General features: G+C 42.9%; 6 protein-coding genes across 9 annotated transcripts; 4 read left to right on the top strand and 2 right to left on the bottom strand.

The window, feature by feature from the left end:
* Positions 1 to 5237: 5237 nt before the first annotated feature.
* On the bottom strand, positions 5238 to 17167 carry wrap53 (WD repeat containing antisense to TP53). 2 transcript variants are annotated; one of them, XM_023948933.1, is made up of 11 exons: positions 16907 to 17167; positions 16362 to 16727; positions 16125 to 16281; positions 15797 to 15892; positions 15593 to 15701; positions 14717 to 14805; positions 11490 to 11713; positions 8620 to 8831; positions 7108 to 7211; positions 6267 to 6410; positions 5238 to 6113 (listed from the first exon to the last, which is right to left on the bottom strand). In XM_023948933.1, the coding sequence occupies exons 2-11, from the start codon at positions 16558 to 16560 to the stop codon at positions 5897 to 5899; spliced, it is 1551 nt and encodes a 516-aa protein (XP_023804701.1). In that variant the 5' UTR covers positions 16561 to 16727; positions 16907 to 17167; the 3' UTR covers positions 5238 to 5896. The 2 variants fall into 2 exon arrangements, with proteins under 2 accessions (XP_023804701.1, XP_023804700.1); XM_023948932.1 differs by having other exon boundaries at positions 16984 to 17167.
* Positions 17168 to 17764: 597 nt separating this feature from the next.
* gigyf1 (GRB10 interacting GYF protein 1) lies at positions 17765 to 44167 on the bottom strand. Of its 3 annotated transcripts, none has more exons than XM_023948931.1 (26): positions 43885 to 44167; positions 36439 to 37063; positions 36296 to 36359; positions 34324 to 34453; positions 33258 to 33353; positions 33012 to 33129; positions 32612 to 32720; positions 32266 to 32465; positions 31871 to 32106; positions 30864 to 30993; positions 30569 to 30787; positions 29594 to 29790; positions 29255 to 29420; positions 29010 to 29176; positions 28631 to 28734; positions 27500 to 27600; positions 27343 to 27416; positions 27078 to 27209; positions 26810 to 27001; positions 26534 to 26742; positions 26305 to 26462; positions 26056 to 26222; positions 25082 to 25126; positions 23403 to 23547; positions 20002 to 22556; positions 17765 to 18653 (listed from the first exon to the last, which is right to left on the bottom strand). In XM_023948931.1, the coding sequence occupies exons 3-25, from the start codon at positions 36328 to 36330 to the stop codon at positions 22489 to 22491; spliced, it is 3198 nt and encodes a 1065-aa protein (XP_023804699.1). In that variant the 5' UTR covers positions 36331 to 36359; positions 36439 to 37063; positions 43885 to 44167; the 3' UTR covers positions 17765 to 18653; positions 20002 to 22488. The 3 variants fall into 3 exon arrangements, with proteins under 3 accessions (XP_023804699.1, XP_023804697.1, XP_023804698.1); XM_023948929.1 differs by having other exon boundaries at positions 28953 to 29176; positions 43885 to 44165; XM_023948930.1 differs by lacking the exon at positions 43885 to 44167 and adding an exon at positions 43269 to 43860 and having other exon boundaries at positions 28953 to 29176.
* Positions 44168 to 48046: 3879 nt separating this feature from the next.
* On the top strand, positions 48047 to 50931 carry LOC101159225 (endonuclease domain-containing 1 protein-like). The gene is made up of 2 exons (XM_004079723.4): positions 48047 to 48573; positions 50211 to 50931. The coding sequence occupies exons 1-2, from the start codon at positions 48280 to 48282 to the stop codon at positions 50868 to 50870; spliced, it is 954 nt and encodes a 317-aa protein (XP_004079771.1). The 5' UTR covers positions 48047 to 48279; the 3' UTR covers positions 50871 to 50931.
* Positions 50932 to 53234: 2303 nt separating this feature from the next.
* Positions 53235 to 55742, top strand: LOC101158975 (endonuclease domain-containing 1 protein-like). The gene is made up of 2 exons (XM_004079722.4): positions 53235 to 53785; positions 55041 to 55742. The coding sequence occupies exons 1-2, from the start codon at positions 53492 to 53494 to the stop codon at positions 55623 to 55625; spliced, it is 879 nt and encodes a 292-aa protein (XP_004079770.2). The 5' UTR covers positions 53235 to 53491; the 3' UTR covers positions 55626 to 55742.
* Positions 55743 to 59370: 3628 nt separating this feature from the next.
* LOC111949308 (endonuclease domain-containing 1 protein-like) lies at positions 59371 to 59949 on the top strand. Its single transcript, XM_023966282.1, has one exon. The coding sequence runs from the start codon at positions 59603 to 59605 to the stop codon at positions 59945 to 59947; it is 345 nt and encodes a 114-aa protein (XP_023822050.1). The 5' UTR covers positions 59371 to 59602; the 3' UTR covers positions 59948 to 59949.
* Positions 59950 to 61461: 1512 nt separating this feature from the next.
* On the top strand, positions 61462 to 62435 carry LOC111949307 (endonuclease domain-containing 1 protein-like). Its single transcript, XM_023966281.1, has one exon. The coding sequence runs from the start codon at positions 61512 to 61514 to the stop codon at positions 62196 to 62198; it is 687 nt and encodes a 228-aa protein (XP_023822049.1). The 5' UTR covers positions 61462 to 61511; the 3' UTR covers positions 62199 to 62435.
* Positions 62436 to 65893: the final 3458 nt, after the last annotated feature.

The raw sequence follows: 65893 nt of genomic DNA, 5'->3' as shown, positions 1-65893 counted from the left end.
TGAATCCAGGCTCTTCTGCTCTCTAGCTTTCCCCCCAGAGTGCAATTATGCGAGCAATTATTATCCCTGGGCGTCGCACACACTCTAAACCGCCAAGATCACATCCAATCTGCCGTGGCCGGCTGGGAGACAGGATTCTTAATGCACTTCAATAGGCTCTCTCGGAGGATAACTAGCTAAGGAGATCGCCACAGGGAATGTGTAGAGCAGAGGAGATGAGAGGAGGATGAGATGAAGGCGAGGGGACGTAGAGATTGCACATGCTCAGTCGATACTCTATATGTATGAGGGCTTATTTATCCGTGAGGGAAATATCAAAGCGGAGCCGCCCGTCTCCCCTTGTCTGGAACCACAGAACAGATGATGATATGACATGTCTCCAAGCCTGTGTTAATGCTCCGAGCCGTTTCAGATAGACATCCGTGCGTGAGGCTCCACATCTGGATGGAAAAAGGGGGAGATCAGACTCCGGGGTGAAATGAAACCTCGATAGCGGTGCCATTTCCTGGTTTCTCAGACCATGTGCAGGTGCCAATTATTTTCACATCTAATGTAAACCAGAGAACAAGAAGCCGTCGATCACATCTGCTGCCTTATGGTGGGATATGGGATATCTTCACAGGAAGAAGGCTATTTCGGCGGCAAACTGGGTGGAAATGTCCCTGCAGCCAATATCACACCAGTTTACCTATGCTGAGCAGAAATTGTGGAGGTGACAAAAAATAAATGTTTTACCACAAAATGTGAGACACTAATGCATAAAAATGCAACACACTGCAAGTATCTATTAAACAACTTTTTGACTTACCTCAGAATATACCTTATTTTGGTATTTATGTAGCTATGACACTAGAGGTGAATGTCTAGACTAATAAATTATTTTTTATTACACCTGAAGGCTGCATTTTAGCTAAATTAATTGTTTCTCTTGTCTTCAAGGTCTAAAACAAAAGTGTTCATTTGATTTTATTTTTTTCATAAAATGTGTGACTTTACAAAAACACAAAGGGTCAGTCTCCTTTCAAATATTTTGTTTTTAAACGTAATTTTAAACAAAGTTAATACAAAATAACTTAAAAAGCTCGTGCTATCTAGATTAAAAGTTGTGTGCGCTAGCGAAAATTTGATAGCTAGCTTCGGCTTAAGTTTGCCACTGCTTTCAAGTAATTTTTTTGTTAATTTTAGAGCAAAATAAATATTAGAATCACTCTTATTGAAACATTTGAGGTTTTGAAACTTTACAAAATTAAAAAAACAACAATCTTAGGAATTAGACTGGTGGGAAAGAATGTTTGCTAGCATTAGCATGCTAGCGAATTAGCATTGTTACTTTTTTTCTGTCACTTCTGGCTTTACTGAAGTAATTTAAGATAAGATAAAACAAAGCAGATAATAATCATAGATAGATTAAAGTTGCTCTAATAGTATACATGTTTTTGTAGATGATCTTTTACCAATAATTTCAGCTGGAAGTTGAAAATTAACTACCTGACCTTGATAGGGTTTTTTGTTTTTCCCCTTACCTTGTTAGGTGGATCAGATTTGTCGAGCATATGATGCCATTATTAGAATTAAATGCACCTTAACATCTCCAAAAGTCGTACTTACATGTCAAATGCTTGAACCTAAAATTCACAAGAGACAATCTTGTATTAGTGTACAGGATATAACATTAATATAAATGCAGAGATGAAGCTACCTTCAAGTTGGAGGACCACGTCCAGCTCCTGAGAAAACCAACTCCTGCAGGGGCTAGCTTTGAACCACAGTAAATAAATTACAAATGATTTATAAAAAACATGAACACATAAACGCATGCCTGTTGTTATTTTTTTACATAAAAAATCTTTTGATCTTCCTGTAAGCTAATAAAGGTTAAAATTAAAGAGACCACAGCCATGTTTTAAGGGTTTATTGATAGGAAACAGAACATCTTTTCAAATGATTGGTGCCCAAAATCCCATTTGTGGTGGATTTAGCAGGGCCGTCAGAGCCGGGTCAGAGGGAGTTCTGGTGCTAAGCGCCTGAGAAACGCAGTCAAAGCCCGGCAGAGATAAAGACGCTTCCCCTCGGACAAATGCCGAGCTTGACGGCATCTAAGAGCAACAAGCCGCCTGCTTCGTGTCCTCAAAAGCACATTTTCTTTGAAAAGCTTCGTGCGAGTGACAAAGCAGAGAGCCGTCGAGGCGTTTTAGCTTCTTGGCTCCAAGCTTTGAGCGCGCCCTCTTCTTTTGCGCTAATTCAGCCGGAGGTCACGCCGCTAAGTGTTTCTGCTGAGTGCTTCACGGTGGGAACAGGAGATTCAACCGGCAGCCAGCCATTTCCATAATTGTTTTCAAATGTCTTTCTTAATATTAAGATCCCATTACTTACTATTCTGCTCGCTCCCCGATGAGGAGCGGCGGAGCTGTTGGGTTAGCGCGCGCGTCCCGGCTAATGGAAGGCACTTATGCGAGGCCATGGAGACTCTGCTCAGGATGGAAGCGCGGGGACCAAACAGAGGCGCCGAACACTTCATGCGGATTGGCTCGTTAGCTGCACGGGTGCAAACACAACAGCGCGGGCATCACGGGACGACCACGGCAGCCTTGCTGTCGAAAGGTTTGGCTCTGCGGAGACGTTGGGGCGGCATCGATGTCACGTATGTGTGTAAAACTGAATCATATGTGGGAACGGCTGGTTGAAAAACATTGATTTGGAACTTCATTACTGGGAAGTGCACGTCTTCTGCACATTCATCACAAGCAGGAGTCGGCGCCGCTGGCACCGTCTCCACAGCAACAGAATCCTTTAAGACAATAATCCACAACAGCAGGATATTAAGGAAGCTCACACATTTACAGCTGCTCATAAATATAACTACATTTCCCCAACAGCTGGGCGGCACAGACTCACACAACGGCCCATCTTCTGCTTTATTTGCTGCATTAAATTGAACAACACTGTAACTCCTTATAGGAAATGTTTCATCTAATCAGAGCACACGCAACAACGTGACCTCATCAAACGCCGACACCGTGAATCGTTTGGGGGGAACAGCTGTTTGTTTTATGAGGAATCCAGAGGGGACAGGAAAACTACAAACAGGAAATTATGAGACACGGCTCGTCTGCAGGAATAGCAACACCGACGAGTTATTCATACTTTTAAACGAAGTTTCATTAAAAAAAAATTTTTTTAAGAAAAAGTGTCTTACAAAAAAATCTGAAAGTGTTCATTCTTTCATCTTCTATTCTGTTTTGTTCCCTTTGGGGGGCGACGGTGCTGCTGGAGCCTATCCCGGCCACTTGCGGGCGAAGGCAGGGGACACCCTGGACAGGTCGCCAGTCTGTCACAGGGTCACAATCACAAACACATGGACACTCACATTCACACACCTGTAAGCATTTTGTAAAAAAGAAAAAAAAAAAAGCAAGATATGGTTTCAGCCATGATGAAACCATAAAAAACAATTCTAAAGAACAAAACAAAACTATATGATCAGAAGGAATTATTGGGATTTTTTTAATTAAAAACACTGATGGTTTTTGTTTAATAACTAACCTCTGAAGTGATTATAAGGTTGGAAAAAAGGAAGGAGCAGAGAATCATCTGCATAGAAAGAAACCTAAATAGCCTCTACTCCCTTTGTAGCATGTCAACTTGCATTATTTTGGCTTCGTTATTTATATTTAATCTTTTAAAGTACAAATTGACAAACAAATTCATTTTCTACCCTTTTATCCCTTTCGGGGTCACGGGGCTGCCAGAGCCACACCCTGGACTGTTGGTCACACTCACACCGAGGGGACAAATAAGAGTTGCTAATTAACCTATGAAGCATGTTTTTGGACAGAGGGAGGAAGCCGGAGATCCCGGATAGAACCCACGCATACACGGGTAGAACATGCAAACTCCACACAGAAAGGTCCCCCGCTGGTGTTCTGTTTCAGGTCCCCCAGCCAGGACTTAAACCAGGGGCCTGCCTTCTGTGAGGCAAGAGCGCTAACCACTGCCCCACCGTGCAGCCGACTAACAAATAGTGTCATATGTAATGGAAGATGTCCCAACTATGAACCCTGGGGTACAACTGCATGGAATCACACCTAATGCTTTCAAGAATGATTTTAAGCTTTACCCTTCCTAATGTTGGATCCGATAACTGCGAGTGGAGTGTCACACGGATGGAATCAGACTTCTGTCCTTTAAGGAAAAAGGATAACCCCCATTTTTCACACTTTTGTCATTTGCGTGTTCAAAATGTAAAAAAAACAATTAAATACTTCCAACAAATTGTTATGATATGGAAGATGCCCCAACTACGAACCCTGAGGTACACCTGAATATAATCAAACAAACAAACAAAATGCTTTCAAGATTGATTTTAAGCGTCACTTTCCTTCTGTTGGATCCGAGGTAGCTGGTATGGCAGTGTCCCGCAGATGAAATTCTGTTCAAGAAAAACGAACAAATCCCCATTTTCCCCCCCAAACAGCAGTAGTTTGGGGGACCATTAAACATCAAAGACAGTTGACTTTTAATGAGCCAAAGCTTCTGCTCTGTCTGCAAACTTTCAACTCCACTTTTAACTTTTGGGAAGCCGGAGAAACTGATTGGTGCAGTTGTCAATCTCACAGCAATTTGTACAGAATTAGCATACGGTGCTGCTACTTTATTGATTAACCCAATCACGGCTCAACGTGGGATAAGTGCGGAGCCGTTCCAATCATCAAACGATTTGGGATAAAAAAGCATTCAAACACAAATCAAACTGAAATGTCTCTGCAGTCGGCACAGATTTGGCGGGTTTTCTGGGGCTACAACAGGTCAGCTTGACACCTTTCTGTGCTGCACGCAGGGATTCAAACGTTCATCAAAGCCTCCTCAGATTCCAAATCATTATTTTGCGTGGATTCAAAGCCTCTGTTTCACCCATTTATCAACTTTGATGACGTCCTTTTGCTTTTGTTTCCTGTTGAACTGCGTGATTGGATGTAATTTCCACTTCAGAGGATGAAGGAAGGCTCGCCAAAGATCCTGCGGCGGCTGAAAAAACCTGATTTCGTTTGGTCATTAAAGCTTTTTGATGAGGGTTGTGACCTCCTTGTCTTTTTTTTTGCCTTATGGTTGAGGTTAAAGTCGAAATGTAAATTTGAGTTGACGTGGCTGCTCAACAATCGCTACTTCAAGCGCCGAAAACCCTCTTCATCCAGGAGAAACATCTGGAAAACGTGGGAGAAAATGAACGAGTCAACGAATGAGAAAGAAGATCCGACTTCAATTCCCTCCACACGCTCTGAGTGGCGGCACACGCCTGGCGGCGGCGGAGCGTAAACGTGTTTTTCATTATGCAATCGCAGTTTTTGTAAGACATGAAACTGTGGAGGGCTTGAAAGGGAGGATACAAGGCTAGCGCTGGAGCGTGACGGGTTTCTGCCAAACCGGCGGCAAACGCCCCGCCCGCCGCGTCCGACTAAAGGACTGAGAAAACACGGTAACCAAGCAACGCTGGATGCAGCCTCCCTGTTCAGAGAAAACAACACAAACCCCGAAAACATTGACTTTGCAGGTTTAAGCGAGTTTTTTTACTGTGAATACATTCAAGAATGATCACGGCTCTACGAAAATATACGTCTGTAGGCACAGGTGGGCGCTGCGCGGAGCGTCCGACACATTAAAAACTTTTCCCAAAAAGCAAAGCCTGATAACAAAAATGGCACAAAGGTTTATGTGGCAAATGCACCGTTCGGACTCCTTCCACACAATCCAACCAACAATTCATATAAACTTGATAAGAATCCGGTTGAAGACAGAGACAAAAAGGTTTGACTGTAAACTAAGGGGTTCGAACTGTAAACTTGGAGGAGAAGAGGTTCTTTTTGTGTTGTTTTTAGGAATGGAGTTGGTGAAACGTTTGTCAGTCCGTCTGCGCCGGCTCCTCCCGGCTCTCCTCAGCCGGAGCGGCGAGCGGTCCGGCCCACCACAGAGTCAGGGCGTTGTCCTGCCGCGCCTCCTGCTGGGGGGCGGCGGCTGCCGCCTCTACCTCGGTGTCCGAGGCAGAGTCGCTGTCGTCGGGCCACGGGAACTGCCGCTGGCCGCTGGACGTCACCAGGAGGGGCATGAAGGGGTGCAGGCTGCAGAAGCGGCGAGAGTGAAGAGGATCAGGAATCGGGTTTGTGTGGAAATTGATCCAATAAATAAAAAAAAAAGGCGGAGCTTAAACGCTCAAAAGCTAAAATAGGGATCGTCTAGTTTTATATAATTGTAGATAAAAAAAGAGAACATACCTGATGCCGTTGGTGCAGTCCCAGTGAGCCTGGAACCTGAGCTGAGGCTGCAGAAGTCCTTCTTCGCCATCGGGGGGCGCCGTCTGGGTGTCCCACACCGACACCCCCCCCTCCGTGTCTCCACTCAGCAGATACTTGCCCGACCTTAACCAGAGGAAAAACGCCAATGCATTTTAGAAACAGGGAGCATCAAAGGTTTGGACCCACCCCCTCTGGTCATGTGACCCTGTGTTTGAAAGAGGTGGGGGGGCATATTTAAAACAAAACATGGCTCCACTGTTGCTGTAAGTCTGTATGTAGTGGGCCCCCACTTTTCCAAAAAAAGACAGCTAAACCAGGAGAAGGTCATTTTAAAGATGACACATTGTCAATCTAAAGGCCACGCCCCCATTTTACCACCATTTTAATAACGGGATAAAAAAAGCAGACATAGTAGACCATAAATCCCACAGAGGAGTACATATATTTTTTAGATCCAACTTTAAACCCCTAAATGGACATCAAGCCCCCTAGTGGTGACACTGTGAACTGAACTGGTTCCAAGAGTGAGGAAGTGTGTAGAAGGTGAGGGCAAAAAGTGAGTGTTTTAAAAACAATCCATCAACATATTCTCACTTTTGTGACACAATCTGCAACACAAAATCTTCTAAAAGCATAAATATTCCTACAGATATTCCAAAATCTGTTAATTCAGCTGCACTTTTCTGGTGAAAATGTGCAGAAATTAACCTTTCATGGTCCAACATTTTACAGGTTTGACTGATGGCAGCTTTTATTCCAGGAACCGTTGCGCTTCTTCTTCTTCTTCAGGTCATTTTTGCAACCTGCAGGGTGAACTTACGGGTCCAGGTCAAAATAGATGCGCTGGTTTGTAGTGACGTTCCTCTTCAGAGAGAACACCACCTTCCCGGGCTCCCTCAGATCCCAGCAGAGGATCTCTGGATCCTGGTGGCACAAGGACGCAGAATCCAATCACAGCTTTAGTACGTTTGTTCTTAAGTGTTAGGGCCACACACACACAAAAAAAAGAAGCAAAATTACGAGATTTAAAGTCTTAAATTTACAGGAAAGAAAACTTGTAAAATTGAGATTTAAAGTTGTAAATTTGTAAGTAAAAAAAAAAAAATCGTAAAATTACGAGATTCAAAGACATAGATTTAAAAGAAAACACTAGTAAATTAGGAGATTTAAAGTAGTAAAATTACGAGAGAAAAAACGTGAATTTCTGAGATTTAAAGTCTTAAATTTACGGGGGGAAAAAACTCGTAAAATTATGAGATTCTAAGTCGTAAATTTGCAAATAAAATAAAAAAATCGTGAAATTACGAGATTTAAAGTCGTAGATTTAAAAGAAAACATTAACAAAATCACGAGATATAAAAGTAGTAAATTTACGAGAATTTTTTTTTTTTAGAAATTTCCGAAATTTAAGGTCTTAAATTTACGGGAAAAGAACTCATAAAATTACGAGATTCAAAGTAGTAAATTTAAGAGAAAAAACATGTTAAATTTACGAGATTCAATGTGTTAAATTTACGGAAAAAAATATATGACTTTTTTCATGTAAATTTATGAAATTAAAATTGAGCATGTTTCAATTGTATGCTCGAATTGAGCATACAGAGCAGCAGCAGAGCGGACAGACTCAACCGACACAACAGGTGAGCTGAATGTTCATTGATAACATTACAATTTTTTTTGATTTACAATTTATCAATGTTTTATTCATTGATGGGTGTCCCTGCAGGCAGATGTCCACTTCAATCCGTTCTACTTCCATAAAAACCAACACCTCTAAGTCTTTGTGACACTTCCGTCTGAGGAGGAGGAACACTTTCTGGCATTTTCAACGTTGTAATGCTAATAGAACAACACATTGGTGTTCTGATGACAGATTCATGAGGTAATGAGACAAATGCACTTCAGGGTGTGTGAATGGAAGAGAAAATAAAGTATTGGTCCTCTACACCCAAACGTGTCTCTTGAGTTCCTTATTTTACACATGAAACTCCGACACTGAACCTCGGAAAGGCGACTACACTGACAATAATCTCATTCTGAGTCGCCAAGAGGTTCAGAATATCTGTGTTTTTGAAACCTATCCAGAAATAAAACCTCACAGAACGCTCCACATATTTCATCTTCCAGCAAGGCTCCAATAAACAGGCACCTTTGAGGTTTTTTCTTGTTTAACTTTTGACTTTTTTCTTGTTAATTTACGCGTTTTAAAGTCGTAAATGTACAGCTCAGCTGAACAGGTGAGCTACAGCCAATAAGACACACACGCCTCCTCTGACTCTCCAGCTCCACAAACACCACAAAGGAAACCAGGGAGAAGCGTGAAAATGTTGACCTTGCGCCCCCCGGTGTACAGGTAGTTGCCGTCGGGGGAGAAGAGCAGGTGGGTGATGCCTCCGTGGTGCAGCGTGGGCAGCAGAGCCAGCAGGGCGCCGTCCTGACAGGAGTACAGGCCGGCGCAGCGCGAGTACGAGCCGCAGGCGTAGACCGACTGGCACGGACTGAAGGCGAAGCAGGAAATGATGCCGTTCTGGCCCCGCCTCTTCACTGCAGCGAGGACAGATCATTAAAAAATAAAATAAAACTTTTTGTCACAAATAGGCTAAAGTTATTTTTCTGCAGACGGAAAAATCTGCAGACGGACGACCAGACGTCGGCTCCGAGAAGCTTTGGTGGCCTCGTCATGAAGCTCCGGTTCCAGCAGTAGGCGCTGTTGGACGGAGAACTTTGGCTTTTCCTGCAGTTTCGCTGTTTTGATCGAATCTCTTCAATTTCTGGGTTGAAAAATGACGAACCGCCTCCTTGAATGCATTTTTTGTTCCTGCTGATTCTTCAGATCAGAGATTCTTTAAATTCAACACGTTGTGGTTTTTTTAACCACAAAAAAAAACCAGGCAGAAGCTATGGTTTCTCATGAATCTGGCATAAAACCTGCAGCAAATCCAGTTATTTCTTCAAACCTGGATCCTCTCGATTCAGCGGACGGATCTTTGCAGAATTAGCAGAATCCCGTCCAGCTTTATTTACTGTCATTAAACCTTCAGTTTCAGCCAAATTCTGCACTGAATTCTACAAAATTGTACTATTCTGCAAGTCAAATTGCTGCTCCACTTTAATGGGTTTGAATTTACCGTATCATTATTTATTTAGTTATTTTTTAATCACTTTTGTCTCAAGCCGATTTTTTCAGGGAACTTCAATGATTTTTTTTTCCTGTTCCCTACGATGAAGCGTCAGAAATCTGCACATTGGTAGAAATTTTCTGATGAAGGTCTTCATCAGGTGTTGATGGAATAAAAACAGATGTTTGCTATAAATCTCACCGCATCAAAGTCATACTTCGATCTATTGTGAAAAGGGTTCCCTGTGTTTTTTTTTTAAATTACAATTTGAACGTTTCTTGGCCTGAAACCGGCGTTGTGTTCTAGGACATAGTTTCTGCAGAGCGGCTGAAGTTCACTAGAAATTCACGCAGTCCTTATTCACGACAATTTCAATAAAGAAACGCTCAGAAATGCAGAATTTGAGCTCAGATTTCTTTACTTGAGAAAAATGCGACAAGATGGTAAAAATTAAGCCTGCACAATAAATCTAACGTTATCGCGACATCAAGATGTGCAAAACTCGGTGAAAATTGCGATAAATGCTAACCTAATGCGTTGAATGCTATAAGGTATTCAACCCCTTGTTTTCCTGTATCTCTCTCTTTATTATAGTGCCTTAACTCCTCCTCCAATGCCACAGCTGGGTCTCAAACCTGCGAGCTTCTGCACCAAAAATTCCCCATTTATTTCAATGGAGGCAGAAATCCTGGAATATCTTGAAAGGTTCAGGGATTCAGCGGTTCGCGCTCTTTCCTCACAGCAAGACACCACCCCGGTTCAAGTCCCGGCTGGGGGACCTGAACCAGAACATCAACGGGGGGCCTTTCTGTGTGGAGTTTGCATGTTCTCCCCGTGCATGGGTGGGTTTTCTCAGACATACTCGTCTACATAGGAGGCGGACATCTAACATCAAAGGGCTCCATCCGATTGGTCAAACGCATGAAGGGATTTATTTGATGCGTTAAATACTTTAAGTTGCCATGAGATTGTTTTAGCACATTTAAGGTAGCCATTTAACGCAATTTTCGCAGACTTTTGCGATGTGCGCTTCCTCCGCTGGTCGGTGAAGGCTTGGCGGCTGTTGCCATGACAACGCGTCTTCTTCTAAATGTCCGCTAACACTGACTAACTTTGCACGTGAGCACGGTACGAGCGGGATGGCGTTAGGGTCGGGCGATGTCCCCTAAATTGGCCGTTGACGATGATTGCTGTCAACCATCGGGATGGACGATGACATCGTCGGGGGGGGGGGCTGTTTTTTACATTTTTCGTTCTTGTATAACTGCTATTCGTTATTTTATTTTTTTTATTTTATTTCCCAACCAATGACTAATCTGTGATGATCCAGTTTAAACTGAAGGAAGTGACTTTAACAAAAAAAGTAACAAACAAAATAGAAAAGAAGTAGTCCGCTCCCGCACTTAACTAGTCAAGTGGACCGGCGGAGCGCGGATTTACAGCTTTGTGTTTGATGGGAAGGGAGGGGGGGGGGGTGCTCTGTTACATAGCGCTATGTGTGGGAGATTTAAGACTGCGATCCGTCCCGCAGCTCTAGGGGAACGAGCTACCGAACTCAGAACCGGGTCTAAAAGTGTGTGTCTGAGCACAGCTCGGATCGTCAGCACACACAGCGGCAGTGTGAGCTTCAAAGCAGAAATGTCGCTCAGTCCTTAGAAACCGTTCAAACAATCACGTGGATTTATGTTTCCAGTTGTGTCCCAACTAAATAAAGGCTGATGTTATTCCCACATGTTTACGTGTAGCGCCAACCAAAGCTAATGTTGTTAGCCCGTGTTAGCATACTGCTAATCCTGGCTTCTTTCCGGCTCCGTTCAGAAAAAGCATTGACCACACGGATTAAAATTCAAATGATAAGCGAACAGGTGTTTCATAATAACCATAACATTCTTAAAAGCAGGTTTAGAAGATCGTCTCGTATATTACCGAGCTGACATGTCAATGTATATAGCCGCTCAGCGCTGTTTAACATCGTTTTGTATTGAATTGTTGATGATATCGTCCATCGGCACAACCCTAGATGGCGTCTGACCGGGTGTCAAGAATGAACGTTTCGGTCCAGACGGAACCCCCCCCGACTCACCCATGGTGGGGCGCTCCTCGCAGTCTCGCCCAGGGCGTTCGGTGTGGAACACCCGCACAGTCTTCTCGAAGCCGCAGTACAGCCGCGTCCCGTCCGGACAGAAGCAGAGAGAGTGCGCCGCCGTCAGCTCGTCCAGGTGGTTGTAGGGCCGGAAAGTGGCGCGAACGTCGCCGTAGAAGGCGTCCCAGACATGGACCGGGTTGTCCCGGCTGCTGCTCGCCAGGCTGCGGGAGAGGGGGGGGGGGGGGGGGGGGGGGGGGGGAGAGAGCGGGAGGGAGGAGCTTAGACACCCGCAGACGGAAGAGGAAACAGAACAGCCGAAGATGGCGTTGGAGGCGGTTTCAGAGCGGCTGGTGTGAGCGCTCACCTGAACCCGTTTCTATGCTTCACTTTAGTGTGAAGGAATCAGAGCACCGACAGGAAGTGATGTCAGCGCTAAGCTGAATACAAAAGTAAAAGCCTATTTGACTGACACATTTCACCTCCACAAATCTCCAAACGTTTTTCCCGCCCAGCGTTCCCGTCAGGTCGTCTCGCTGGTCAATGACCATAAATGCTTCGACGCGTGTTTTTTCGCTAAGCTCACGTCGCCACCGGCAGTGAAAAGTCGACGTGGGTGCACGTTTAAAACGCCGTCAGTGTCTCTACCAGCGCGTCCACGTAGGAAACGTTTGGCCGCTGAACGTGCGTTGAAAGTTAAAGCAGGTTGACCAATCAGGGACTCGGATTTGGTGGCGATCTATAGATGGCGCCCCCTCGTAATTCAGGGAAGGGCCGACCGTTTGAAAATTCAGGAGAAATTGATAATTGCGGCTGGATTTATACGACGCCAAGTCTTTCGTATGTCAAAATAGAACGGAGAAAGAAAAAGCCTGGAGCCGGATTCACCGGCCTCTTCCAACCGTACTCTCTGCTAGCATGCGCTAGGAAAGAGCAGGAAAAGAAGAAGCCCCTCCCTGCTTGTCCAGTGTGAACCCCAACGCCATGTCAAGAATGTGCCGGTAGCCCTTTCATTGAAACGGTTTGTCCTCAACCTCCATCAATTTACACTTTCCCAGAATCCCCAACCGGCGAGCAGGAACTTATTAACCAGCTGAGGTTAACGACCAGTTATGACACGCGTCCTTGACATGTTTAGTCGTGCTGTGTTGACGAGAAAAACCGATTCAATTGAATGTAAGAAGACAATGCAAAGCTTTCTAAAAGGTCATACTTTAGCTTTTAGTGAAATGTAAACGTAATGAATCAAATGAACTAACGGCGTTAAGAAAAAATAAAAATACGTTTCTAAATGAGACGAATCGATAATCAAAAGTGGAAAATGGTATTTGCATTGAGACACAGTAGGTTTATTTTACTCTAACGTAGCGGACAAACGCATAAAAAAAAAGGATCAACCGTCGTTCCAGTCCAATGGATGGAAACACTTCAAAGTCATGTGACAAAACAGAATGTTCTATTAATGTTCCCTATGGATGTGGAAAAACCACAGTGGACTTTAGGAAACTAAAATGGGAATACATTTGATATTTATTCTTGTTTACTTGTTTGTTTGGACATATGTTTCATTTGCACTTGATTAAGTGAGGCTTAATGTCGGCCATTAACCTGTTTATACTGTGGTCACTTAGAATAGAAATAAATATTCAATCAGTTTTTAATACTTTATTCTAGGGCTGCACGATATGAGGAAAACTTGCGATATGCGATATTAGTGATCAATATTGCGATAACGATAAATTTGCGGTAAATAAACAAATAGAAAAATAAACAAAAACATCATTCCCATTTCATTGCAACAGTTTAAAAATTATACTCCAAATGACCCTCATCGACATGGGGGACAAACGTCAGGGTGGCTAACCCTGGTCCTCAAGAGCCTCAACCCTGTCTGTTTTCCAATTCTCCCTAGACTGCTCGATAATGATAACCAAAATCAGGTGTGTTCAGTCAATCAGGATGTGAAATCACTTGAGTCAGCCAATCAACAGCAAGCTGGTTAAGGAGAGCTGGAAAACAGGCAGGGTTGAGGCTCTTCAGGACCAGGGTTAACATAATAGGCCTCCATCTGATTGGTCAACAATGGGAAGGCGTCCATCTGATTGGTCAAAGCATAAAGGGATTTATTTTAAGCGTTAAATGCTTCAAGTTGCTAGAAGATTGTTTTAACACATTTTGGGTTTGCGATTTATTGCGATATTCGCCGTCTTTTGCCATATGCATATTGCAGAGCTGGATATTGCGATAACGATAAATTTGCGGTATATTGTGCAGGCCTAGTTTATTCTTACTTTTTTTCCTGTTTTGGACCGCTTTTTTCACAAAACGTGGACTATTTGTTGCGTGGCGCGTAGTCACGGCGCCATTCCGACCTCCGACCCTGACTGCAGGGGCAAAGGAAAGCGATAGATTTATGCTGATGATCACGATGTGTTAATAAATAAAGCATAGTTCAGAGGGAAAGTTCACCCGATCGCTTGTTTTGGTCCAGATAAAGTTTGCCTTGAAGAAGCCGGCGCAGTGATACAGAACATTTGAGCGGTGTGACCGGAACTTCTTTTTTAGGCGTGCGATTATCACTGTAAATGATGACTTTTTAATGCACACCCAGCAGCCAATCAGAAGAACTTGCAATATGGAATCTGGAAAACTTCCCCGGCACTGTTTAGGACCCCGGGAATTCTCTCCGAGTCTCACTGGTTGAAGATGTTCTGGATCCATTTTAGGTCAGATCCCGTCTGATTCTGTTTCCTCATACTAAATCTTTTTTTTGGAGTCGCTTATATATTTTTCCTCATTTTGGTCTCTACATTCTCCGCGTTCATATATCCAATTGTTGCTGTTTTTGTCTTGTCTTCAAACTGAAAAGGAAAAACTTCTTAGTTTTCCTGCTCACAGCTCTTTTACTGCCCCCAAGTGGACATCTCTGGGACCTGCAGGCTTTGGTTTTTATTTTTACAGCTTTTGTTTTGGGTAAAAATCAAGGAAAGATTCAATAAATAATTATTTTTTTAAGTCAGAGTGAATAAAAAAAAGTATAATTTTATACTTTCATGGTGCAATTTCCAACACAAAGAATGTCTTTGTGGGCCACGGGGGATGAATTTGAGTGACCAGATTTCAGGCGAGCCTTCACACCTGCTAGACTCGACACACTTATGGACTGTGGCGAGGGCCACAACCGAGAGGTGATCAATGCTGCCTTCAGGCTCCGGCGTGGAACTCACAAACACGTGTCCGGCTCCACAGAGTTCATGTTGGGGTACCAGCAGTAGTCGTAGACGGTGTCTCCTTCAGCCATCCTCAGCACCGGACTCTGAGCCCACAAGACAAGCAGAGATGGAGAGAAAGGTGATGACGAAGGCTCGCTCCACGTGTTCGAGGTGATTCGACGTCTCCGCCTTCTAGAGCGGAGGACAAAGAATCTAAAGCTGTTAAACGCTAATCATACAAACTGGGTTTTGACATCCTGAGATGTTGGGAAATGCCTCCAAAACAGCCAATTCCTTCTAGTCCCATCATCTCAGACTCTTTTAAAGTCCAAAACCTTTTCTCCACCTCCTCCTTCCTGTCCTTCTATCCCCTTCGGTGTTTTTTCTCCACAAATTTCTGCCTGAAAACTTGACTTCCAGAGAAACAGGTGTGAAACAAAACAAAACAACAAAAAAAAGACACAATTGCTCCCAAAAATATCAACAAAAGCCTTATTTGAGCCTCTTAACAACTGAAAAACTCTGTTTTGGCCCCATTTCCCTTCCCTATGTAAAGCACGGGGGTGGCAGAATCATGGCTGGGGGGTTTATTTTGCTTGACAGAAACAAGGGCATTTTGAGGCTAATGTGAGGTTGGACAAAGTCCACAACAGGTTCTAGATCTGTTGCCACGGTAACCAGGGTCAAGTTCTCCACGGGGATGAGTGGACAGCTGTTTGTTTTGATCTGAAAAAAATAAAGGGGTGCAAACGGGTTTCCATGACTACAGATGCGGTGAGGCTCGGTAATCCGGACGGGAAAGGCTGCACCGCCAAACTCAACGGGTGGAGGACATTTGGAGTTTAAATGCAATCCCCAACAGATTCTTTTTTTTACGGGTCCCAAACTCACCATCTCAGAGAGCGCCCCCCAGCTGTAGCTGTACACCTCTGGCGGAAGGTTGTAGAGGCGGAGCACGTTGTCGGCGCTGTTGGTCAGGACGCAGGAGCCGTCGGGGGCCCTGCAACAGGAGACGGCGTCCGTCAGCAGCCCGCTTACCGGGACTGTGGATTAGACCATTTTTTTCCAAAGAACGGGGGGGGGGGGGGGGGTTACCATTTGCACCCTTTGAGGTAATTCTCCGTGAACTTGGAGAACTCCGTCCAGGAGCCGGTCAGCATCTGGGGATCGTGGGTAAAATCCAAGCCGAGGCTGAAGGCAAAGCAGGACAGTTTTCAAACACGCCTTAAAAATAAAAAAAATAAAAAAGGAAGAAAATCCAAAACTAGAAATGAAAAATCTTCCGCGTACGACACGTCTACGAGAACTTCATCTGCCTTAACCCTTGTGCTGTCCTGTGGGGTCCAGATGACCCCACTCCCAACGGTAACGTGCCCCTGAGGCACGGGGTATTCACTCCAGTTCATGCTCCAGATCCACCTACTGTTGTTCTCCAGTGGGGCTGTCTGCAGATCTGTCACTCCTGCCCCCCTCCTCCTCCTCCTCCTCCTCTGGATCTCCATTCTGGTGACATCCCTCCCATCTCTGCTGCTCTTCCTCCTCCTCCTCCTCTCCGCCCTGCTGCGCCCCCTCTGCTCCTTCTGGCGGCAAAAGTTCATGCAGAAGAAATCTTGTTGAAGCTGAACTCGTGAAGACCTGTCAGATGGTCACGTGACTGTACCATGTTCGGACGGGGGGGGCTTTTCCTGCCCATCCTGATCCTCCTCCTCCTCGCTCCTCCGGGGCCGCTTGGGGCTTGGCGGGGCCCCCTCCTCTCCACCCGCCGCCGCCGTCGGTTGGGGCGGCTCGCCGTCCGCCTCAGAGTCCTGCCCCGCGCCCGTCACCCCCCCGCTTTCACACCCATCCCCCAAATCAGACATGGCCTCCGTTTTACCCCCCCGCCGCGCTCCAGCGTCTCGGTCGGTGTGGAGTCCGCGGGTGGAGCCGTCAGACGTGGGTGATGTAGGTACTACTGGGGTAGTGCTTCCTCCTGCAGTGGGGGTGTTTGAGTCTGCGGGGGTTCGTGGACATCACAACACCCGAACACCTGGAGGGGAAGAACCCAAACACCTGTAGCTAGTTGTGTTGTTGTGACGCGAAACACTCACCAAACGTGGATTAAGTCCGAAATTAGTGACGCACTTTCACTCAATAAGACACAAACTACCACTAAACGTGTCGAGTACTTCAGTTTATCGCTAACAGTCTGTTCTAAAGTGAACTTACCAACATACTGAACAAAACTAACACTTCAGTTAGCACCGGCTAGCTTTAGCCGACGCTAGCACTGTGAAGCTACGTACCTGCGCAGTAGTTCTCCGCGCAGTTTGGCAGAAATCCTCTCGGCGGTTTCGATGTTTCACACAGAGGCGGTGAAAACTGCAACTCTTTCGCGCGGAAACTTTCAGCTCACGCGCTCATGGTGAGAGGCAAAGACAGGTCTTCCATGTGATGTCTGTTAAATCTCGCGAGAGTTCCATCAATTTCCCAATGGCTCACGTCGTGATGTCTCGCGAGAGTTCCGTCGAGTTGTCTGAAAGTGTTGCGTTTACTGAGCGTCGAGGCCCGACAAACAAGACGTTTCCACAGCTAAATACTATTTATTTAGTATTTGTTTTGTTCTTCAAACAAACAGGAGCAGAACTATTTACAAATCTTTCAGTTGTTCTCGGAAACAATTTTAATTATTTCTTGTTTATATTAAAATACTTAAGCAGAGGAGCTGAGCTGACTGGGGCGCAGTCACTCGCTGAAGTTCGTTTAACCGAGGAGGTTGCGAACGCCACAAGCTGACTTCATCTGACTTCAAAAGTTTCCAGTACAGTAAAAGCGACGTACAGCCCAGAAAACAAACATTTTTGCCTAATCACAAATGGATTTTGAGTGGAATTTCATTATTTAAACGTTAGACCATTAGCAACTGGAAACTAAACAAAATTGAGGATTTAGAATTATTTACAGGAACATTATTTTTATTTAAAATCTGCATATTTCTTTATCAAAACTCAATTTGTTGACTAAAAACCTTACAATCAGATTCATAAGTGAGAAAGCCGGACTGGTTTCTTGTGCATAATCTTTTTCTTTTGGGGGGGGGCATGCCACCCCCGGTCAGCTCAGCTCCACACGCGACAGACGTCAGCCCTTTTTGAGCCTTCAGCGAAACCCCAACAAATTCACCCTTTAATTAAAAAAAAAAGAAAAGAAAAGCCAACCACCAGCAGAGTTTAGATCAAAAACATTTGCAGCTCTAGTCTGTACTAGTAAAGTTGATCAAATGCACATGTAGTTAGATGACAATCCTCTTTTTTTTTCTCTTTTTTTTTGTAGCTCGAGTATAGTTTCCAACTTAAACTTAGCATTGAGAGAAAACTTCAGTTAGTCATTCGGGACTCAACTATACAATTTAAGGCATGTTGAACAGAGTAATAAAACAAAAAACCCACTGAAGGAAAAAAAAAAAAAAACATCCATTATTTACAGAGCTCAGCGTTTATAGTGACGAGCGTCGCCGTCTGGGTGATTTCCCCGTTACAACCGAGCCTCCTCCCATGTGACTTCTGCTGAACGTGTGCACGTAGTGTGAACCTTTGGGTTGGTGTGTGGGTTGATGCCCCCCCCCCCCCCCCCTCTCTCTTTTTGTACAAAATCTTTCAGTTCGTCCGGCTCCACGGCTGCAGGAGTTCCTCCAGTGTCCCCCCTCCCAACGAAGACAGAACACCTTAGTAGTTCCACACTGAGGTGCATCACAATCTTCTTCTTTTTTTTTCCTCCAATGGAGGCTGGAGAGAGTTCGGCCGAATCCTGAACTCTTCCGCAGATGGAATGATAAACCTGGAGACTCCAGCGGATGGTGCCGGCGACCCGTCCAGTTACAGGTCTGGAGGTTTGAGTCCGAAAGGCCCGGTTCTCTGACCGCCGCGTGGGCCGGCTGCAATATCGATAATCCCCTACAGGGGGCAGCAAAGGCCTCCTGGAGGGAACAAAAAAAAAAAAAAGGAAGAAGTCAAGAGATAATCCAGCAGTAATGAAGCACCAAACAGTTTGCATCAAACCGTCGGCTGGACTGGACCGAGTGATGTCATCTAGAGAAAGATGGTTCACTTCCTGTTGCAGCCGAATTCAGTCGCAATTTTAATTCGTTATATAGATACCACCATGTTGGAGCGGGACATCGTCAATAAGCAGTGATTGGTCTGAGTCATCGTTCCTATGGCAACCGCTTTCGCCAGTCAGGAGTGAGCTCATTAGAAGGCCACACCCCTTCCACTTGAAAGCAAGCTACACAAAATCTATCAAACCTTTTTAATCGAGTGGCAAGTTTATAAGTTGAAAAACTTTCACTGCCAGAAAAAATAATTACAAAAAAACATAAGGTTACCAAGAACTTGGTATCATTGCAAGAATGGTTGTTCTGACCAATAGGAGGACCTGCTTATTTTCTCTATTATCTCTATATTTGGGATTTGGGCTTCTTGGAACCAGTGGTCACTTCCTGTTTGGAATGCCAGGGGGAGGGGGGGGGTGTCACTCAGTCCAGTTATCATATACAGTCAATGGGATCAATTTAAGACTTTTTCAAATGGTTTTAACCCTCAGTAGTTGGTTGCAGTCGGTTGTTTTTTTTAAACTAATTTTAATGTATTTATTGACTGTTGCAGGATGTTTTTGGCTTCTGTAGAAACTTTATGCAGTTTTTTTTATGTGATCAACTATTATTATTAGCACTTTGACACCTCGGCTGTTAAGTACTTTAAAAAGATTTATTAATTCGGGTCACTTTGACCCAGAAGACAGCTAGAAGGCTAGAAAGTCTTTTAGAGAAGAATGTTTTTCATCTTCTTGAATGTAGAATATTAGAATTTTATTTTTATAGAGGTTTTATTCTTTTTTTTTCTTTTCCCCCAAACGGGTCAACCTGACCCAGAACACAACAGGAGGGTTGAAATTTGTTTTACAGGACAATTTGTTTCTAAAAAAGATAATATTTTTTGGGACAGAATTTCTTTGGAGGCATCAACTTAAACATGAACCAAAGACTTTCAAAATGGCTTTTAATGGTAAGTAGTTGGTGGAATCTTAATTTTTTTTATTTGTTTAAATCGTATTTGTCTTATTTTATAGTCTTTAAACATTTAAAGCTTTTATAAAACTAATTTTTGCTCAATTTTACAAACATTTTCCAGTGGAAAAATCCTTATTTTCTAATATATTTTTAAATGTGAAAGCGGGTCAATTTGACCCTTAACATAACAGGGGGGATTATAAAGTATTTTTCAAAAACAATGGTGTAAAGCGTGGAACTGAGAGCAGGATCTCACCATGCGGTCGTCCTCCACTCCTCCCATCGCCCCGCCCCTCCACCGTCAATCAAAGGCTCTGCTTGGTTTGTTCCGAGAGTCCGTACCGGAGCCACGGCCCACGTGGGTTTCCCTTCCGTGCTCCATGTTTTCTTTGCTTTTTTTTTTTTTTTTTCCAAAGATTACTGGCAAACCAAAAAAAAAAAAAGGAAACTCACAGCAAGTCCCCCTAAAACTATATCAAAAAGATTGGGTTTTTTTTGGTGAGGAACATTCACCCCGTATTGTCATGAATTCTTCTTCATCCATTCCAAATGTTTTTTTTTTCCATCTTTTTCTTTTCTACTCCGAGATACAAAAATATATACAGGAGGTGGGAGAATCTCCTTTCAGTTCGGGAATATCGTAGCGATCCTCCTGTTTGCGATGTGCTCCCGTCTCCCCAAAAAACAAAAATAAAAAGGTACCTCACAGCTTGAATGAACCAAAGTGCATAGGTGAGTTGGTGAGGGCAGGTGTGAGCGTGCTCAGTCGCCGTTCTGTGCGCTCGCACGGACTGTCAAGTCCAGAGCGTTGTGACGCCTGCCGCTTGTCCGTGGATGGAAAAAAAAAAAAAAAAAACCTTAAAAAAAAAAAAACCACACCGCTCAGTGTCCGTATGGCAGAAGCGCACTTGCAAACCCCACCCGTCTTGATGTGGGAACAAAAACAACCAAAAACTGCACCGACAGCTATCCATGTGGCTTGTAAACAACCAAAGCTCCAGTATGGAATAGAAAGAGTCTTTTACTTGAAGTTCTTCATCACTACAACCAGGATTGTAGAGGCAGTGTGTTCAATAGTTTCCATTCTGAGTTTTTTTTTTTTTCTTCTTCATCTTTGAAACTTTTTGTGTATATTTCCACTTTTGAAATCTTCCGAAGGAAAAAAAAAATCAGTTATCAGCATGGATTTCTTGTCTTTTTTTTCGGGTTTTTTTTTTTTTGGAATACATTCAACATTTTAAGAAAAACGAAAACAAAACAAAAAAAAGTACACACTTCACATGGCAAAAAAAAAATTAAGAAAAAAAAAATTTAAACACACGAAAAAATAGCAGCCCCAAGTGCTCATCATCTTAGTCCAAATACTTTTAAACTTTGTATATAATGTATATATTCATATATATTTCTCATCAATTAAAAAAAAAAAAAAAGTCGTCATTATCAAATTGCAACAACGAATAAGTAACACAATATGCTTCCGTTGTGTGCATTCGCACACCAGGATGCTGTAATTTCTCTTTTTTTTTTCCCCCCGTAGTCAGAAACTTTTCATTCACAAGGAAAAATAAAGAAACCTTCAAATGGACCCCCCCCCTTTGAACTGACACACAATGTGCTGAGCACACACACAAACACACACACACTCAGAAAGAGTTAATGTCTCGATGGCCATGCACGCGATCAGAGTTCTTAGGCACAAATGTGCATTCACACCAAAACACGTCTGCTGGATGAGTACCTGGAGTCTGTTTACGAGCAGGAAGTGACCCCGCCCCCAAGCGCGGGGTAAGGGGCGGGGCCTCGTCTCACCCGTTTAAAAAAAAAAGAAACACTACGAGTGGCGGTTACGATGAGAACAAGGCTAACATTTACAAAATGCCGTCCGTCTTTTCTTTTTTTTTTTTCTTTCTTTTTTTTTTTGAAAGAAGTGGAGAGAGAGAGAGAGAGAGAAAGGATGTTTGTGCAAAAGCCCCGCCCCCCTCTCTCGTTTCAGTCAGAACCGATCCCTGTTTGGAAAGGGAAACATACAAACAAACAAAAAACAAAATGGCCTCTTATGTCTTATACATCCTCATAAGCGGAAAAAAACAAAACATGTGCAGATGTTATTTTACTCACTCATTCACAAAAATACTTCTACAGCTAACCCCTTTTTTTTAATCTTTTTGTCGTTTTTTTTTTTAGGCAAGTGCAAATCTTCAAGTTTTTTTTTTTTAGAATCCATTTTTCAATAGCTTTAGTTTTATATAAATGTAAAAAAAAAAAAAAAAAAGCTCCAAAAAAGAGAAATATCAACAGTGTTTGTCTTTCGAGAAAAGGATTTGCTCTCTGGTTTTCAAACTAAAAGGTCCCCCTGACTGTGAACAAAACAAACAAACCCCCACCGTTTTTTTGCTCTCCGCCCGTGGCCCCGCCCACCTCCACCCGACCCACGCAAAACTGTTCAAATCCCATCTCAGTAAAGTGCATTTAGTTCAGTATAAGGTGCTTAAAACGTTTTTTTTTTGAGTGCCGGAGGTATCCGCCCGTCGCCCCTCTCCCCTGCTATAGTGATCAACGGGGTGCAGCAGGGAGCCCCCTTTTCCTCCACCCGTAGGGTAGGGAGGGGCCCCCCTCCCCCCTCGTGCTCACCCCCCTCCCTCCCACCCACCCCCACCCCCAGCAGTGCACATTCGTTATCAGGTTTGTCTGATTAAAAGACAGAAAAGGCCTCAGGTAGCTATTGCTGCTGCGCTGCTTCACATCAGTAATCCTCCACCATCTCCATCTCGTTCAGGCTCAGACACTCACTCGTGTTGGGGAATGAGTACCCTGTGGAGGGGGGGGGACGAGAGGGAGGGAGGGGGGAGCAAAACGAGAGGGTGAGTGAAACAAAGAAAGATTCAGTTTGAAAGTACACACTGTGAACTTCCACCTCTTGTGTCATCTTGTGTCCAGATGACCCCACTCCCACCCCCACAAGATGACACAAGTTCTCATATTCGGTCCAACGTTTTCAGCATCTCCCTCTTAACCCGGAACCGAACCATCGACTGTACGTGAGGACTGGACCGAGCGACAAAAGGAGGACAATTCAGCTTGGCTCCCGAGTCGGTCTGAGCCAACGTTTCCATAGCAACCGTCAGGACTTAGCTTATAAGGAAGAACACGCCCCCACCACTTGAAGGTCAACTGTGTTGAAGGTTGGAGCCAGCAGGCTCCACCTACTTTTATTTTATATACTTGAACAACAGAAAAGACAACTTTTGTAACTAAAAAGGCGTCAAAAAAGGCGTCTTGTATGGAAACTGGTTTGTATGGAAACTGGTTTTCTAAATATGATTATAACGTTAGTCCAAATCCATGGTAACAGTGATCACATAATGCATTATTATTATGGTCTGCGGGAAGGCTGCTGCAATAGATCCATATGCAAAGTAAAAGACTTCTGGTTTTGTCTTTTTACTGCAGACTTATGTTGTTTGAAGTCTTCCGTTTCCTCGCTGTGTAAACAAACTTTCCGAATACGTTTGCTAGTTTTTGCTAGAACTACTGCAAGTTTTTTTCTTTTTTGGGGAGCTCAGATTTAAAACGAGTCCATTTGCCTTAACGTCCAAAAATTGAACATGAAATCCAACATTTCCCTCAGGAAAGGAGGCGTCCGGTCCGCTCACATACCTAAGATGCTGGGGTCAGAGTGCAGCATCATGGGCGGCTTCTTCTTCATCTTTCCTCCCTGGTTGTCATAGAGACCAGCCTTCCCCATGTGGTTGGCCTGGAACATGGACTGCAGGGTGCTCGGGTTCATACCTCGCATCGAGTCCTACGGGGCAGAACACGCCGTCAGGGCAAGAAACAGTCTCGACAACATTTCATGGGCCGGTCTGAACTGGATTTTCTGTTTTGTTTCTGAAAATTTAGTTTAAAAAAATAAATACATATAAATAAAACGTTTGTACCCGTTTTTGTTTTTTTGACGAGGAATTAGTGAAGGAAGATTGGTGATTTGTAGAAGTAGTTTCTAATTTGCAAATACTTCAACATTTTTTAGATTAAATTCGTTTCTCACATGGAGAACTCAACCGTCCTTCAGAGCCAAAAGATTCTTCATATTTTGTTTTTGCATTGTTCCTGATTTATTGTGTATTTGTTGTCGTCACAGGAACATTTTCTGTTTTTAGGTTTCTTAACAGCTTCCTGCCTCGTTCACCATTAATCTCCCTTCTAGGGTTGTGCCGATGGACGATGGTGATGGGTGACTGACATCCCGATGGAGAGACACCATCGTGATGCCACGCCCCCGCCACGTTGCGAGTCGACACCATAATCCGCAGTTACATGTGCAAAATATCTTGATGGGATCAATGGTCGGATTAGAATCCAAACGTGTACATGGTTCCAGAAAAATGTTTTCAGAATATAACAAATGTTCACATGGGTCACACTTTCGGTCGGAATAAATCATTCGCACATGCGCAGTAGGGTTTGAAAAACCGGAAGCGGATATAATTTCCGCCGAGCGGCTATTTTTTTTTCAAACTTTATTGAATGTAACAATTCAATACAAAACAATGTTGCCGAGCTGCTATATATATTGACATGTCAGTGGCTGCGGGACGGATCGCAGTCTTAAATCTCCCACACATAGCGCTCATGTAACAAAGCACCCCCCCATCAAACACAAAGCTGTAAGTCCGCGCTCCGCCGGTCCACTTCACTAGTGAAGTGCGGGAGCGGACCACTTCTTGTCTATTTTGTTTGTTACTTTTTTTGTTAAAGTCACTTCCCTCAGTTTATATTGGATCATCGCGGATGAGTCATTAGTTGGGGAATAAAATAAAGTAATAAAGTAAAATAACGAATAGCAATTATGACAACGACAAATTTAACACACACACCCCCCCCACGATATCATCGTCCATCCCGATGGTTGACAGCAAACATCGTCAACGGCCAATTTAGGGGACATCGCCCGACCCTACTCCCTTCCACACGTTTCCTCAGATCACAAACATCTTCAGCAGGTCGGCAACTTTTTTTGGTCGAAACACACGGATTTTGCAGCTGAGCGCCTCTTGTGACCGACTTTTAAGGTGTGACAGATAAATAAAGCAAAATAAAACCAAAAAAAGAAAAAAACTATCCAAATACATTTTGTTTGCTTCTTAGCTTTGGGGTTTTAGATTTAGCGGTCTGGGCAACAGCTTCAAGTCACGTGTCGCGTCAAAACAGATGGATCGGGTGAAGAGAATCCGGTGGTTTTTCAAAATAAAACGTTCTTCAGTTTTAAAAAAAGAAACAAATAATCAAAGTACCGGTACCGGCCCGCGGACCACTGAACGTGTGTGGGAGTTCACCTGCAGAGGGAAGTTCATGTTCAGTCCTCCCACGTCCTTCGACAACTGGAAACCAAAGAGAAGAAAAGGAGCCGTTTAACACATTTTCTACATTATTTGCACTTTATTCTCCGTTTCTGAAAAGAAAAAAAAAGAGTTAAAAACCAGAATAAAGGCATTAAACTGTGAGCAAAAAACTGAAATAGTCGAGCTTTTTGAGAGAAAAATGTATCTTTAGACATGTTTCAACACATTTGTAAATTATGGGTTGAACTTTTCTCTGAAAATGTTACGACTTTAGTCGAATAAAATTGACTTTTTCATCATTTTACCACTTTCTTATAATTTTGACTTTAGTGTAATATTTTGACCAATTTTTCATGAATTTGCTGTTTGTCTCAGAATTTTTTACTGTTAAATTTGGACTTTTTTCAGAATTTCCCAATTCTTTTCAGATTTTATGACTGTTTTAAACAAAATTTTAATTTTTGATGATAATCTTACAACTATTGTAAATCTTGACCCATTTTCACTTTTTCTTTTGAATTTACAACTTTTACATCATTTCATGGCTATTCTCGCAAAAATTTTATTTATTTATATATATATATATATATATATATATATAAATAAAATTTTTAATTTTAATTTCTCTTTAATTTTACGACATTATTCTCAGAGTTTTACAACTATTCTTGTAAACATTAGACATTTTTAGTAGAATTTTTATGACTATTTTCATAATTTTATGACTTTTCCCTCATAATTTTCTGTTATTTAATGACTCTTCTTGTTAAATTTGGACTTTTTCATAATTTTTTTTTTTTAAATTTAACGAATTTATTCTCATAAAGTTTTGATTCATAATTTTTCCTGCTTTAATTTTAAGATTTTTCTAAAATATTCATCTGTGTATTCTTCTGATCTGCTTTCAGGAGGGCCGTGGCGTGTTCTCTGGACGCCCGGTCGTGTCTTGTGGCGGCGCCGACACCGACCTGCTGCTGCTGCTGCCTCTGTTGGTTGGCTTTCTGTTTGGCACGGCGCTCCAGAAACTGTTTGGCAAACTCTTTGGCTTCCACGGTGTCCCCAAGGTAAGACCGGATGAAATCCAGCACTGCATAGGGAGACTCCACCTCTTTCAGGTACGCCACGATGGTGGCGACTGTGCAAAGACACAGCAGAGGGCTGATTAGCCATGGGAAGACGGAGGGGGGTCACTTCCGGGCGGAAGCTGAGCGGCCTACCGTCCAGGGAGCAGGAGGAGTTGTTGGCGGAGCTGTTGAGAGCGTGCAGCATCTGCTCACACCAGGTGGTGAAGCCGTCCTGAGGCTTCATGCCCTGCAGCAGCTTCAGCAGCTTCTCCTCCTCCTCCGTCCTCTTCCGGCGCATCATGTACTGCTCGCTGAAGGAGACGCCACAGGTTACAACACCAAGCGACGGGATTCGAACCCGCCATTCCGGCCCGCCACCTACTTCAGGGAGGGGCTGCTGCGGCTGTTCTTCAGGCCCAGGTTGTTGCTGTTTCCGCGCAGACTGGCCTGGTTCTTCAAGGCCTCGTCCCACAAGCCCATGCTGCTCGACGAGCCGCCGCTGCCGCTTTTGGACTCCAGCGCCCCCCACATGCCCACGCCGTCTGCCCACTGCCCCCCCATGGAGGAGCTCCCCATGGACAGGCCCGAGTGCTGCGGGCAGAAAGGGGCGTGAGCGTGCGAGCGGCCCGCGGCAGCGTTTTTTTTCTCCGAGACTCACCCGCTCTCGCTGCTGCTGAACGCGCTGCTGCTTCAGGAGCCGCTCCGCCTCCTGCTGCATCTCCAGCAGGGCCAGCGCCGACGGCTTCCCGGGCTTCGACAGGCCGGACGAGCCCCCGCTCCAGTTGGAGCTTCCCGCCCCCGTCTGCTGGGGCGCCTGCTGCAGCAGCTTCATGATCAGCTCCTGCTGCCGCTGGACAGAGGAAACGCGCGTCAAACGGACCGCCTACTGGACACACAGATCAATAAACTCCCCAGCTTCGTCTCACCTTGCGCCGGAAGAGCTCCTCTTCCTCCCTTCGTTTCTGCTCCTCCTGTTGCCTCCTTTTCTCCTCCCTTCTCTTGCGCTGCTCCTCCTCCTCACGCTTTGCCCTGAGTTCGGCGTCTCGCCTCTCCTGGAGCTTGAAAGGAGCACATCAAATCAAAATCAAACGACCAGTGGGGTGAAATGTAGGCTCCCTTTGCCCCGTCTCCTGGAGGAGCAGGGAGCTGCAGTCACTCAAAGAAAAGTTTCTGCTGTTTCAGCTAAACTACCTTCTGAAGATGTTCCAGAGTTGGACCCTGAGTTGAAGAATTCATTGTTATGTCCCAAAGACTGGCTTCACCGCCTGCAAGACCAAGATCAGGGAGAAAAAGGCTCTTTAGCTTGAATTGAACCTCTGAAGACGAAGCGACGGCAGGCAAAACCGACCTGACGGCTGTGAAGCTGAGGTATGCATGTCCCACATGGACCCTGTATCTGGCACAGACATCGACCTGTTCATCGAAGGCATCAAACCCTGCTCACTGCACCTGGACAACACAAAAAGTTAAAAAAAGTCTACTCTTAACACCAAACTAGTTTACATGTAAAAACCTCCAATTATCAGGCTTTCAACATAAAAGTCAGACTTAATCTGATGAGGTTTCAGATTAGCAGCCCCTTTTAATCCAACAATTAGCACAGGGCTGTAAACGAGTATCCGAACATTTGCAATCGGTTCCTAAATAATTAAGTGCAAATATTTGTGACCTCTGAGATCGCAGATTTGCGTTTTTTTTGGCAATTTTCATTTAAAGTTAGAACTGCAACGAGTATCCTAATAATCCAGTGTACATGATCTCTTCTGTAAAAATAGAGTATAAATATTTTTGACGTCCAAGAGCGCAGATTTACGATTTTTTTAGGCATAGTAGAGTTTTGTCAGGACAGTAACGAGTATCCTAATAATCCAGTTTACGTGATCTATTTAAAAAAAATGGAGTTTGAATATTTGTGACGTCCCTGATTGTAGATTTGCGATTTTTTTAAATATAGTAGTGTGCAGTCAAAGTGAGGACTGTAACAGGTATCCATATACTCGACAATTTGCAATCGGTTCTGGAAAAGTCGAGTACAGATATTTGCTCCATCTGAGATCGCATATTCACGATCTTTATAAATATAGTAGTGTAGTAAAAGTTAGGATTGCAACGGCTATCCTAATAATCTGATATTTGTCATCTGCCCCCACCAATAAAAGGGGGGTATTGCAAATCTATATAAATGTAGTATAGTACAAGCTAGGGCTGTAAAGAGTATCCAAGTATTCTGATATTTGCGATTTGTTCCTGAAAAATCGTGTACGAATATTTTGTTTTCATCTTTTTGCGGGGTGTTGAATGAACCGGCATGAACGCCGGAGTTAACGCAGAACAAAGCAACGCTAGAGCTCTCGTCGTGGACCAGAGCTCTTCAAAATAAAAGTTTCTGAAATCAATTCGATGGCAGACTCTACAAAGGCGCTGGTGCGGGTTTTGTGATCTGGTTTTCTGTGTAAACAGGCCGGGGTGTCCCCCCCACCTGTTAATGAGCTGGAAAAGTTGCTGCTGTTGTTGGAGCTGCTGATAAATAGCTGCTGCTGCTATCTCCTGTTGCTTCTTCAGGCGCTCCTGGTCCAGGTTGCCCTAAAATTTGGGGGACAAACATCCAAAAATTAACATTTTGTAACCAAGCATTCTGCAGAATTTGCACAAAAACCAGCATGTTTTAGCATTTTAAAAAGGCATTTATAGTTTTCTCAATAACAAATATTAGCTTTAAGACTTTTATTTTATTAAACAAACACCCCCTCCCCTCCCCCCTCCCCTCAGAAACCCTCCAGGTTGGCTGAGCTGTGACTCACAGTCCCGGCGGGCCCCCGGTTGGGCTGCGGGCGCTGCGTTGGTGGGAGCTGTCTCACCAGCAGGGGAGGCGGGGAGGGCCCGGGGGCGAAGGGCACGCGGCCCCACATCTTTATGACGTCCCCCAAAGGCTGAAAGCCCTCGTCGCAGCCCCGCTTCACCAGCAGGCTCATGGTGAAGTAGCCGGCCTGGAACCACTCGCACATCTCCACCGTGGTGAAGGGACCTGGTTTGGAGGTGGGGGCGTTAGCTGCGGCGCGGTGCAGGCGTGCGTGTGAGCATGTGTGCTAATGATTGAGCGTACCCTGGATTTCCCCCTGCGGGTCTTTGTAGAACCACTTCATGGCCGCCTCGTGACTCAGCGGAAGAGCGGCCGCCGTGTTCCTGCTCTCCTGCTGCTGCAGCGCCTGGGTGAAGCATTCCTCCTCCAAAGAGGTGTCCTGCAGCGACGCCACCATCTTCTCCGCCTCCTACGCAAACGTAGCGCACAGCAACACAATCATCGGGAAGTTTTGCTTTGAAAACAAACCACTTTCATCGCATCGGTTTCGACCAAAAAAACCCCCGAAAAAGGTCAAAATTCTGAAGCTACAGAAGCGATGAGTCAGCACAAACAGCCGTTCCGCCGACTGCCAGTGTGTACCTGCTGCAGGTGTTTCATGCCGTCATCGTCCTCAGCGTCTCCTCCTGAAGGAGGAAGGAGAGGAGCAGCAGCAGCAGAGGAGGAGGAGGAGGAGGAGGAGGGAGCTGGAGGACGCAGACCAGAGGACGACGAGGAGGAGGAGGGCGAGGAGGAGCCAGGACTCAGCTGGGGCTTGGAGATCCCAATGGGAGCCAAGTCTGAAACGCAAGCGACACAAGATGACTTCTACTGCTAACCTGATGATGTAAGTGGACATAAAACCTCTCATCATCAAGCATTCCTGAGGTCTTAATGTTAAAACAACAACGATTTGCTATTTTTCTAAACACGGTAGTTCAAAGAATGTCTTTGCTTCCCGGCTTTATCGACTCGCTTCCTCCTGTTTCAATCTGATACAACAAATTAGCTGTCGGGTTTTAAAAGGGTTAAAGAGTAAACGCTAAAGAGCGGTCGAAAAACAAAACAAACGGTTGTTTTCAGTTCCCTAAGCCGTTAACACCAGACTGCAGTGGATGCAGTTTACTTTTCACAGACAGAACGGTGTCTCTGGAATTTGTTGTTGCTTCTTCATGAAGGGCAGCAACAACACTTAACAGTAAAAATGATTTTTTGATGATGATGTCATTCTAATGGATTCTAAAGCTTAGAAAAGCACATTTGCGCTGATATGCAACACTTTAGTATAGTGACATTATTAGTCCAGTGTGCACAAACTAAACTGTTGCATATCAGCGCAAAGCTACTTTCCTCCGCTTCTGTATTTGACGGAATGGCATAAAAAGTTAAACGGAGGTTGCACAGACCCACAGAAGCATCGTAAAGATTTAAAATGTAATGCAAAACGTTTTCCGGTTTAATTTCCAAAAGCCCTGAAACATCACGACACGTCTTCGATAGCTTACATTGTTTGCCGCTTCTACCAGGCTAAATAGCTAGTTTTTCAAAACAAAGGAGCAAAGAATGCTGGGAACTTACCCTCATGAGGTGTGCTGTTGCTCTTGATAGAGTGGCTGATGCTCAGCTGAGTGTTTTCCACCACCTGAGCCACCGGCTGAGGCTCCAGAGACGGAGGAGCGCAGTGAGTCGGGAGAGAGGAAGAGGAGGAGGAGGAGGAGACGGCAACCGGCTTTGCCTTGTCGTCCACCAAGGCGGATGAGACATCTTTACTCTCCGGGAGGGAAAACTGAGGAACCGCTGTGAGAGGAACCACAGTCTGAGATCAAACGTCTGCGTTTAAACATGCTGCCAACGATCGGAGAAGAATATTTACCTTTGTCTTTCTCTCCTTCTGTGTTGTTCTTCTCTGCCTCTGGCAAAATCTCCTCCTCTTCCTCCTCCTCCTCCTCTTCGATGCCCTTAAACTCAAACTCGTCCTCCAGGATTGTCTCCTTACCGCCTTTCTGTTGAGTAAACAAATCCACACAGGTGATTCTAAACGATGCTTCGCATAAAAAAACACCGAAGACGGAAGCCTTTACGCCACTGAAGACCTTCTTTTAATCAATTTGAAGCACGTTTCCGTTCAGCCAGGATTCTTTTTGTCAAAATCAAAAAACCCTCCGCCGTTTTCTAGGACCGTTTCTGTAGAACTGCAATGAAAATTCACAGCTGTGGGCAAGGACCAAGCCCACCCTCCTTCCCCTCTTCGTTGATGAGAGCTCTCTGTTTACAAGCTCTCCCGCCGACTTACACCTCCAAACTAAGCCTGCACAGTAAGTCGCAAATTTATCGCAAAATCAGCCATCAGCAATTGCGATAAATGGTTACCTTAAATGTTGACGTTACAATCGCAAGGCGGATTTACGCCATGGCCCCGGGTGAATTCTTGATTCCGATTGGCTGCTGGGTAGAGGTAAGATCGGGCCTAAAAAATCCGGGGGGTCAGGCTTAAGATTTTACCTCTACTGCTGGGTTTGTTTTAAAAAGTCATAATCTACGCTGATGATGCACGCCTGAAGAAGAAGTTCCGGTCACACATCTTAAATGTTCTAAATCAAGGCGCTGGCTTCTTTAAAACAAACTTTATCTGGACAAAAACAAGCATAGATCATCAGCATGTACAGAATGGAGCGGCTGCCCCGCCCAGCGTAATTTCTACGTCGCAACTACGATCATTTCCAAACCTCATTTTTTCGTCTGCTCCTGGTTCACAACAATTGCAATGAATAAATACTTAGAAATGCAAATTTCAGTTCAATTTTCTTCATCCATCATCAGAAGGAAACCACAAGAACCTGTTAAAAACGACGTTTTCACCGGAGCGCGCATCGTTAATACCTTAATGGACATAAAAGCCCCCGAGGAGTCAAAGGTGCCCATCTCTCCGTCCTCCTCCGCGTCCTCCGTACACCACTCGGGCAGACCGTCCCTGTCGTCCTCGAGTCCCTCGCTGCCCGCTCGCCGGCGCCCAGCAACGTGACCGTCGGAGTCCCGGAAGTCGAAGTCGAACTTCCTCCTGCGACCTTCACCCGGGCCGCTGTGGTCCCGCCAGCCTGCTGAGCGCGGACCGCCATCTGAGGAGGACATGGAACTCCCTCAGCTCAAAGATCGTTTACCCGGACTCAAACCTTTGGTAATTTACTGAATTTCTGTGAATATTCGTGCATTTCTGATCGTGGCGGTTTTTAGTAGCACAGAAACACGCATTAATGTCAGATATGGTCTGGTCGTACCGTCCCTGCGGGGCACGCCGTGCCTCCAGTTGGTGCCCGGCTCCCCCTCTTCTTCCTCCTGTTCTTCCCGGAGGGTGCGCCAGTTATCGCTGTCGGCTCTGGTGTAGTCCTTCCTCCCCGGAGCCCCGGGACCTCCAGCTTCCTCAAAGCCGGGACGCCCCGCCTCTCGTCGCAGAGGCTTCTCAAACCGAGCGTTCCCTCTGAGGAAAGAGCGGGAGGCGGGAGGCGGACAGGAAGTTAAACGTAGAAAACAGAAACACAAAGGACGAGTTTACGGAAAGACGGACTGAACGACAAAGGAGGACTGTGAGCGGCACAAGAAAGTCTGAGGGCGCCGTCGTCTTACCGGTCGTCCCAGCTTTGACTGCGGTGAATCTCACGGACGCCGCGACTGAAGCCCACCTCCGTTTCTTCAATACTTCTTTGGTAGAATCCACCTTCTCCACGACCTCGACCTGTCCGGAAACACGGACGGGGAGCTTTTATTTTCACATTTAGAGGGTTAAGGAGGTCACTTTCCTCAATTTGAGAAACTTTGGCTGAAAAGAAAAAAATTTGGAGCACAAAATGTTGCAGAACCCTGATTTAGATGGAAAAAAAGACAGTTTTTTGAATCCCTAGACTGACTTTCAAAAGAATAAAAGCATGTTTTTGTTGTTGTTTTTTTTCTAAGAAACCCAATGACCTTTCAGATTAAAAGCCTCGGTTGTTGTATTTGATTATTTTCTGGCAGGTTTCTCTTTTACCTCGTCCGCCCCGTGTGGCCCCTCGTCCACGGGCCACTCCAGCGGGGGAGGCCCCTCCCACACCTTTTCCCATGAGCCTCAGCACCGCCACACTGTTCACAGACATGGAGAAGTTCCTCTGCACAGAGCGGAGGAAGGAATGTGAGAAATGCGAGGAAACATCCAGCGGGGCAGCTTTCTGCAGAACCGAGCGGCTGTTTACTGCAAACGAAAGGCAGTAAAAAAAAAAAAAAAAGTGATGCCAACCTGCTCTTCCTCCGTGAGAGGCACCAGTGCCAGCGGCTGCATGGGGTCATTCTGCAGAATAGCAGCAAACTCCTTATCCTGCATGTCCTCTGGGACCTGAGAAAACCAGGAGCTGCGGTTAACCTTTCAAGTTAAAAGCCTCTAAAAGAAACAACCACAAAAAAAATTTTTTTTTTAAACAGTTATCATGATCTTTGTGTTTCAGCCATACGGTTGGGCGATGCCCCTTAAGTTGGGAGTTGACGACTTTTGCAGAATTTAATTTTATTACTACTATTTTATTATATAATTATTATTCGTTATTTACTTTTATTACTCCACTTATTTTATTTCCCAAATGATGACTCATCCAGTATAAACGGCACAACCCTAGTATCCGCTAGTTCTTTTTTTTTTTCTATTGTAGAGTTATTTCCAGCGGTGTTTCACGTTATGATTATGCAGCTTTTAACTGAGTCGGTAGCTCAGTTAGAAATTTACTTTTGGGCAGAAAAAGTGTCTTAATAGTTCATCTCCATTTGCACAAACGTCAATTATTTAACTTCCGTATTGAAGCCCCTTAAAAAAAGCCAAGGGGCAGTACACCAAGCAGCCACTGGGGGCTTGTTGAAAAAAAAAAAAAAAACTAGAAATTTCATGTGATGTAATTTAATTTTATTGTTATCGGTTTTGTTTTGAAATTGCTGCCTCTTGGCCACGACTCTTACTCTGAAAGGGACCTTCCTGGTTAAATAAAGGTTGAATGAAATAAACGAAAAAAATATCTTATTTTTGACCCCCACACACCTATCTCATATACATACACATATATCACAGCTGTCCTTTCCTGCTAAGATGGAGACGACAATCGTCTAAAAATAACAATAAACAGTCATGCATCCAAACGTTCTTTTCATCTTTATCTCCACCAAGTCCTAACAGGAGATTTTTTTGTTGTAGCTAGTCGTTTGTTATAACAAGTTGAAGGTTCTCGTTTATCCAGGAATCGTCGTTTAAATCCACGACGCAGCTTCAAGAAACCAAAGGAAAAGGGCCGAAATAATTGGGGTTTTGTTTCTCGGCTCACCTTGTCGTCTTTGACATAAAGTGCTAACATCTCCTCTCGGCCGTAGCGGTACTCGGCCAGCTTGTACTTTGGCATGGCGGGGGAAGGGGGGGGAGACGTCACACTCCCCCCACTGGACAGTGCACGGAGCCTGGGAGAGGAAAGCAGGACATTTAGAGCAAGCATCGGGTTTTCTTGGAGGCTATCCTGAAAGTGCATATCGGGTTACCTACGACATTTTAACAAAAAAAAACAATAAAAAAACAGAATCCAGCTCAGAAACTGAAGGTTTGTCAGACTTTGATAGAGTCTCCAGCTTCTCAATGTCAAGATTTCATTTTAAAAAGTCGGTGCAGGTCGTGAAGCCCGACCGCCAACAATGGCTCCTTTCACGAAGCCGCACAAAGTGTGTCATTGATTCTCGGCCCCACATCAAAACCATATGCGGCCCAGAAACGCTTCTGTGCTTCCAACGTTGACGTTTGGCTCACGCGTCTACACAACTCCACATCTCTGTAAATCTGCTTCCACCAAACAGACGCTCGCTCCCTTCTTTCTGATGCCGGCGCTCGTAAACGCGCCCGCTCTGGCGTGCGCTCGCTCGCTCTGTGACAACAGAGACAGGAAAGCAGCTGCAGATGTGGAAAAAAAAAGAGGGAAATATTCGGCGAGGCTGGCGGACGACCAAGAATGCACAGAGCCGTCAGAGGCCAGCAGCTACCAGAGTGGAGCCAACGCCCCCGATAATGGCTGTGCAAACATCCACCGAAGAAAAAAAAAAGCAGAGGGAGACGATGCTGCAGCAACACCTTCCATTCTGAGTCTTTGAAAGAGGAAGTGCAAAAAGCGGCTTCAGTGAGGCGTTCAGCTTTACTGCGGCTGGCATTTAGACCGCTGCAGGGATTTGCTGGTCACATGGTTAGCTGCTTAGCTTGAAGCCAACCGCTGCATCTGACCGTTATGATGGCCTTAAACTGAGAAAACGGCTGCAGAACGTGGGTTCTGGATGCTCTTCAACATCTTTCAGGGAGCAACGGTTTCAAGAGCCCCCTCAGAAGGAGAAGGGGAGGAGCCAAAGGTCAAGTGGAACAGATGAACGTTCTAGCAGCGGGGAGCTGCGGACACAAATGGAAATTCTTCATTTCTCATTGATGATCCATTTCTAAGCAACTGGTACTTCCATGAATAAAATTAAAAAAAAGGGATGCCCCCCGTACATCACTGCCAAACCCGAGTCCCTGATTGGTCAAAGTTCAACCTGACTGTACTTCGTTCAAAGGCCACTCGTTTTGGATTTCATAGAATTACAAGTGGGAGTTTTGGGGATTTTGGCTTCTTGGAGCCAACGGGTACTTCCAGTTTGGAACGCCATGGGGGAGGGGCCACCCAGTCCGGTTCTCATATGGTCGACGATTTAAATCAAGGCTTCAAACTCAATTTTTTTGAGTCAACCTTAACCTCGAGCGCCATGAAAGGCGTCTGAATAAAATCTGGATTTATTACTATTTCCACGCTTACAGACATTGAGATAACATTTCTAATCACACAACCGTGAAATGTAGCCGCAAAAATCAAAACTGTTGTTGACAAAAAGATTTTACACAAATAAACATTTGGATAAAAAATTGGTGTAATCTACAAAAAGAGCAATTTGTCTCCTGTATTGATTTTTAATACATTTTCTTTTTTAAACCAAAGCCTCTGACAAACTTGTATTTGTGTTCCAATAATGCATTTAAGAGCGCCTGAAAACCTGTGTTGGTAACATATGAACTAATTTAAACCATAATCGCAGCAAAATGGCAACTCGTTTCACGCTGAACATTAGAATAAATGAACAGGAAGTGGTTTCACGTCACTCAGGGACGAGCAGTGAACTAATCATCAGTGAAAACCCGGAAAAAAATATTTAAAAAGAACGGAAGAAATGGGAATTCTGGGTCAGGTGAAGCAGACGTTGGTGACAACAGGAGAGAAAAAAGGGAGGGCTCACCATTCTGGGCCGAAGTTAAGAGTCTCAGCAGTCATATTCCTCCCGTCCAATGAGAACTGAGTATCTGTGGAAACAACGACACGGCGTTCAGCTTCTGCGTGGACGCTTCCTGCGTCAGGAGGGGCTGAAGTGACCCTTCTTACCCTGTCCAGATAATCGGAGCAGGCTGGACTGGGCTGGACCGGGCTAGAGCTGGCTGGCTTTAGTTAGGCTTAGGTGACTAGAAAGGCTGAGTGGTGCTTAAGCTGTGGTCACAGAGCTCCCCAAACACACCGATACAAAGAGAATAGCTGCCAGTTTCAGGTGCTTGAGGAATCCCAGGTTATCGGAACCTAACGCGGTTAAGGAAGGGCTCCCAGCTATGCTAGCTGTAGCCGAATGGAAGCTCCTTCTCACAGCCACAAAAAGAATTTAAAATAGAACAAAAGAAACAAAAACAAAACAAAAAATCTCTGGAAATCAACGATTGAAAAAAGGAAAAAAAAAAAACACCTAAAATACTCTTGAAATAATGATTTTGTTCTATTTGTCTTACAGCAGTGTCACATTAAAAATACAAACAGAAAAAGCGACGCTGGAACAAAACAAAAAACAAACAACAACAGCCGAGCGGCTGCTGAAACAGCTGCCAAAAGCAGACGCGACTCGCTCCTCCGCTCTGCCTCGTTCCCCCGCCCAAAGTCCTCCTCTCCCACTCCTGCTGATATGTAGATGGATGGAGAACCTCCAGGTAACTCCGTTCAGTCCGGTCCTCCTCCCTTTGCACCACTGCGGGAAAAAGGAAACCTTTTAGGAAGAAAGACACAACTTTTTAAAGTTCACTTTTAAAGACGCATTCCAATGAAAAGGGCGTTTAACCACATTCCTGTTGCATTTTTCTGATGACAGAGGACTCGTACTGTGTTTCCCACCCCTAAAGCCTTCCTTTAAAAACCACGGTGTATCTTATAATTCGGAGTGTCTTAAAAATGGATTAATTCTGGCTGTGTTTACCGATACTGAAAAAAGTTTGAGAGGGACAGGGCGTCCAAAGTGCGAGTTTGTTTTCTAACGTGTTGCAAACAAGGTTGGGTGTAATTGTGAGTCTGCTAACACGGCTAATGTGTAGTGGTGTCAATGTTTTTTGGGGTTTTTTTGTTTAACCATTACTAACAAGATCGGGAGTTAGCATAGTGACAGTAGAGTGTGTTTTAGCGACATCAGTCTGTTCTTTGCGTGCTACAAACAAGGTCGGGTGTTATTGTGAACACGCAAAGACGGCTAATGCGTTGTGGTGTCGAACTGATTTCTTTTTAACCATTACTAATAAAGTTGCGAGTTAGCAAAGTCATAGTGACGTTTGTTTTAGGGGTATCAGTCTGTTTTGTGTGTGCTACAAACAAGGTAGAGAGTTAGCATAGCCGCATTAACGTTTGTTTTAGCTATATCAGGTTGTGTCCTAATTCCTTCCCTACTCACTATACAGTGCGTTCACCATTTTGCAGTGCTGTCCTAATCTGCAATTCCAAAATCGAGTGCCCTAGAAATTTCCCAGAAGTCTCTGCGAAAAACCAGTGTGTATCGATGCTCACTAGATTGTCAAATACAGACCACAATGCATTGCGTCAGAACAAATTTTGCAAAAAAAAATTTTTTTGAATGTATTTTTTAGTAAACCATTAACATTTTTATCTGCACAAGACACTTAACTGATAAATGGTCGGCGCAAAAAAGCTCATATCAAATCCAGGACACTACATAGTCCAGCATTTTCTTGTTTTTTTATTAGTTAGGGCTTAGGGTTACAGGTATTATGAACGCGCTAACGTGTAGCGTGTTACAGACAAGTTTTAGAGTCACTGTGAATTCAGTTAGTCTGACGTATCTCTGACTCTTGTTGTTCAGTGCGCCTTACAATGACATAGGTAAAAAAAAAAACAAAAAAAAAAAAAATACCTTTTCACGGTGCGCCTTATAAACTGGTGCATTCTATAGTACGCAAAATACAGGGTTTAGCACGGGCAACAAAAGTAGCTAGCACCCGGCAAAAATTACCACTCGCCAATTACAAGCATTTTGTCCTGTTTAGCTAGTTAAAAGGCTAACGTTTGCGTTAAATTAGCCATACTTATTAGGCTTCCTTTACGTGATTTGAGATATGCAAGCGATGCAAGAACGTAACACCGCCCCCCCCCCCGCCCCATTGCATCCTTGTTTTCTCAACGTGTTTTAATTTGAGTTTACAATTAGAATACTTTATTGTTCTTACCATTTATGATTTATTTTTGCGCCATTTAATTTTTTTTTTTGTATAAAAAAGGTATTTTTATCATCTTCAGCAGGTAAGTTTCAGGTGACTGACGCTGTGCTAAAGAAACCATTCCCGATAAAAAATTAAACACCTCTTTGACGGTGTTACACATAAATGCACTCAAACAGCTGTGCTTCTTCAGGGGCTCCTCCTCAAAAGTTTGGAAGTTGTGTCGTAGATAAGCAGTCACAGCAAAACAGGTTGGGGGAAAAATCATAGATGTCAACAGCGACAAAGAAGTAGTGAAATAAATACTAAATCCTGCTTCTCTTCTGCTTTCAAAGAAACTGCTTGGAGAATGCTTATAAAGAGCGCAAATTTTTGACATTTTAATGGGGGAATTTCACCAGAGTCACCTCAGTCAACAGCTTGAACCTTCAAAGGACTGTAAACCAGCCTGTAAACAGAGAGCTCTCAGCTATGGGTGACAGGCAGAGGGGCAGGGTTGCTCGGCACCAACAATAATTTAGTAAAAACTCCTGCCGCTTTGCAGGAAACTATGTCCAAGAAAACAAAACGGGTTTTTGAGATTAAGTCGGCATAATTATAATTAAAAGACCACTGGGAACGCTATTTAAATAGATCTTAAGATGATCGAAGTGGCTCTTTAAACAAACTCCTTTGGCTTTGTTTTGGTTTAGGCGGTCAACCAAAGAGGACATTTAAGGGAATCTGAGGTTTTTACTGCAAACCGTCAAACTGAAAAGTCCCAGACGGATCAAATCAATGCGTTACAGCCCAGCGAGCAGACAGAACTTCACAGCGGTGTTCCTTTACTAAATACAAAAAAAACACCAAAATTTCTTGTGGATCTAAATGTGATGCTTCAGTGTTTTTGCAGCTCACAGGAGACTTTTTCCCTCCACGTAGGAAGCCTTTTTTTTGGTGCGGCTCTTAAAACAGCTGCTCCTTAAGTTGTGCAGATGCTTGGAGATACTTCCAGAAAGTGTCATGGAAACCAAAACATCCAGGCAACCAAATGAATCGCCGCTGCTGCTTACACAAGCTCGGTCCTCTTTGAGTAAAGCAATGGGTTTGTTTTAAACACCCAGGTCTTTCTCTCGAAAACAGCGGAGTTGTGGTGAATAGGGACGGGTTCTGTTTAGATTTTATCCGGAGAAGAACTGGTACTTTTGAAACAGTTACGTTGCTCGAACCGGTGCTTCACAACTAAATACCAGTGCAAATTAAAATAAAATAAAATAAAAACATTAAAGCAGCATCACAGGGTGAAGGAGAGCGTGAATGTGTCATGGATGCTAAATTTCCTTCTGACAGCGCTGCGTCTCCGTTTCGCACATGCTGAAGTAAACGCGCATTTCTCCGCTCATCGCCGTGACAACGGTCTTTTCTCGGAGCGTTGTGCACGCCACTGTTATCCATAAGGTAGCTGAATTGGAATTTTACACCATGTACAGCAAAACTTTTGCTTGGTTCAATGAAGCTCCACCCACTCACACCTATTCTTATATAACCCCATAGGTTGGAAACCAGTCCAAACTATCCTACTCTTGGCCTTTAAGGCCTCCTCTGAAGACTAAAGGATTCCTTTATTCAATGAAGTTTACAAGTGTGCCGTATTTGTCCCAACACGCCATCACCTTCAGACAGATTCATACAGTTTACATCATGTTGACTAAATAGGTGATTAACGTTACCATATACATTGGTACCGGTACCAGTTGGCACCAAGTTTCCGTACTAATCATTTTTAGTGAATACAGCTAAGTCAGGTTAGGGCACCGTGAAGATGGCGTTCCAACACCTCTAAATGTGGAAGCTGAAGCCCGAAGTAGACATTGAACTCCAATCATCAACCAATGAGCAACAAACAGGATGAGACTTTTAATCTAGTTTTTAAAAGCCTCCGGATTACCCTAAGTGGTCAGTACCTCCATTGTATTGTATTGCAATATATATATATATATATAATATATATATTATATATATATTATATATATATATATATAATATATATATTATATATATATATATATATATATATATATATATATATATATATAATTTCTCTTTACTTTTAAAAGGGATTTTACAAACTGAGTTAATATTGTTATTTTTTAACAAATGTCAAAACTCTTAATTCTATTTGTACTTCTAGGAAGTTTCTAGGAGGAGGTTTTCAGTATTTTTCAGTCCTTCGTTTATCGTAGGAGTTACATTCTAAAAATAACCTACCATAGACAAAACCCACAAATTGGTCAACTTTAAAAAACACAAATATAGATGTTTTAAGGCCATAAAACTCCTCGCTACACACGTATCCACTTTTGTCAGACAGACATGAACACTTTTCCCTCTTTTTTACGCTCTCACAGAGATTAGTGATCAATATTGCGATGACGATACAACTTGCGATACATAAACAAATAGCAAAACAACTAAATAAATCATTTCCATTTCGATGCTACAGTTTTATTTAAATAAGATTTATCATAAATTAAATTACACTCCAAATGACCCTGGTCTACATAGGAGGTCGGCATCTAACATCAAAGGGCCCCATCTGATTGGTCAATGATGTAAAAGAGTCCATCCGATTGGTCAAATGCAGAAAGGCATTGTTTGATGTGTTAAATACTTCAACCTGCCATAAGATTGTTTTAGCACATTTAAGGGAACCATTTATTGCAATTTTCGCCGACTTTCTTTTTTTGGATTCTAAAATATTTGCATATTTACAACAAATCACCTTTTTTTTTTAATGCTAGATGTAGTAGTTTAGTTTTATTTTTGTACTTTCCATTTTTGTTGCAGTTTGTGCGCCTGCTGCTTCTTCTTTTATGGCATCTAACTTTTATTGTTCCTTCCACCATCAAAGCATGCTACCATGAATCCACTAAAGGTAACTTGATTCTTGGGAGGGGGAGAAAATGTCTTACTTCACTATACATTTTATAAATATTGCGCATGTTTAATAATGAAGATATTGGCTGCAGAAAAGTTTGAGTCCCTTTTAAGTAAGACCATGCAGCTGTAAAGTTTACTTACATTCAACAGAACTGTAACTGTTTACAAACTTACAGTAACTTCATGGTTTATAGCAATAAAAGGTGAGGTTATCACAAAGCTTTATATTGTCAGGGTGATTTATTTAAAGATATGAGCTCAAAGTGCAAAAAAACTTTTTTTTTAAAGGAAGCAGCACAAAAATATTTTGTTTAGTGATTTTTTTCCTCCATCAGTTCTATCCCTTTTTCTTTTTGCATATACATGAATACAATTCATTCAGAGCCATTTTAACCCCCTAAAATGAGCGGCCAGAACAGCTCTAAAAACACTGAACAGAGGCTGTAAATGTGAAGTTCTGGCTCCACTGACACACTTAGATACCGCAAACCACAAATAGATGTTCATATGGTGGATATAAATACAGACTGGTACAAAAAGAGCAACAGGGGTAAATATAGTTTTTTAAAATACAGAAAAAATGATTTTTTTCTGTATTTTTTAACCCTAACCCTGATTGCAGAAGTCGTTTTGATTAGCTCAGAGATTGTGGTTAAGTGATGATGTAAAAGAACTCAAATATAGGAAGACGGACAGTTTCTCCAATGTTTTTGTTTAGTGGTCAGTGTTCATTTCTGCCAGAATCGACCACAAATTGACAAAAATTTACAATTGTTTTCTCGGAAGTTTTGCCTCAAGCCTTTCAATTGTTCTCAAAAGTGCAGTGTGAAAGTTAACCTTTTGTTTGGGTGAGTCAGCGCTCACATTTTAAATTGAAATTGATCTGTGAGTTTATCATACAACTAACTTATCAATCTCATTTACAGGAGGCCTATGGCCGTTCTGGCTGATGCTTCCACAACAACATTGCAGTCCGAGTGTGATATTAAAGCTGGGGGGGGTAATCAATTCAAAGTACATGGTAGAAATCTCTGAATAATCGCTTTCTCCAAGATTCAGCAAGCTGAGGCCATTATCGTGTCAGCTCTAAACTAAAGCAACATTTTTCCTGATGTTTTTGCAACCAGCAGTGCGTCATAAATAACATTGAGCAACACTGAATACATTTAGGAAGTAGATGAGGTTATGCCTTTAGAATAAAGATGTTCAGCTTGCTTCATTTAAGCAAAAAAAAAAAAAAAGGAAAAGTCAAACTTTTTTTTCTATAAACACACTCAGTAAATCGCAGTTTGCTTATGCCAGAAATTAATGCAAAAGATTTATATACATTTAGAAGAAAGACTGCTTACGCTCTACAGATTCATTCCAATACAAATTTACATGTTTTTTTTCTGACTAAAATAGCCAATCTAACCATAAAAACAGACATGTAACGCATACAAAAAGGCAGAATCTTACAATCAAGCACTGGAAGTAGTTTTAGCAACAATATTTTGCTTTTCCTGAACAGATTTCCAGAAGAATTAGAGGGTAAAGAGGGAAATGGATTCAATGTTTGACCAAGCTGAGATCAATTCAGGCTAAAAAGAGTACACCTAACTACAATCATGCAGTTATGAAGCACAGATGCATCCACATTTACGAAACATCTTCACAGTCTCTACTCAAAATGGTGCTGCGATGGTGTATAATCCTCAAAATACATTTTTAGTCAACTTCTAGGAAATGTTTGAGGAGGGACACGGCGGGTTATTTGCCATTTGAAGCTATAAAAACTGTATAAGAACGCATCTATTCTTTTACAAGCACACGTACCTGGTTGGGTACTGGTTTCGGTAGATACACAGACTAACTTTTAGCTGCCACACACTCGTTATAAAAAATGCTAAACTCGCGGTGGCTAACGTAAATACGGCTCGAGGAGCTTCTGTGAGCCGCCGTAAACTCAAAGTACACATTTCATCACTTATGGAACAACAAAATGCCCCAATTTAACACTTAGGAATCAAACACGCAAATGGTTTCGGGAAATTGACGTAATTCGGTTTTCAAAAGAGTGAAACTGGCTAACAGGCTAGCATACACGGCTGCTGGTTCAGGCCTCTGGCTCGTAAGTTCAAATAACAGCAGATATGATGGCGGAGGGGGAGGGGGGCGGAGTGTTGGGCTCGGACTCTCCCGGCCTGCTTCGCAAATCTGAGGACGACCACCTCCGCCCCGCTTCGCGCGCTCTAGCCACGCGCGTGCAAACTGAAAAAAAAAATCTCAACGAGCAAAGAAAACGAGACGCAAACGCAACATGATATCCGCCATTTCTGTCCGCGCGGTTGAAACATTCCAGCAGGGTTTTTTTTGAGGCTGCAGCGGTGGAGGTTAGCTAGCCTTAGCCTAGCTGGTTAGCACAAAAAAAGCTGCAACATGGCTGGCTTACCTTCTGTTTGTAGCTACCAGACTGCTCGTCTCGGCACGTCTACAGCTAAGATATCAGTATGCATTGGTCTCTTTAAACACTGTAAACGTATTCATCAGACAGAAAAACCGCTTTTAAGAAAGTCGTGCTCTGTGTCTTTATTTATTATTCTTTCCCCTTCGCCTCCAACGGTCGCTGCTGCTGCGTATCAGTTTGTGTCTGCTAGCTCCCAATCGCTGCTCCTCTTGTTGTTTGTGTTTCGGAAACATGGCCGCCCCTGCGGCACCACGTGACACGGACGTTGACAAGCCGCGAGCCAATGTCGTCGCAGAGCAAACACACCCCTGTTTAACAGCGCTGAACGACACGGGTGTGTGTGTGTGTGTGTGTGTGCGGTTGTTTTACAGTCTGTGGTCCGAACGGGAAGCGAACGGTTGGATTAAGTCGTGAAATAGAAGCGACACTGTAATATACGACGTGTACGGAGTCAAGTTTACACCACAGACACCATTGCGGAGTCGTTTCTGCTCATGCTAACTGGTTTTATCGGGGTCGTTAGGGAGCCCTCGCGCTGTACCAGCGCGGGTCATTATGGGTAATCGGTAGGGGGATGTTTGTTGAAGAAGTGTTTTTGAAATTCTAATCAATTAATTTACTCTTGTTCTTTTCATGACCAGAAGAACGTGTAAAAATGAAAGAAGAAAGTAGCTTTTGATGTCTTTCTTTTACTCAAATATGCACATAAATCCACATCTATTCACATAAAAAAATAAACATTTATTTACTATATTCCTAACTAAACATTATGTAAATTTCATCCTTGCAATATTTGATTTGATTCCTCCCAAAGGTCAGAGGGAGCTCTGTGTAAAAGTCAAGTTTGTCCAAATTAAACTGTCTCATCCACATGGAAGGTAGAGTCCATTAACCGAAATGTGGAATAGTCCAAACTCTCTTAAGCCTCGTTTCCACTGAGCTGTCCGGTCCGGTCCGGTTTAGAATGGCCCTTGCAATTCAGGCGAGCATTTCTAATCAAAGTTGTACTAACATGGGGAGTAGAGCAATTGTAGACTAATTGCATATCTGGCATTTTTTAAATGGCAAATATGACGTCACCCATTTGCAGAATTAAAAACCTAGTACATATTTACACTTTACAAAGAATATTTCTGAATCCGGTGTGTTCTGATGATAAACATGGAGGATTTAGAAAAATAAATCTACATGTTTTTTCTTTCAAATGACAAATCGTTCAAACGCAATGCATTGTGGTCTCAATTTGCCAATAAAGTTGTCATCGATGCGCACTGGTCTTTCACTAAGACTTCTGGAAACTTTCCAGGGCTCTGAATTTTGGAATTGTAGACTTGGACATCCTAAAAAAGATGCTGAATGCCCTTTATGGTAGTGAGTGAATTTGGAAGCAACCATACATGATCAAAGAGAAGATCTTAGGTCTTAACACTGATCCCTGAGGAACACCACAAGAGATTTGAATTTGGAGGTAGCTTAATAGATGATTAATTATTGCTCTATAAACAATAAAAGAAAGCTAAAGGAAAACATGAGCTCCAGCTTCCATCCGTCCATCTTCTGCTTAATCCCTATCAAGATCACAATGTTGCTGGAGCCTATCCCAGCTTTTGTGGGGCAAAGGCAGGGTTCACCCTGGACAGTTCTCCAATCCAATCTGTTGCAGGGCCATACAGTCACACCTTTTACCTTTAATGTTTACACTTGACCCACATTTAAAACATTTCCTTATAAAGTATATATATATATGTATAAGTAGGCCACACAGTGGTGTAGTGGTCAGCACTCTCGCCCCAAAAAGAGAAGGCTCAAATCCCTTCTGGGTTCTTTCTGTGTGTAGTTTGTATGTTCGCCCCGTGTACGGGGAGGTTTTCTCCGGGTTCTTTCCACCGTCCAAAAACACGCTGCACAGGTGAATTGGTATCTCTAAATAGTCCCTCAGGTGTGAATGTGGGGATTGAGCGGGTTTAGAAAATGGATAGATGGACGTTTAAGTGAAACTTTTCACTTAAAACTGTAATAATTGTTTACTTTAGGCGATACATGCAGGTGAAATGTCCAGCGGCTCCCTTTTGCCCTAATACCACCAACAAGTTAACTCAGACTTTCAGGATTTTCTGGTCTTGATTTTCTCAAAAAGGAAAAAGTGTGTAAAGTCTAAAGTAAAGTAAAGTGTTGTCAGAGGCTTACAGCTGACATGGTAGCAAAACAACTTTTTAAATTTTAAATTTAAATAAATCGGCGACCTTGACTTCAGAGAAAGGTGCCTCATAAAATATATGTGTTAATATTATTATTATTATTATTTGTCTACCAGCTGGAAACTTCAAAATGACAGTACTGACTTATTTGTTTGGTCTAATAATTTTACACTCATGTTCTAAATTCTTCATTAATACCATAATTTGGGTCAAACCAATATCTGTAGTTTATCAGTAGTTCTTCTTATTATTTAAACAGTTACAGCATTAATGATAATGTTGTTGTTCTTCTGAATCTATCTTTTCAAAGCTCTATATCAGGGACTTTTTCTTTTCTTTTTTGATTGTGGTTTAGTAAAACCACAGATGTGACAGAGGGCGCTTTCCTTGCCACATGGCTGTAAGGCTGCAGCGTTATTCATTTGCTGACGGTGTGAAAAAAAACACCAACATGTGGCAACAACAGGAAGCATCTCTGCATTCAGAGTGACTGTCAGTCGCGAGCACAAACGCATATCTGGCAGCAGAACGGTCGGATTGGACCACCTCTTTGTTTTTAGGAAGCTCAATCTGCAAAAAAAAAGGTCAATAAGATCTTGCAATTTGAACAACTGCGCAAAAGTGTGAGACGATGGATAAGTCTGGATCTGAAACAGGTTTTAATCATAAAAATACACATTATTATTTGGATTTCAAACTGAATTATAAGACTTTTGCAAGCATATTTATTGATTTAGGAGTTAGTTTTTCCATTTGTCTCATACCTTTAGACGTTTATCAGACTATGGTCACATATCTCAAAATGCCACAGCGTGGCGAACCAAACACAAGTTTTTCAGAAAATTCGGCAGGTGGCCACGCAGCGGCGTTTCTTATTGGGAGGGGGCAGATAGAGTTTTTCTCACTGCATGGCGGCTGCAGAGGTTTTAAGAAAAATGTAAAATTTTCAGCGACAGAGCGATGTTTTGACATCAGGCGGTGGCCGCCCGGGCACATTTGTAGGTGGCCCGGTGGCAGCCCAGCAGGTGGCAGGAAGGCAGCAGCGGGACTTGACTGATAAGAAGGTCTCCAAGGACCCCAAAACTGTCTGATTATCAGTCAATTTCAGGTCGCCACCCTCCAGCCACCCCCCTGCCCCTGTGCTCCCGTCCCCACTGCCACCATCTGATTGTTAGAAATAGTGCAGTAGGAGCTATAGCACACGGGCCGAGGGCCCAGCAATGACCAGGCATCAACCTGGCGATCCCAGCCCCCGTGGGTCCTGTGTGTAAAAGGGGGCACGGCATTAACGCTGCATTGATGCTCTTCATCCAATGGTTGGACCGCTTTGTTTCAATGGGCGCTGGGGCTTTTCCTTACCTCGGTTTCTTGGGAGGCATGTTGTCTAAAATTTTGCAAATTTGACAAGTGACAAGATTATGTGTGCCCGAAATCTGTGTTAGAAAAAATGGCCAGTGGTTCAGAATGGCCCGCTTTTTTGTATATACCGCCGGGGCTACCAGGCGGCTGGTGGTACTTGATATGGATAGCCGCATCTCAAGACATTTACACATCGTCCAATCAGAGCTGCTGACTAACGCCTGAGCGCCGCCATCTACATTTATGACCACGCCAACCATCTTCAATCAATCTTGAAGATTCTGCCAATGCCTCCCCATCGCACGGTTGCAGTGTATTGTATGTGACCGTAGCATTAAAAACCTCAGCTATGCATGGACATGTGAAATATCCCGCTCTCATGAAAATGGTATTTTCAACATGTTCTAGTCACGGTTTTCTCATAACGGAGGACATTTATAAAAAAAAAAAAATAAGCTCAAAATAGCATTTCTGAGTATTTGCTCCTGATTCACAGCGATTTGGCTAAAAAAATAATTTTTTCATCATACCGAAGAAACAAACAAGCTGTTTTGAAGAAATTGAAAGCTAAAAGGTGCACATTTGTTCAAATCTACAAAGTGAACGTAACCACAATGCTGTCATGCACATGCAGAAGGGAACAGCAGATAAGCCAGGAGCCAATAGGTCTACCTTGAACCACTGCTGCTTTGCATGGCTGGTTTGACTCCAACTGTCATCACAAACCAGCAAGAGCAGCACAAATGGAGCATCTTATTATTTGGAAAAAGCGAAATAATGGATTTCCTGAAGTTGCTGGGCTTTCTGTGATGGGCCTGCTGACATGAAGATGAATTTGTTCGACCTGCTGTCTTTCTGCCTGCTGAGGGTCTTCTACCTGGGGAGTGCCACTGTGTCCAACAGCTTCAAGGACTGCAGCCAGTTCTTCTACATGCAAACACCTCCTGCAGGGATCAGGGGGTCAAACCTGAAGTGGATCTGCCAGACGTATGGCGATAAGCAGCGCTATGCCACGCTCTACGACTGCAGTCGCCGTCTCCCGCTCTACTCCGCCTATGTTTTCAAGAAGTCGGACGGGCAGAGGAGAGTGGACACGCCGTGGATGTTTGAACCTCAGGTAAAGAGAACAAGACAAGTATTTGTGCAGCGGTCCAAAGAAAATCACATTTTTGACAAAACAGTTCAGCATTTTTTGTTCAGTTGGAACAACATTTTTAGTAAAAAATAAGGAACAATGAGAGACCAGTGGACCCGAAAAAGCAGGCACTTAAAAACTGGAAAAAGTGAACAGTTTATTCGGCTTAGAAGTAGTATGAAGTAGTATCCTGGCAACCAGGTGGCAGCAGCGACTGCTCTGGGAAGTAGATGGTGGTTAATGTCTTTGCTAAAGGAGCGTGCGGGATGAGGGTCTGCATGCATCCGCTGAGGGGACAGGTGCACCTGGGGGCCGTAGGGACGGGTGTGGCTCAAAACCAGGAAGGGTGACGGGGAGGCAGAGGAACCCAAAAGGAGGAGGCAAACGTATAGTAGCCGTGAAGACCGACGAGACAGTAGACGAGGAGCCAGTCAGGGATGTGATGGGAGGCGCAGAACCGAGGACGTAGTGGGGGTCGAAAACCAGAACAAGACAACACATGAACTGTAGGAGAAGAGCTAGATAGCAACCGAAGCAGGGCAGGTCTGAAGAGGTCCTTAAATACTCAACAGGTGAACGTGATAATGACATGATCCGCAGGTGGAAGGGACCAGATCCGGACAGCTGTGTTGCTGACACATACTACCAACACTTTGTCTGGTAGTATGTGGATAGTACATAAATAAATAGTTTGTTTGATTGAATCGAAACTACTGAAAGTACCAGATTAGAGTTTAAAGTAAGGGTGTCAAATTCCAGACCTCAAGGCCGCCTTGGTTTTCCAGAAATCCTGCCTTATCTGCTGCTGATTACCTGGATCAGGTGTGTTTAGCCAATAAGGAGTTTCAATGGCAGCTTGGTTGGAAAACAGGTTGGCCTAGAGGCCTGGATTCTGACATCCCTGATATACAGCTTAGGTCAAATGCACCCGTACATATGGGTTGACCCGTATGGGTGCTGTGGGTTTTTGGGTTGTCCGGACCAACGAAGGCTTGTAGAGAGGTGCAGCCGAATCTTACGGGGAGCGCAGGAGTTTCTTTCAGTTCCCTTAAAGACTCCTGCAGCCATAAAAATGGAACGTACCATTGTCATGTGTTTTGCAAGTGTATTATGAAGTCTTTGTGAGGATAATGTGAGTCACCCACACTTATGACGTACAGGTGAGGCTGTCAATAAGGTGCCAGCATTCGTATCTTACCAACGACTGGAGTGCGGTGTTAGGGCACTACAGCATCACCAATGGTACGTTCCACTTTCACGTCGTCCCATATAGTGACCGTCCCATATAGTGATGAGAATGATAGTGACAAGAGCCTCAAGGGAACTGCAAGATTCCCCTGCCCTCCTCTTAAGAAGTAGCCCCACCTGTCCCCAATCCTCAATGGGCCAGGAAACCTCCCCCCCTCCAAAAAAAACACGCACCTGTACAGATCAACCTCTGTACCTGTGAATGTGACCGAGGCATTCGTTTTAGAATGATTCCAACTATTATGAAGACGTACTCTACTGCAACCCAGTCTTTAAAACCAAAGGAATATCCAACGTCTTAAGTTTAAATGTCTGTTGAAATGTAAAACATTCAGATGATAAACACCACATTCCCATCCTTTCATTTCCAGCTGGCTTCTGATGATGAAGGCAGCAACATGAGGGTTCTCCCTCTGAGTGAGGACACCCCAGCTCTGGTGGAAGACAGTCAAGCTGTGTTGGAGGATTACACGGATGCCGTGGAGTACAGACGCGGTCCACTTAACCCCGACTTGCACCAAGCAGAGCCCGACGACAAGTCCTCCACATACACCCTGACCAACGTGGTCCCACTGATCACAGACTTCTTGGATTCTTCATGGAACCCCTACTTGGAAACCATCCGCCGGCGCCTGAACAACTTCTGCCACGGCAAGTCCTTCATCGTGACGGGAGTGACTCTTCCGGGGATCGCCATCCGACGAGACAACAGGGACCGTATGACGGCACCGAAACACCTGTGGCTGGCGTATTGCTGCCCCTGGTTTGACCGTAACTCCCCATACGAGGTCAGGTTCATGTTCCCAAGCTACGGAGGCTACGCGCTGAATGAACACGTGGGTTTTAGCGTGGTCGAGGTGCCACTGAAGACTCTGGAGAGTTTTCTGAGGAACCAGGTGGACATTTACAGGGACATGACGGTTTTTTACAAGGGTTGTTTGTCAGAAAAAACATTCAAAAAAAAGAGGAGAGACTTGACGGTCACCCAACCACAACCAGAAGAACGGAAAAACGAAAGACGGTCAACTTGAGCTTTAAAACAAAGCTAAAAATTCCTGAATTATACAGTTTGACTTCAATAAAGTAAGATTTACCAATTTAAAATGTTTTTTGTGTGTTTTTGAGTCAAATTCGTCAGCTAGAAATTCCTCATTTTCTATAATTATCCAAACTCTTTCTTAAATCTCATGGCTTTAGTTTTATCCATTTCTTCATGGTAAAATACCATCAATATAACAACAAATTGAGATCATCTTTGTAGGATTGACTGTAACTGAAAGAAAAAAAAGTACATTTAAAACCATGATGCAAAATCAGCTTTTTTGAGCTTTAAATTGTTATATAATGGTAGTTCCTCGCAACAAACACCCCCAAAGCGTTATTTTGCTCCATTCATGCATTTCTGAGCATGAAGACCTGTGCACTGAACACCAACCCCTCCCAATCCCAGAACATGACCCACATTCATACATATGGACGCGGGGAACAGCCCCTTCCAGGAAGAGTCTGGCGATAGTCAGGTGTATAGTCAGGCTAACACACAACCACTTTCCCTGCGGAGCTAGCGGTGAGCAGCAAAAACCCTTTCCTTTCATATGCACAACAAGCGCATCCATCTTTTGGATGTTTTTTGTTTTCGCGGGCGAAATGGAGATACGATACCAAGGCCGGCTCTGGGTTGACTTCATGAAATGGGCGACACCCACAAGGAGCAACAGGCGGAGCCTCAGAGATGGAGTCATCTTACTTCCGGGTAGTAAGAAAATAACTCATATTTCATTTAAAAAAAAATCATTCCTTAGTGTGCCAAAGCATAAATATGGATATAGTTTACTCTGAAAGGCTTAAGAAAAGCATTACATAAGTCTTTTAATAAATATTTTATGGTAATCATAATTATCATTACTATTACGGTAACCTTTATTTAACCAGGATTTTCCAATTGAGATTAAAAACCTCTTTTGGAAGAGAATCCAAGCTAGTCAGTTCAGTTTATAACTAACTCAAAGACACATTAAAACAGGCATGTCCAAAGCCCGGCTCGTGGGCCAAATGCGCTCTGCGTTCAAATTTCTCCCTTATCGTGACTCCCATCATTAAAACCAATAATAGGCGGCCCCCAGTACTGTCTAAGAACATTAATTTCTTGATTCTTGATTCTGATTGGCGAAATTACGTTTTAAGCCATTGTAGAAATGTGGCAACAACCTTTGGCTACTTGACCTTTAGAGGTTTTAGGGTCAAATAAGAAGAACAGATTTCTTTCTTTCTTGGACAATACTAGGATAATAAAAACATAACAGCCAAAAAAACCATAAAACAATGAATCATAAAAAACAGTTAAATCAGAGATCAAGTGAAACAATTAAAGAATTTAGTGGAATTGACTGTTTCTGTGAGTTTGGCCTTGAAGACATATAACGATGGCAGTTTGGTTAGTCTCCAACTTTGCGTCTTTCCTCCCAAGCTCTGTTGGGGCATTTGGGCAAATTGAAAGTGGGTGTGAAGGCGGCAGTGATCCAGCCAAAGATTACAATAAAAATGCACCAATGGTACTGCCTCCCAGTGGAAGGAGAAGGCCATGCTGTTTGTTAATACAGTTGATAGTGATGTGTCATTGTCTTGCAGTTGGTTATGAACTGTAAATGGGACTGGTAAACACTGCAGTAACCCTTGTGCTATCCTAGGCACTTTAACATTGGGAGTTGGGTCATCTAGAACCACTAGACAGTGGGCTGAACCTTTTTTCTTCAATGATTTGTGATCTTCACTGGTGTCCATGGATTACATGAAATCTTTCCACCTTTATCCAGCCTTTTCATGGTAGGGAGAACACGTCAATGTAAGGGTGGGGTCATCTAAGATAGCACAAGGGATAAGATAAGTTGCATCTCTGAAAACAAAATGTATCATAATAGTTATGCAATATCCAGTCTAATAATCCATTTAGTCTCAAGGAAGATCTAAAAAAGAAGAGGTGCAACTGGATTAATGTTTAATCCCTTAACGCTGTCAACAGTGATGACATCCTTTGAACTCCGGTAATTCTTTAGCTGTTTACACAATTAACATAATTTGCAACAGATCCTGAAGCTGAGAAAAGCAACGTTAAGCTGAATTTGTGTCAGAATCTGTTGGAAATACGTTAATTGAGAAACCACCTAAAGAGTTACGGCAGTACAAAATGTGTGTTATTTTGCTTCGTTGGTGACAGCTCAAGTGTTAAAGGGTTAATATAAGTGACCGTTAATTAACCATCGATTGTTTCTTTTTAACTGTTTTCCCTCTGACGTTCCGCTTGTTTCAGGAATAAATAGTTTTTCCAATCGTTTCTTTGGTCCACTCTCAAAAGTGTTAAAGCTAATTTTATTTCAACAAGGGTGCGAGTATTTTTGTCTTTTCCTGCCTGATTGGTGTTGACCTCCTAGACCAGGTAAAAATAGTTTCTTTTATAACTTGTGCCTGAGGAGTGCTCCGGCTGTTCTGTCTGTGGGTGGATCAACCGCGGTGTGAGGTACTACCTCAGTCGCTTTGCATACTGAACCATGATTACCTGCGATAGCTGCTCCACTGAGCTCCACCGGCAGACGTAAAGTCTACACCTAACTCGGCTCACTATAGAGGACTATTCGCGAGAAGACTCCTGTAGAGGATGGCATTGGGTTTACACCTTAGCTTTGTGTTTCTTAGCACACTGATGTCGGCGGCGAGATGCAGGGTGGAAAAAGAGCTGTCTCCCGAGTGCAAAGCATTCTTTTACATGGAAACACCACCGAGAGGACTGGAGCACCACCCTGTGCGATATATTTGCCAATTTTACAACAAGAAAGCCCGTTATGTGACTCTGTACCACATTGGCTTTCGTATACCCGTGTACTCTGCCTACACTTTTAAGCGTACGGATGGGGAGAGATGTGTGGACGTCCCATGGATGTACGAACCTCAGGTAAGGAAAGCTGGAAAAGTCTAAGCTTGACAACCAGTAGCTTTAGCTCCAGGCTTGATCTTATTTGAATTACCGAAACTTTTGAACCATTGACGCAATAAAAGTAATGGATTTTGAAGTGAGAATAGTAGCTTTGCTGTAAGACGCAACACTTTAAAGTATTACAGTGTTTTCATCATAAACGTGAACCAAATTATTCTGACTCATAGAAAAAAGTGGCTTTACGCCAAAAAGCAACACAAAGTGCGAAATGACACATAAAGTGTTTGTATCGCAAATGCGGTAACTAAGAGGAAGAAGACAAAAGTGTTCCCAGTGGCGTCTTAGTTATTGGGAGCCAGTTTAGGTCAATTGGGGAGTTGGTTTAGCTCGTGCTGGTTTGCGGCGCCTTCCGTCCGTGAAACCAGGGTTCGACTCCGGGCTGCTCCCTGTTCCCTTCTCTACCTTTGTGCCGGTTCCAAGCCCGGTTTGAGAAGGTTGCGTCAGGAAGGGCATCCGGCGTAAAACATTGCCAAATATACCATGCGACTTGTTCCCTGATGGGAGAAGCCGAAAGAGGAAGAAGATCGCATATGCGGTAACTGATTTTTGTATAACTGCAAAAACCATGTTGGCTTATTCTTTGTGTCAGAATCCATTTGAGTTATTGCATAATCGGTCAAAGAATATCGGTAGTTCAAAGAACGTGTGTTATCTTGTCGTCGCCAGTGACAACGCTAGAAATAACCATTTAACACTGGAGCTATAGCTACGAATTTTACATCTTCTCGAGTAACTCTTTAGTCGTTTATGCAATTAACGTAATTCCAACTGATTCTGAAGCGGAGGAAAGCATGTTGGCTTTGCCTTTGTGTTAAATATCTGCGGAAAGCCCCTTCTCTCTGCGTCAGAATCCGTTGGAGTTATTGCGTAATTGGTCAAAGAGATATGGTACTTTAAAAAACGTGTTATTTGCTGTAGCCACAAATTTTAAATTTTTATAAGTAATGTAACTCTTTCCCTTTTACACAATATCGACTATACTGATAATATTCCATAGTTGAAATTATGTTAATTGCGTAAACAGTTACATCAGTGGAAAAGTTATGGTAGTTCAAGGAGTGTGTGTAATTTTGCTGTTGCCGGCAACAGCACCGATATAAAAGGGTCTAATATGAGGAGCGTTTTACTGATTATAGATTTTTACCTTATAGTGTTTCTCATGCTCATGCTTTGTTTTATCCAGCTGTTTAAACGTGCTTTTCTATTTGCACAGCTGTCAACGCTTTCCGAAACAGATGAGATGCAGCCCTTCCCGCGCAGAATCATGCACTTGAACTTTGAGGACTCCCAAGCGATCCTGGAGGATTACACCAACGCCATACATTACGAGCGGGGAACCCTGAACCCAGACGAGCATCAGGACGAGCTCGACGACAAAGCCTCCACCTACACCCTCACCAACGTAGTTCCCATGGTGCCCGTTTTCACCAACATAGTCTGGAGCAGACAGGAGCACATCGTCCGTAAAAGGTTGAACAACTACTGCCGCGGCACAGCTTACATCGTGACCGGCGTCACCACGTCTGGAAAGAGGATCCGCCGGGACAACATGGATCGCATTGCGGTGCCCAAGTATGTGTGGTCGGCCTACTGCTGCGCCGACTACGACCAAAACACGCCGTTCGGTGAGCGCCACAAATTCCCTTCTTTCGCACACTACGCCCTAAATGTGGAGGAAAACAACAACGTGGTGGAAATGTCCGTCCAGAAGCTGAAGGACTTCCTCGAGAAGACGACCTTCGTCAGCAAGAACTTCCAGATATTTGCTGGCGACTGTGTCCCACCAAAAAACAGATGAGGAGCAAATTGTGTTTCTGCGCAAAACTACACATGATGTCATCAAGATTTGTGAACTTATAACAGAAAGATTATGAAATGAAAAACAATGTTACAATAAAAACAAAATATAACAAATTAAATAAGTGGGGGGCTTCTAGTTTTATTCACCCATTTTCATGTGAATGTTACAGATTAAACTCCTTATTGGTTGAATGCTATAAAGCATTGTTTCCCCGTTTCTCTTTCTTTATTATAGTATCTTCCGCCAGTTTTTACAGCTTAACTCCTTCTACAAAGTTTCAGCTATTTTAACCATTCAACTATTAAAATGTTTAGCTCTTTCAGCTTTTGGTCCTTGAAACCCTTTCAAGATTTTCCAGGATTATATGAATTACATGTCCTGTCAAGTGTACCTGGTTGGTGGCGTAGTGGCATGACACGTGACACAATTTCGACCGTTTTGAAACCCAGCGGCTGCATTTCTCCCAAACATATCTTTTTTATTATTGTGCTGTCTCCACTTTATTTATAGCCAAATTTGATTTTTTCTTTCTTTTCTTTTTTTTTTTTTTTTTTTGCCAATTATTACTCTTTAAGTGTCATTTTCATTCAGTAATATAGCATTCAACCCTTCTTTTTCTTCCGGATATGCAGCCACTGCTAGTTTTTCCCTGCTTTTCAATTTTAGGTTAATTTGTTTCAAATGCTTTCTCTATTTCCACTCATATTTTTTGTTTCGCATTTTTCTTCATTTATGTAGCGCTTCATATTTCATGTGGTTTAAACCTACCAATGGTTATTTTCTGCTTTTGCTCTCAAAGGCCCTCAGCAAAATGCTTATTTGTGCCCACAAAATGCCAAATTGTGGTCTCAAAATACAAAATTTTGACCACAAATTATTAATTTGAGGGAAAAATATTTTTTAATGCCATGTCTTTTTCTAGAACATAGTTTCTGAAAGGTGACAGGAGTTCATTAGAAATTCATTTCTGGCTTGTGAGCTGGGTCGTTGGCACGGTGCATCCCCGACCCCCTTTCCCTTCACCCATCCATTTTTATGTGCTTCCCGCTAGCTTACAGCCCCAATCTAGCATTACCAGTGCAACAAAAATGTTGAGCAACTTTGGAGCTATGCAGTCGTACAGTTTTGAGCCAGATACCGGCATGTACATGGATCCTTTTGTCTCCAAGTGGATGCAAGGAGATTGTGGCTTCTACATCACTAATACAATCTTTTTCAATCAACATGGCTTTTCCCCCCATATCACAACACTTTAAATGAAGAATTGCATGAAATCTAATTCTAAGCTCACGTTTTCCTTATATATAGCCTTCATCGTGAGAAAAATGCTACTAGAACGTGTGACAAACACCATTTTCATTGAAGGGGGTCTTTAAACTGCACCCTCATTTTCATAATAATAGAAATCAAGCTAAAGAATCTAATCGAAGTTCTAAAAAATAGTTCTTGTGTCTTTAAAGATATAAAAAAAAAATTGGAAAAATAAGGTGGAAATTTTAACAAAAAGACATAAAAGAAAAAAGCAAAGTACAGCAAAAATGCTAACTAAACCATGTGTGGATTATTTGCACACCTCTTTTTTTTACCTGATTCTTCAAGACATTTTTTTCTTCGTTTATGGATCTTCCACAGGCACATTTTAGCTCAACCTCATTGGTTTACAATACGGAAAAAAAAATCATTTGCATGATAAAAAGTCATAAAGAGCTTTTTCTTTCTGCCCCATTTGATTCCCTTGCAAAAGATAAGAAGAATTTGCACATCGACCTACAACTACAGGAGTCTGAATGTAACAGACAGCTGCTCACTTTCTGCACAGCTGTGGTGATAAATTCATGTGCAGTGTTGCCAGATAGTCATGGTTTTTCAGCCCGAAAGTCATCTAAAAACCACCATAAAAAGTTCATTAGTCATTAATTAGCTGCAATCACTAATTAATCATCCTCAATCTATTACTTCCCCATTTGATTGAAAGTCCAACTTTGAGACATCTGAGACATTTTTAATATTACATTCACAAAACATAACATAGTGGACTCCCATTGAGCTTCAGTAATGACCACAGCAGACCAATCATGCGCTTGTGTACCCCGCCCCTCTTCCTTTCCCCCCTAAACATTAAGAACATTCAGAAAAGAAAAAGTAAAGGCAACCAAAACCTTGTTGGTAACTTATTATCATGATCAAAAGTGGAAAGTTTTCCTGCAGTTTCACTTTTTCTAAATTTAAGTGAAGTAAGCAAAGGTCCTTATGAATCATATTGAAGAGGAGTTCAGATTTTACAAACCTGTTTCTGTGAATCTACTTTATTTTTTTTAAATTGATAAAACATTCAAAACTATATCAAAAATCACCTGGGATCACTCCAGAAACTATTTGGTGTTATCCTAATTTTGTGCAGCACCAACAGTAAAAATCCTCCCATAATTCATTTATAAACTAATGATGTTGTTTTCATAAAAAGCTCGGCTGTTTTTCTCCTTTCATGTCTTTTCGGTCCAGCTTTATGTCAGATCTGAACACTAAATTAACCTTAGATATATATATATATGAACTAATAAATGGAAAGTGATAGAAAATGTCAACAATGTAATGAAAATTAATAAAGTATTACATTAAGCTGAGTAAACTGATCAGCCACTATATATGTTCCCATGTGTTCTCAATTAGGTAGATCTGTTTAAGCAAGTTTGTTTGTCTGTTCAGATGTCTTCTGTTAAATTTAAAGCTTGAGTTGATTTTGTTACTTTGACCTCTTTTAAGAGCCCATTTTTTCCCATCTACATGTTTTGAAGAATAAATTTAAATATTCTTGATGTGACTTTTTCGCTGTCCTTGCCTTATACTGATCAGTCCATCACAGACTACGTACACACTGGGCATTAACACATGATGTTCACACTGGGCAAGCAGGGAGGGGCTCCTTCTTTTTTTGTTTTGTTTTGTTTACTAGAGAACGTCCGAAATCTACAGTTGGAAGAGACTTGGTGGGAAATGTGAAAAGCGGTGCAAATGTCGCAATTTGGGCACAAAACGTTAACATTTCGGTTCATTGCTGGGGTCCTTTCAATGGCGGATATGGATTACCATCATCTTATTTTATTCCTTATTTGAAAAACAAACGCAGACATCGTCCGGCTGGTCTGGGTTCACCGGATAAATCCAAATGTCACCACCAAATCTGAGTCCCTGATTGGTCAGTTTGACCTGGTTCATCGCTTGTCCAATGGCCGAAATGGTCATAAAAACCTGCGACGCTACTTGCGAACGCGAGTTTGTAAGCGGAATCCCGAAACTTGTGTTTACATAGACTTTTGTCGGAAGTGGTGGCTTGACCAGGTGTCGCCATGGGCGGTGTGAACGTAGCTTAAAATGCTGCAATTTCTGCAAAAACAAAAAAAACAAACAAACGTGATTTGATTGTTAGAAGATCAGGGCTCTGGGATCAACTGGTGACCTGTCCAGGGTGTACCTTGCCTTCGCCTAACAGTAGCTAGGATAGGCTCCAGCAACCTCGTGACAACCCCCCACCCCCCCAAAATGGTGAGCTACTTTGAAAGATAAAAGAATGAAGGGTTGGGGCTTTTTTCACACTGTGATGTTCAAAAAACCCCTTCCTGCTTCATCTATAACAAAAACACGTCCCTATAATGAAAGTGCACCATGGAGCTCCTTTCATGGAGGATAAATGCGGGATAAAGGTGAAGCTGAAGGTATCGCAGAAGCAGCTTCCATTGAGTCTACTCTATGGCTTGTCAGAGTCGTGGATGAGGCCACAGATAAAGTGATAACATTCACTCATTTAGAGCTGCTGCAACCATCTATGCAGCCATTTGAATATATGGAAAGGACTCCATCATGGGAGATTATATTCCTTGTAGCACAGATGAGCCAGAAAGGAAATGTTAGGTGTGATCGAGCTGAGAAGGACTTGCAGGTACAGCAGTGCGGCTGAGAGCAACTAAACTGCAGCGATGGAACCTGGATCTGTAAGCGGCGCTGCTGCCTTGCTTCTCACCATCCTGAGCTGTGTGGTCCTGCAGGGCGTCCAGACAGGCGTCGTGGGGGATTTCAACCATGTGGAGCGCTGCAAAGACTCTCTGTTCATGGGCACCCCGCCGCGGGGCTACTTCATCAAAGCCTTCAAGAAGATCTGCCAGAGGTACGAGGATCAACCGCGCTACGTCACTCTGTACGACACACGCCGGCACATCCCTGTCTACTCTGCCTATGTGTTCAAGAAGACAGACGGGGAAAAGAAGGTGGACTTTCCGTGGATGTTTGAACCTCAGGTGGGTTTGGGCTCGATCAAAAAATAATTTCGGTAATAAAATTGGACAGTTTCCTTGAATCCAACAGGAAAATGCAGCACATTTCATCAAACACAACAGGTACTAAAAACAAAGAACAACCGAAAAGTCTACGGTTGTGTCAGAATTCCCACACGACTCCCCAGTTACAGCACCATATGAGGCGTTCACCAATTTTCCAGGTGTCCGAATCTACAATTCCAAAATCCAGTGACCTGTATATTTCCAAAAAACCAGTGTGCACCGATGCTCACTAGATCAGCAAATATAGACCACAATGCATTGTGTGTGTTGAACGATTCGTCCTTTGAAAAAAATAAATAAATTATGCTGTTGTTAAAAGGGGAAATTACAATCCAGAGCGCTTTATTTATGGATTCATTCTTGTTGTGTTAACTGATGTTGAAGCGACTTTCAGAGGAACACAGCGCTCTGTCAAAATGTCAGTCGCTTACGCTTTACGAGTTGCAAACTAAGTTGGGAGTTATTGATACTGTGGACATGCTAACACGAGCAACAGGGTCACACTGTTTGTTTTTTGCGTGTAATCAACAAGGTTGGGAGTTAGCGTGGTCACAGTTATGTCAGTCTGAATGGTATCATTAGATGCGTTTCCATTGTTTATGAAATTGCGCAAATTGGATTTGACAATTTTGAAAAAAACTCGCATTTATCGAAAAAATGTTTTTGGGCTAGGAGGAGGGGGTTTTTGAACCGATACTGACATATTTCACAAAACTTCAATGAAAACACTTTCTTTTAGAATTAAAGTCACATGTCCAACAACCGGATGGCGATTTGCTTCTTGGTAGGAACTGGCTGTCTTGGTCGCTGCACGGCGGGCGCCACAGGAGGTCCCACAGAGTCACAGAGCTCATCAAAAGTTGAGTGTGTCATACGGAATTGTTGGATCCACAGCACCTCTGCAAAATCATCAACCACCATTTCCCATAATCCCTTCATCCGTAGCCACTCCCACGCTGAAGTCTCCTTTGATAGATGATGATGAGCGCTAGTGCCGTGGCAGAAATTTTAAAGAATCTGCTGTCAATCAAAGTATTGTGTACATCCGTTAGCGTATTTTTGAATGACGTATCATGTGAGCTGGTTTTATTTGCATGGTAACGATTTAATGGAAACAGTGTAATTTCAAAATTGAGTTTTTTCGACATTTCTAGAATTTCAGTAAAGTTTTGCACATTTGCGTCATGGAAACGTAGCTAATCTGTTTTATTACGTCTTTCAAACAACGTTGGGAGTTACAGGTATCGCTGACGCTTCTAACATGGCTAATGTTCTCTCTGCGTCAGAATCCGTTGGAGTTATTGCGTAATTGGTCAAAGAGATATGGTACTTTAAAAAACGTGTTATTTGCTGTAGCCACAAATTTTAAATTTTTATAAGTAATGTAACTCTTTCCCTTTTACACAATATCGACTATACTGATAATATTCCATAGTTGAAATTATGTTAATTGCGTAAACAGTTACATCAGTGGAAAAGTTATGGTAGTTCAAGGAGTGTGTGTAATTTTGCTGTTGCCGGCAACAGCACCGATATAAAAGGGTCTAATATGAGGAGCGTTTTACTGATTATAGATTTTTACCTTATAGTGTTTCTCATGCTCATGCTTTGTTTTATCCAGCTGTTTAAACGTGCTTTTCTATTTGCACAGCTGTCAACGCTTTCCGAAACAGATGAGATGCAGCCCTTCCCGCGCAGAATCATGCACTTGAACTTTGAGGACTCCCAAGCGATCCTGGAGGATTACACCAACGCCATACATTACGAGCGGGGAACCCTGAACCCAGACGAGCATCAGGACGAGCTCGACGACAAAGCCTCCACCTACACCCTCACCAACGTAGTTCCCATGGTGCCCGTTTTCACCAACATAGTCTGGAGCAGACAGGAGCACATCGTCCGTAAAAGGTTGAACAACTACTGCCGCGGCACAGCTTACATCGTGACCGGCGTCACCACGTCTGGAAAGAGGATCCGCCGGGACAACATGGATCGCATTGCGGTGCCCAAGTATGTGTGGTCGGCCTACTGCTGCGCCGACTACGACCAAAACACGCCGTTCGGTGAGCGCCACAAATTCCCTTCTTTCGCACACTACGCCCTAAATGTGGAGGAAAACAACAACGTGGTGGAAATGTCCGTCCAGAAGCTGAAGGACTTCCTCGAGAAGACGACCTTCGTCAGCAAGAACTTCCAGATATTTGCTGGCGACTGTGTCCCACCAAAAAACAGATGAGGAGCAAATTGTGTTTCTGCGCAAAACTACACATGATGTCATCAAGATTTGTGAACTTATAACAGAAAGATTATGAAATGAAAAACAATGTTACAATAAAAACAAAATATAACAAATTAAATAAGTGGGGGGCTTCTAGTTTTATTCACCCATTTTCATGTGAATGTTACAGATTAAACTCCTTATTGGTTGAATGCTATAAAGCATTGTTTCCCCGTTTCTCTTTCTTTATTATAGTATCTTCCGCCAGTTTTTACAGCTTAACTCCTTCTACAAAGTTTCAGCTATTTTAACCATTCAACTATTAAAATGTTTAGCTCTTTCAGCTTTTGGTCCTTGAAACCCTTTCAAGATTTTCCAGGATTATATGAATTACATGTCCTGTCAAGTGTACCTGGTTGGTGGCGTAGTGGCATGACACGTGACACAATTTCGACCGTTTTGAAACCCAGCGGCTGCATTTCTCCCAAACATATCTTTTTTATTATTGTGCTGTCTCCACTTTATTTATAGCCAAATTTGATTTTTTCTTTCTTTTCTTTTTTTTTTTTTTTTTTTGCCAATTATTACTCTTTAAGTGTCATTTTCATTCAGTAATATAGCATTCAACCCTTCTTTTTCTTCCGGATATGCAGCCACTGCTAGTTTTTCCCTGCTTTTCAATTTTAGGTTAATTTGTTTCAAATGCTTTCTCTATTTCCACTCATATTTTTTGTTTCGCATTTTTCTTCATTTATGTAGCGCTTCATATTTCATGTGGTTTAAACCTACCAATGGTTATTTTCTGCTTTTGCTCTCAAAGGCCCTCAGCAAAATGCTTATTTGTGCCCACAAAATGCCAAATTGTGGTCTCAAAATACAAAATTTTGACCACAAATTATTAATTTGAGGGAAAAATATTTTTTAATGCCATGTCTTTTTCTAGAACATAGTTTCTGAAAGGTGACAGGAGTTCATTAGAAATTCATTTCTGGCTTGTGAGCTGGGTCGTTGGCACGGTGCATCCCCGACCCCCTTTCCCTTCACCCATCCATTTTTATGTGCTTCCCGCTAGCTTACAGCCCCAATCTAGCATTACCAGTGCAACAAAAATGTTGAGCAACTTTGGAGCTATGCAGTCGTACAGTTTTGAGCCAGATACCGGCATGTACATGGATCCTTTTGTCTCCAAGTGGATGCAAGGAGATTGTGGCTTCTACATCACTAATACAATCTTTTTCAATCAACATGGTTTTTCCCCCCATATCACAACACTTTAAATGAAGAATTGCATGAAATCTAATTCTAAGCTCACGTTTTCCTTATATATAGCCTTCATCGTGAGAAAAATGCTACTAGAACGTGTGACAAACACCATTTTCATTGAAGGGGGTCTTTAAACTGCACCCTCATTTTCATAATAATAGAAATCAAGCTAAAGAATCTAATCGAAGTTCTAAAAAATAGTTCTTGTGTCTTTAAAGATATAAAAAAAAAATTGGAAAAATAAGGTGGAAATTTTAACAAAAAGACATAAAAGAAAAAAGCAAAGTACAGCAAAAATGCTAACTAAACCATGTGTGGATTATTTGCACACCTCTTTTTTTTACCTGATTCTTCAAGACATTTTTTTCTTCGTTTATGGATCTTCCACAGGCACATTTTAGCTCAACCTCATTGGTTTACAATACGGAAAAAAAAATCATTTGCATGATAAAAAGTCATAAAGAGCTTTTTCTTTCTGCCCCATTTGATTCCCTTGCAAAAGATAAGAAGAATTTGCACATCGACCTACAACTACAGGAGTCTGAATGTAACAGACAGCTGCTCACTTTCTGCACAGCTGTGGTGATAAATTCATGTGCAGTGTTGCCAGATAGTCATGGTTTTTCAGCCCGAAAGTCATCTAAAAACCACCATAAAAAGTTCATTAGTCATTAATTAGCTGCAATCACTAATTAATCATCCTCAATCTATTACTTCCCCATTTGATTGAAAGTCCAACTTTGAGACATCTGAGACATTTTTAATATTACATTCACAAAACATAACATAGTGGACTCCCATTGAGCTTCAGTAATGACCACAGCAGACCAATCATGCGCTTGTGTACCCCGCCCCTCTTCCTTTCCCCCCTAAACATTAAGAACATTCAGAAAAGAAAAAGTAAAGGCAACCAAAACCTTGTTGGTAACTTATTATCATGATCAAAAGTGGAAAGTTTTCCTGCAGTTTCACTTTTTCTAAATTTAAGTGAAGTAAGCAAAGGTCCTTATGAATCATATTGAAGAGGAGTTCAGATTTTACAAACCTGTTTCTGTGAATCTACTTTATTTTTTTTAAATTGATAAAACATTCAAAACTATATCAAAAATCACCTGGGATCACTCCAGAAACTATTTGGTGTTATCCTAATTTTGTGCAGCACCAACAGTAAAAATCCTCCCATAATTCATTTATAAACTAATGATGTTGTTTTCATAAAAAGCTCGGCTGTTTTTCTCCTTTCATGTCTTTTCGGTCCAGCTTTATGTCAGATCTGAACACTAAATTAACCTTAGATATATATATATATGAACTAATAAATGGAAAGTGATAGAAAATGTCAACAATGTAATGAAAATTAATAAAGTATTACATTAAGCTGAGTAAACTGATCAGCCACTATATATGTTCCCATGTGTTCTCAATTAGGTAGATCTGTTTAAGCAAGTTTGTTTGTCTGTTCAGATGTCTTCTGTTAAATTTAAAGCTTGAGTTGATTTTGTTACTTTGACCTCTTTTAAGAGCCCATTTTTTCCCATCTACATGTTTTGAAGAATAAATTTAAATATTCTTGATGTGACTTTTTCGCTGTCCTTGCCTTATACTGATCAGTCCATCACAGACTACGTACACACTGGGCATTAACACATGATGTTCACACTGGGCAAGCAGGGAGGGGCTCCTTCTTTTTTTGTTTTGTTTTGTTTACTAGAGAACGTCCGAAATCTACAGTTGGAAGAGACTTGGTGGGAAATGTGAAAAGCGGTGCAAATGTCGCAATTTGGGCACAAAACGTTAACATTTCGGTTCATTGCTGGGGTCCTTTCAATGGCGGATATGGATTACCATCATCTTATTTTATTCCTTATTTGAAAAACAAACGCAGACATCGTCCGGCTGGTCTGGGTTCACCGGATAAATCCAAATGTCACCACCAAATCTGAGTCCCTGATTGGTCAGTTTGACCTGGTTCATCGCTTGTCCAATGGCCGAAATGGTCATAAAAACCTGCGACGCTACTTGCGAACGCGAGTTTGTAAGCGGAATCCCGAAACTTGTGTTTACATAGACTTTTGTCGGAAGTGGTGGCTTGACCAGGTGTCGCCATGGGCGGTGTGAACGTAGCTTAAAATGCTGCAATTTCTGCAAAAACAAAAAAAACAAACAAACGTGATTTGATTGTTAGAAGATCAGGGCTCTGGGATCAACTGGTGACCTGTCCAGGGTGTACCTTGCCTTCGCCTAACAGTAGCTAGGATAGGCTCCAGCAACCTCGTGACAACCCCCCACCCCCCCAAAATGGTGAGCTACTTTGAAAGATAAAAGAATGAAGGGTTGGGGCTTTTTTCACACTGTGATGTTCAAAAAACCCCTTCCTGCTTCATCTATAACAAAAACACGTCCCTATAATGAAAGTGCACCATGGAGCTCCTTTCATGGAGGATAAATGC

The sequence above is a fragment of the Oryzias latipes genome, chromosome 18, assembly GCF_002234675.1.
Source record: "Oryzias latipes chromosome 18, ASM223467v1".
Lineage (NCBI taxonomy): Eukaryota > Metazoa > Chordata > Actinopteri > Beloniformes > Adrianichthyidae > Oryzias > Oryzias latipes.
This window is presented reverse-complemented; position numbering and strand designations above follow the sequence as displayed.

Coding starts and splice junctions, on each gene's coding strand:
- wrap53 (XM_023948933.1), bottom strand. CDS start 16,560: ATGTCTGATTTGGGGGATGGGTGTGAAAGCGGGGGGGTGACGGGCGCG. Junction 7,212..8,619: donor TGTACACCGGGGGGCGCAAG/GTCAACATTTTC, acceptor TTGTGCCACCAG/GATCCAGAGATCCTCTGCTG. Junction 6,114..6,266: donor GACTGCACCAACGGCATCAG/GTATGTTCTCTT, acceptor CCGCTTCTGCAG/CCTGCACCCCTTCATGCCCC.
- gigyf1 (XM_023948929.1), bottom strand. CDS start 36,330: ATGACTGCTGAGACTCTTAACTTCGGCCCAGAATG. Junction 27,601..28,630: donor CTTTTCCAGCTCATTAACAG/GTGGGGGGGACA, acceptor TGTGTTGTCCAG/GTGCAGTGAGCAGGGTTTGA. Junction 23,548..25,081: donor ACATGAACTTCCCTCTGCAG/GTGAACTCCCAC, acceptor TCTGCCCCGTAG/GACTCGATGCGAGGTATGAA.
- LOC101159225 (XM_004079723.4), top strand. CDS start 48,280: ATGAAGATGAATTTGTTCGACCTGCTGTCTTTCTGCCTGCTGAGGGTC. Junction 48,574..50,210: donor CGTGGATGTTTGAACCTCAG/GTAAAGAGAACA, acceptor TTTCATTTCCAG/CTGGCTTCTGATGATGAAGG.
- LOC101158975 (XM_004079722.4), top strand. CDS start 53,492: ATGGCATTGGGTTTACACCTTAGCTTTGTGTTTCTTAGCACACTGATG. Junction 53,786..55,040: donor CATGGATGTACGAACCTCAG/GTAAGGAAAGCT, acceptor CTATTTGCACAG/CTGTCAACGCTTTCCGAAAC.
- LOC111949308 (XM_023966282.1), top strand. CDS start 59,603: ATGGAACCTGGATCTGTAAGCGGCGCTGCTGCCTTGCTTCTCACCATC.
- LOC111949307 (XM_023966281.1), top strand. CDS start 61,512: ATGAGGAGCGTTTTACTGATTATAGATTTTTACCTTATAGTGTTTCTC.